The 72,089-nt window shown below is 35.1% G+C and overlaps 2 protein-coding genes across 4 annotated transcripts; one reads left to right on the forward strand and one right to left on the reverse strand.

Annotated features, from left to right (window-relative positions):
• The first annotated feature begins 29,265 nt into the window (after positions 1-29,265).
• LOC109175195 (cysteine proteinase inhibitor B) lies at positions 29,266-29,906 on the forward strand. Its single transcript, XM_019324450.1, has one exon. The coding sequence runs from the start codon at positions 29,320-29,322 to the stop codon at positions 29,713-29,715; it is 396 nt and encodes a 131-aa protein (XP_019179995.1). The 5' UTR covers positions 29,266-29,319; the 3' UTR covers positions 29,716-29,906.
• Positions 29,907-30,339: 433 nt separating this feature from the next.
• LOC109175194 (probable UDP-N-acetylglucosamine--peptide N-acetylglucosaminyltransferase SEC) lies at positions 30,340-43,261 on the reverse strand. 3 transcript variants are annotated; one of them, XM_019324448.1, is made up of 28 exons: positions 43,134-43,258; positions 42,737-43,042; positions 39,771-39,916; positions 39,580-39,678; positions 39,423-39,473; positions 38,535-38,651; positions 38,374-38,430; positions 36,969-37,088; positions 36,730-36,792; positions 36,562-36,640; positions 35,839-35,948; positions 35,696-35,749; positions 35,541-35,608; positions 35,303-35,405; positions 34,837-35,039; positions 34,614-34,710; positions 33,391-33,462; positions 33,187-33,263; positions 32,991-33,107; positions 32,792-32,876; positions 32,531-32,698; positions 32,190-32,300; positions 31,971-32,057; positions 31,745-31,872; positions 31,565-31,647; positions 31,364-31,469; positions 31,136-31,282; positions 30,384-30,761 (listed from the first exon to the last, which is right to left on the reverse strand). In XM_019324448.1, exons 2-28 carry the CDS (start codon positions 42,951-42,953, stop codon positions 30,527-30,529), a joined length of 3,000 nt encoding a protein of 999 aa, XP_019179993.1. In that variant the 5' UTR covers positions 42,954-43,042; positions 43,134-43,258; the 3' UTR covers positions 30,384-30,526. The 3 variants fall into 3 exon arrangements, 2 of the variants coding, with proteins under 2 accessions (XP_019179994.1, XP_019179993.1); XR_002053261.1 differs by having other exon boundaries at positions 30,340-30,761; positions 31,136-31,250; positions 42,737-43,261; XM_019324449.1 differs by having other exon boundaries at positions 30,340-30,761; positions 42,737-43,258.
• Between the last annotated feature and the right edge of the window lie 28,828 nt (positions 43,262-72,089).

The following is a 72,089-nucleotide window of genomic DNA, read 5'->3' on the forward strand; positions in this document are numbered from 1 at the left end:
CCTCATGGAGTTAGTCACCCTTGACAAGATTGGTGCAACTTATATATGCAGGGTTCATCGGGCTGTTTATGCCCACAGGGTGGTTTGATCTGTCTTTTCGGGTATCCCCCTCCATTCCAGATATTAAAATATATATATATATATATATATATATATATATATATATATATATATATATATATATATATATATATATAAGCCAATTATATTAACTACTTGGGGGATTTATTGACAAAAAGAGTATTCAAATCACACAACAAATTGAAGTGGAAACTACCTCGCAATGTCCTTGTTTGGCAATCAGCAGTTAGCTCTTCAATATTAGTATACATTTAATATTTTATGCCCTAATTTTTATTTGCTCTCCATTATATCTCATATTTGGTTTCAACCATACCTATACAATTATTTTGTTGAAAATTATAATCAATCTTGATTATATTATCTTGCATTTGTAAACTTAGAATTACCTATTTAAATACGCAAATTTAACATTCAATTATCTATGCATGAACAATTTTAATATAATCTTGCATTGATATACTTTAAAGTACTTATTTAAAAAAAACATTGGGCATTATTCCAATCGCGCAATGCGCGTACAAAACTATATATATATATATATATATATATATATATATATATATATATATATATATATATATATATATATATATATATATATATATATATATATATATAAGAGCGCTCATATGCGGCGGGGTCTTACGGTGCGGCGGTGCGGTCAAATTCCAGAATACACCAATAGTGTTAACAATATGCACCAACAGTGTAATAAAAACACACCCCAATGAAATGTAATAAAACATCACAAAATACACCACAGACTCAAAAAAACACACCATATAACTCACCACCCCCAATGGTGTATTTCCGAACAGTGTATGGTGTTTTTACTCACACCTAATGGTGTGTGTTTAGTGATGCAGGGCTCTGTTTACTCTGTTTTGTGTGGTGTATTTCCTAACGTTGATGGTGCATATTTGGTGAACTATTGGTGTTGCCGCACTGTAAGAAATAACCGCACCGTAAGACACTGCCGCACCTGAAATTGTTATGCCATGGACCGGTGTCCACCTTGCAAGGTGGACTCAAATCCAAAACGATGCCGTTTAGCTTCAAAAGAATGCCGTCTGAATATATATATATATATATATATATATATATATATATATATATATATATATATATATATATATATATATATATATATATATATATATTCAGACGACATTCTTTTGAAGCTAAACGGCATCGTTTTGGATTTGAGTCCACCTTGCAAGGTGGACACCGGTCCATGGCATAACAATTGAGTACTAACCTAGGTCTAGCCCACATGGACATGCATCGCAAATTATGCCATGGAATCGTGTTCACCGAGAATGGTGAACACAAGGCAAAACGATGTCGTTTTTAGGCCAAAAAAAAATAAAATTCGCGGATGTGGAGTTAACGGCGCGCGTTTGATCAAATTATGAATTTTCTGTTATAAGATTATGAATTTTATGAAAATTCATAATCTCATAAGAGAAAATTCATAATCGCATAATAGAAAATTCATAATCTCACAACTGAAAATTCATAATCTCATAACAGAAAATTCATAATCTTATAACAGAAAATTCATAATCTCATGGTTCCAAAGTGAATGTGTAGGCATGGTTCCAAAGTGAATGTGCAGGCATGGATTCATAATTTATGAATGTCCGTGATTTCGGACGGGAATATGTAGGCATGGTTCCAAAGTGAATGTGCAGGCATGAATTCATAATTTATGAATGTAATGAAAATTCATAATCTCATAACAGAAAATTCATAATCGCATAACAGAAAATTCATAATCTCATAACTGAAAATTCATAATCTCATAACAGAAAATTCATAATCTTATAACAGAAAATTCATAATCTCATGGTTCCAAAGTGAATGTGTAGGCATGGTTCCAAAGTGAATGTGCAGCCATGGATTCATAATTTATGAATGTCCGTGATTTCGGACGGGAATGTGTAGGCATGGTTCCAAAGTGAATGTGCAGGCATGAATTCATAATTTATGAATGTCCGAAATCTTTATTCACCTCAAATTAAAGTGAAACCGCAAAATGTGAAAATAAAGAAGAAAAGTCATGCAATTAAAAAAAAAAAAAAAAAAAAAAAAAAGAAGATAACGATGTACTAACACCGTTAGAACCGTGTTCACCATGAATGGTGAACACGGTTCCATGTCATAACGTCTGGACATGCATTCACTAAGGTTGTCATGCTGGCCCAATCCACATTATTAAAATGTTAACTTGATCCAGTCACTTTAATCCATTAAAATATTTAAATAAATAATTTGTTTAAAATTATAATTTATTCTTTTTATATTTACTAATTATAAAATTTTAAATTTATTAAGCATTTGTATAATTTTTAAATTATATATTTTTATACATTTATAAAGTTTCAAATTTATACGCTAAAAACTAAATCTTTCAATTTCAAAATTAAAATTAATACACGTTACAATAAATAAATTTAAACTAATACATAAGAATCAAATTTACCTTGTATGTAAAACAAATTTAAATCACTACATTTTATTCTACAAGATTAAAAAAATAATTAAAAAGAGAAAATCATTAACACAAGATCGTGATGTGCCAATCCAAGCACAATAGCACATTAGTCGTGCCTAAACCAATCCATATGAGTTAAATCCATTTTAATTCATGTGAGCCTAGCCCACATTGCCATATCTATGAGTCAAATCACCCACCGAAAAGGAAATGAAACGCCGTTCTACAAGTGAAACTAGGAATCCTATATATAATAAAGCTATATGGTCTTGTGAAAATTGAATGTTCGCATTTAATTTTCACAAGACCATATGGCTTTAAGATGTGAAAGTCTTGTGAGAATTAAATGAACTTTAAGATGTGAAAATTACTTTAAGATGTGAAAATTAAATGTAACATTTAATTTTCACATCTTAAAGTCATATGGTCTTAAGGACTACGGAGACAAAGATGCGTTATTCGTGGATTCATCGGATACTATCCAACAACACTCTCCAACTTAATTGACGTGAAGTAGGCTTAGTAACATTAAGATTATATTCTCGAATTATTAGTTCTCATCTTTTATTGATTACACACTTAATTCGATAGTATTTGGAAGAAAAAAATCAATGTTCTAACTAAGATTGTGATTTTGGTCTTTAAAGGTCAATTGTATGTTGCTACATCTAAAGTTAGAAATCTCAAAGGTCTAAAAATTTTGATCCGTGGTGACTCTAAAATTGTAATTCAATTACTATTGTAGTTTACTAAGTTCTTAAAAATTTATAATATTAAATACTATGTACTCAATTTTTAATAGAGTTAATTAACGATTTGGTTCCTCAATTATTGTCAAACTGTGAATGTTGTCCTTTAATTCCTTAATCATCGATTTAGTCCCCGAAAATAACTGTTTTTAGTCATTTTAGTCCCTCCGTCCGTTTTCCGGCTACACTCCGGTTAGACCTCCATTTACCAAGGTCAATTTTGTCATTTCATTTGTTTATTCACTCCAAGCTAAGGAATATTTCTCCGACGGTTCTAGCAAGTGCTGGCAAGTATCCGGCACTCGATTCCTCCGGCGGAAAAGCTGGAACCCTGGTAAATGGAGGTCTAACCGGAGTGCTGGCAAGTATCCGGCACTCGATTCCTCCTGCGGAAAAGCTGGAAGCGGAGCCAGCGCTGATGGAAGCCATGGGTTCGAGGACGGTCTCCGGCGTGCAATCGAGTGCCGGATACTTGCTAGCATGCTAGAACCGCCGGAGAAATATTCCTTGGAGTGAATAAACAAATGAAATGACAAAAATGACCCTGGTAAATCGGAGGTCTAACCGGAGTGTAGCCGGAAAACGGACGGAGGGACTAAAATGACTAAAAAACAGTTATTTTCAGGGACTAAATCGATGATTAAGGAATTAAAGGACAACATTCACAGTTTGGCAATAATTGAGGGACCAAATCGTTGATTAACTCATTTTTAATATAGTTTAAGATTTGTAGTAATCACCCACCTTAAATATTATTTTAATTGTAAATATATTTATGTTCATAATTTTATCATAGGAATTCACACATAATAATTATTAAATAACAAAAAATTTATATATGAATAAACCTCATATAGTGTATACTAGTATTTGCCCCGTGCGCTGCACGGTATGTAAATTAAAAAGTATTAATTATGTGGTTGTTATATTATAAATTGTGTGAAATAATGCGGTTATAATTTATAACATATAAATGAAATATGTGTGGGAATGCAACAAAAATAATATATAAATGGTATATTACAAATAGTTGCAATTAATGTTATGGTATTAAAAAAAAAAAAAAAAAAAAAAAAAAAAAAAAAAAAAAAAAAAAAAACTTATCAAAATTACAAATTATTGAAAACATCGTGATATACAACATTAGTAATGTATCTAATTACATGATTTCAATAAATATTAGAACGAACTTAATTTTGTATACAATATAACTTATAAAATATAATGTTATAAGGATTTTAAGTACATAATTAAACAATTGAATGTTTATTATATAATTTATTAATTTATTATTTGGAACTACATTCGATGATCCTTATGTAAATAAATACTATGTATACATATAATTTAACTATATATATAATTTTTTTTTACCATATTTCGAAGTTGGGTAACTATATATATACATAAAATATACGGAGTATAATATTATATATTATATATTACATATAATACATACATATATTGTGGTTGGAAGGAGTTGGACTGCGATTCTAGAAACCACGCCACCTCTGCTCTCATTCTTTTGCATTTTTACTTGCAAGCAAGTTGACTTCTCAGACACATTTATGGGTCGGAGAAGTTCTATTCGAAGCTCTGTCGCGCAAGAAATTGATATTCTATTTCTTCGATTTTGAACATCTATCTTTGTTCATATAGGTTTAAGGAGAAATTTCTGGGCGATTCAAGGTGTTTCAAAATAGTTTCGATTATGGGATTCATCTTTCAACTCCATTTCTACGAAATCCTAAAGTTTGTTGAAATTCATTTCTATATTATATGTCCTGTATTTCTTATAGGCAAGAATGAACCCATGCATGTCGGATCTGAGTACAGATCTGGGTTTTTGAACTGCAAAGGTACCCGTGCGATACACGGTCAATAAATTACACGGAGTATATTAATTTTATATGTTGTTATTGAAGTAAAGTAAATAATTGTGCAATATGTTATGTAATAAAATACACATATTACATGTTAAACACTATTCAAGTATATTGCAATTTACACATAAAGAAATGATTAAATTGTAAATTGGTATTTTATTTACAAATTATTGAAAACTCCATGGTACACAACATTAGTTGTTGAAGTACAACTCTTGTTAAGCTCATTACAAATTATAATCTTTAGACCTTTAAGAGTGTTAACTCTAGATGCAACAACATACAATTGGTTATGTACAAACACTGATTTCTTCAAGAGCAACCCAATATGAGATAGTGTTTGACCTTGACTTTTATTTATTGTCATTGCATATGACAATATTAATGGGAATTGTCTCCTTTGAAATTTGAAAGGCAATCTTGTATCCGATGGAGTCATGACATTCTTGGTATCAACATGAACTCCCAACATTGTCACCCGTCATTATTTTAGCCTCAATAACATGCTCGGACAATCTTGTCATGACTAATCTCGTACCATTACATAAACTCAATGAGTGATCTATATTGCGTAACAAAATATATTGCAAATTTGGTGGCCAAAAATTAGGACTCGATTTGCTATAAAATTAATTGAGATTTGACTTTCTATATATGTTATTAGCAATAAGAACTTACCAATCGTATAATTTGTTATTTGAAAAATATTTGATCTGCCAATAATACCTTGCGATTAGATTTTCTTATACTTGTGTGATATGATGTGTAATTAAATTGATATAATATCACATTCATATCAACTTAGATAATTTAAACAATTAAAACAATGAGAATATACAATAGATATTCGTTTATAAAAATTTGACAAAATACAATAAAATGACAAACTCATATTCAATACTAATGTTAGTAAGTAGTAAAAATATATTATATCCTAAATATTATAAATTAAAAATATTATCCATAAATAGGAATTAATAATCTCTAATCTCTAATAATAATAATAATAATAATAATAATAATAATAATAATAATAATAATAATAATAATAATAATAATAATAATAATAATAATAATAATAATAATAATAATAATAATAATAATAATAGTAAATAATATGAATAATAATAATAATAATAATAATAATAATAATAATAATAACCCTAATAATCGGATTTCTATTACTATGGTTGCCTAATCAACGTTGTTGACTTCATCGTCCTCTACCTCTGTCTCTATCGCTCTCGGTTTCCAGCAGCTTCCACCGGTGGATTCTAGCGAATCCACCAGTTATTCTTCTACATCTCCATCTCTGCTCTATCACTCGCTCTACCTACACCTCTGCACTGTGAGCCTAGATCTTTTATATAGAAAGCTTAGAAATCCGAGAGGCCATCTGGGAATCTGAGTGTAATTTATACCTCTTAAAGTCCATTTTTTTTGGTTATTTCATTTCGGAAAAAGGCTTTCTATGGTTCTTTCTTTCATCTTTTTATGGGAGTTTTGAACACACCTAGAAACACCTTCACGATGAAGATGATGAAGTTTTGATCACAAAATTTCGACATGCAATACTGTACGATTCCAACTTCAATCTGAGTGTAGGGTTACAGTGAGATCAAATCGCCGAGGTCCGATTCTTGACTGAGATCTACCAGAGGTTGGCGATAAGCATGGTAGAAGGTGGAATCGTTGATTTGATCTCAAATCAGTTCACTTTTTCCCCAAATTTTGAGCTAAGTATTCAAACTACTTATTTTATTATTGTTTTATACAGATTTGTATCCATGTCTCCTACTATTTTTGTATTTAATTACAAATCGCAGGGTTTAGGGTTAGTGTTGATATCATTTTTGTTGTTGTTATTGCAGTCTAAGAAATCTGGAGGCCACTGTTCCGAATAAACTCAATTTTGGCATAGTCCAGACTAAATTTTGGCCCAAGATAAGTTGTTTCTAAGCCTAAACTTTGATGTAATAAGTGTATTTAAGCATTTTGACATGAGAAATACCTTCGTTTTGATGATAATGCTTCCTCTTTGCTCCAATGGTGCATGAAGATGTAATCTTCCTCACTGTCTGTAACCCAAATGCCCTTATGTGGTTTTGATAGAAAGATTTCTTTGTCTTCAGAAAAATAGGTGTAAATTCAATCCTGTTGTTAAGGTTGTGCTATTTATTGAGAAATTCCTTTGGCTTGTCTTGTAGAACACATCTGATGCACTTAATTATTCATGTTTCCAATTACCTCGAGAAGTTGAAAGGTTTACTTGTGTTCCTTGAACCTAATCATAAAATAGGTTACACCTAGAACAAATTTTGATATACCTTTTTGTGGTTAATATGTCCTCAAATATTTTGGTAGACTAAATTTTGGTATACCCTAAACCACTACTACACCTCATTTGCTAACCATTCTATTTGTTATTACATGATCAACACTGCTAGTTAAGCTCTGTTAGTGTAAATTGGTTACTTGAATTGAATTTTAATTACTTGAAATTAAGTTTAGCATAGATAACCTCTTTGAGCCGGTGTTTAACTAACTGTAATTTATTTTTGCAAGACAACTTGGATATTTATACTCAAGCTTAATATGAAATTCCTTTGTAAGGATTACCCTTCTTTGGATTAAGCTTGAGAAACTTATAATATTACTTATAACTAAATTATTTTTTATTTTGCAGCAAATAATAGGTTCTTGAAGATTTGTTTTTCATCTCAAATCTACCTATTCTTAAGGGTATGTATTTAATTTCAGTGTGTGACATTACAACTGATTTTTGATTACTTGTATTACAACTGATACTGTGTCCAATCTACCATTGCTAAGAGGAATACATTTACATTTTAAACTTCATTGCAGTTCACACAATTATTATTAGACAATAAAATTCATCCCCTACACTATTCTATAGAATATGAACATTTTTTTTTTATCACATGGCCTACACTATTCTATAGAAAAATAGAAACTACCAATTAGCACTTGCTTATATTTTATTGGCCTATGAATTTAACTGATACTATATATTAAACTGTGATATTAAATACTAATTAAACTGTGGTATTAAAACTGTTTTTTTATTTGTTTTGAAATTCAGATGGATTTAACTGATACTATATATTAAACTGTGATATTAAAACTGTTATTTTTATTTGTTTTGAAATTCAGATATTTGGATAGACATAGGAATACACACTTGGAAACATATACTATGAGGATGATGTCCAACTGTCTAAGCAGAAGGAAAGCGACATGCTTATTTTAAAAGACAATTAAGGTAACAATTCCATTTCAGGAGAGATTTTTGGAGTATTAAGGAGATGGTTGCATTCTTATGATTACTTTATAAACTGATGTGATGTGTTTTTTTTTTTTTCTGTGCTAAGGGTATTACATTTTCAAAATGATGTGCCCTAAATCTTTCAATTTCAAAATTAAAATTATTACACGTTACAATAAATAAATTTAAACTAATACATAAGAATCAAATTTACCTTGTATGTAAAACAAATTTAAATCACTACATTTTATTCTACAAGATTAAAAAAATAATTAAAAAGAGAAAATCATTAACACAAGATCGTGATGTGCCAATCCAAGCACAATAGCACATTAGTCGTGCCTAAACCAATCCATATGAGTTAAATCCATTTTAATTCATGTGAGCCTAGCCCACATTGCCATATCTATGAGTCAAATCACCCACCGAAAAGGAAATGAAACGCCGTTCCACAAGTGAAGCTAGGAATCCTATATATAATAAAGCTATATGGTCTTGTGAAAATTGAATGTTCGCATTTAATTTTCACAAGACCATATGGCTTTAAGATGTGAAAGTCTTGTGAGAATTAAATGAACTTTAAGATGTGAAAATTACTTTAAGATGTGAAAATTAAATGTAACATTTAATTTTCACATCTTAAAGTCATATGGTCTTAAGGACTACGGAGACAAAGATGCGTTATTCGTGGATTCATCGGATACTATCCAACAACACTCTCCAACTTAATTGACGTGAAGTAGGCTTAGTAACATTAAGATTATATTCTCGAATTATTAGTTCTCATCTTTTATTGATTACACACTTAATTCGATAGTATTTGGAAGAAAAAAATCAATGTTCTAACTAAGATTGTGATTTTGGTCTTTAAAGGTCAATTGTATGTTGCTACATCTAGAGTTAGAAATCTCAAAGGTCTAAAAATTTTGATCCGTGGTGACTCTAAAATTGTAATTCAATTACTATTGTAGTTTACTAAGTTCTTAAAAATTTATAATATTAAATACTATGTACTCAATTTTTAATAGAGTTAATCAACGATTTGGTTCCTCAATTATTGTCAAACTGTGAATGTTGTCCTTTAATTCCTTAATCATCGATTTAGTCCCCGAAAATAACTGTTTTTAGTCATTTTAGTCCCTCCGTCCGTTTTCCGGCTACACTCCGGTTAGACCTCCATTTACCAGGGTCAATTTTGTCATTTCATTTGTTTATTCACTCCAAGCTAAGGAATATTTCTCCGACGGTTCTAGCAAGTGCTGGCAAGTATCCGGCACTCGATTCCTCCGGCGGAAAAGCTGGAACCCTGGTAAATGGAGGTCTAACCGGAGTGCTGGCAAGTATCCGGCACTCGAATCCTCCGGCGGAAAAGCTGGAAGCGGAGCCAGCGCTGATGGAAGCCATGGGTTCGAGGACGGTCTCCGACGTGCAATCGAGTGCCGGATACTTGCTAGCATGCTAGAACCGCCGGAGAAATATTCCTTGGAGTGAATAAACAAATAAAATGACAAAAATGACCCTGGTAAATCGGAGGTCTAACCGGAGTGTAGCCGGAAAACGGACGGAGGGACTAAAATGACTAAAAACAGTTATTTTCAGGGACTAAATCGATGATTAAGGAATTAAAGGACAACATTCACAGTTTGGTAATAATTGAGGGACCAAATCGTTGATTAACTCATTTTTAATATAGTTTAAGATTTGTAGTAATCACCCACCTTAAATATTATTTAATTGTAAATATATTTATGTTCATAATTTTATCATAGGAATTCACACATAATAATTATTAAATAACAAAAAATTTATATATGAATAAACCTCATATAGTGTATATTTTTATAACATATTTTCCGTGCATCGCACGGGACAAATACTAGTTGAAATCTAAAGGCTATAGGGCGCAGTGTGATTTGACAATTTATTTCGTGGACCAGGGTTCATATAGTATTATAGATCTTGGATGAAACGATGTCGTATTTATATTTAAGTTTTAACGGATTTTACGATTTTCCATTTTTCATGTTTCAACACAAATACTAATCTATTCCAACTACATAATTCATACTCTTAAGATACATAATTTCATAACACAAGACACATATACATGTTATATATTTACTTACTTTTAAATTTGATTTAGGTAGAGAATTTATGTTCTCTATATATAGACACAAAATTTAATAATACAAGATAAATTCATAATATAAGACACACAATATGTTGTATGTTATAGACCTACTAAATGAGTCCATGAGAACCAATATGGTGCATTAAAAAAATTAGATCAATAAATGAGATTAGTTGGGAGGGTTCAAAATTCGCGTGTGCATATCCTATGTTGCACACAACACATGCTTAATATGCACACGCGAAATTTGAATCCCCCAATTACTCATAACACATGCTGACATGCTTACAAAAGAATGTTTAATATGCACACGCGAATTTTGAAACCTCCAATTGTACACAGCACATTCTCCCTATGGACACGGGATTAGTTGTCATATGAGAACCACCATCTCCATGAGTCCATGAGAATCAATTGGATGCATTAAAAAATTATATCTATGGATCAGATTAATTGAGAATTAAAAAACACGGGTGTGCATATGAGGCATTGTGCTATGTGCATATTAAGCATGTCCCTATGTTGCACATACACATACTTAATATGTACACAGCATAATGCACTATATGCACATATGTATTTGTAATTTTCTAATTAATCTCATTTATAGATCTATTTTTTTAATACACAGATTAATTCTCATAAATTCATAGAGAGGGTGATTCTCATTAGAAGATCGCCCTACATAAACTTTGCCTTATGCAATTCTGCTCCTATCAAAATTGCAAAACCAGCCCAGTTGGATTAAGAAAAAATAATGACATGGGGTTGGAAGGGGGAGAATTTTGGCAAATTATTGTGTGGACCATGGTCCACACGTGGATCATAACAACAAGTACATTTTTAATATATTATATGTACATTATTTTTGTACTGAATATACATTATACAATATAATATACACTCAGAACACAAATAATGTACATCTCCTAAATACAATGTACATTATTTTTGTATTAAGTATACATTTTTTTTATACTAAGTATACATTATTTTACAATAAGTAAAATATGGTCCTCACAACTTGTGTGGACCATGATCCACACAATAATGTTTCAGCGCTGTGAATAGCCTTACCATCCTATTATTTAATTTTTTCTTATTTATCAAATTCATATCCATGAAAAGCTAGCTGAGAATTGCAAATTTATGTAGTGCTTGCCGCCTAAGAAAACAAATGTTTTTTTTAACTCTTCCATTTGCAATCTCACAAAATTTGAAATTTGATTTGTAAGATTGTAAATGTATTTTTGTTGGCCACATTTGCTTGTTTGTTTGTTTGTTTTTTTTTTTTTTTTGTTTTTTTTTTTTTAATATTTTGCTTTATCGTTACTACTTTTTAAATGTGATGTGAAATTTGAAAATGAGCTCAAATTGTATAGAGTTGAGTAAATATCGATGAATTACAAATGTGATGATATGACAATAGAAATTAACTTCATCTCCGAAGCTGGACTCGTCTCACCATAGCATATTGGTAGGCGAATTATACCATGGACCAGGGTCCACCTTGCATTGTGGACCTTGGTCCAAAATACGTTCAGATTATGTATTTGTAATTGACAAATTATGTATGATGAGAGAACGTTGATTCAAGATTCAAAATTCAAAATCAATGAGAGAAGATTACAAGGATAGAGTTCTAATGGAGAGCTAACACAAATCTCTACTGAAGTGTAGACTAGAATAAACAGACTTATTTTATAGCCACAAATATAAACTATATAATATAATGTAACTATAGTATTATGACTAACATGTATTTATAAATAAATTAAAAGCACGTACAAATTATGTGAACTGTAAGTATATAATTTATTAATTACAAGCGCATAATATGTTAACTGCATATATCATATAAAAAGTTAGATTAAAAAAAAAAACATTAATTGACAATTCATGTACGAAGTATAATAAAATATAATTAAGAATTTGAATAAATTATTTGTCCAACAAAATATATTATTTTCTCTTTTATAAGTATTACTAGTCTTTTTTATGTGTAAAAACATATGCCTAAAACCAACATGGTTGGCGTGGTAGTTCAGCACCTTGTCCTTTAAGCATGAGGTTAGGGATTCGATCTCCACCCATTTGAATGGAGCAAACCATTTGGCCAGTCCCCTACCACTTAATGTGTTGACAGTAGGGATGCAAGATTAGTCGTCTAGCTGTCAGTTGGAGGGATATCCTTGGATAACCAAAAAAAAAAAAAAAAAAAATACATATGCCTAATATTTATATTTTTAAAATAACTAACAAATCCCTACTAATTAAAATTTATACCAAGGACCTTGTGGTCCATTGGTTTTTGATTGTTCCCCTATATGGGAGGTCTAGAGTTCAAACCTTGGTGTAGATTGTATATGTGGGTATCTTCTTTTTTTTTGTAATAAAAAAAAATATTTATATGAAATCAAATTTATTTATTATAATGTCTACAAGTAGTATTATCAAATTTATTTATTATAATAATTCAATATATAATGTCTAAAGAATATAAGAAAAATATATGATGGACGCATGTGCATGGTAACAATAATGGAAAGATAACAGAAGTTATAATAGTTGAGGTATTTTACACAATGTATAAAATAATTAGCATTAAAAATATGAACATAAATAAAGAATATAACTTTAATTGAGACTTATTATGTTTTTAGATTAGATATTATATACATAAAATGGGGTACAAGTTACAATGTGTGCATGAAAGTGATAGGGAAAGCGATACGCATTTGGGTTTGCATGTCACGGATACATTGTCTCGTGAACCCATAGCTGACGTCTGCTAGGCCGCAAATCCCGCAATACTATCTAGTATTCTCCATGTCTTTATTTTTTATTTTTATTTTTATTTTTTGAGAAAAGTATTTTCTATGTCTTTTGATCCCATATAGGTTTTAGAATATGCTACAAACAGTTAAGGGAAATTAAAAATCTTGATCATTAAAACTAGTATTTTCGATCGTGCTTTGCAAGTAATGAATTTGTTATAATATTTTAAAAATATTTAGATCGATATACAATTAAATAAATTATAATAACGAATATTATATAGTGTAATTGATGAAATGTATTTGTTCGATTATGCTTTCTGATATTATTTTTGCTTGAATTCGAGTGAATAATCGCCTAATTATCCGTGCGATGCCATATAATTTCTTTTATTATATATTTAAATTAAAGATGAAATTATAAATAATTCTAACATTTGAAAGTGTACATTAATATGATTATAAAATTAGTGCAAAATTATCACTCAATCAATTGAATAATATATGACTCGTTGTAATTATTTAAAAAAAATAATATATAATATAATTTATGTAATTATATTATTAATAAAATAAATATGAGAAAAAAGGAGAATTAATTTAATTGTAATTATTATAAAAACAAAACTAACGACCTATGCATGTTTAGCTTAATTATCATAGTAATTATTAGATAATTATTATTAGAAAATTTTACAAATAGCTGTGCAATTATACTTTTATACCTTAAGTATATTCCTTTTCACCATATCGCTTTTACTTTTTTCCTCCTCCTCCATATTAGAACGAATTAATGGTATAATTATTATTAAAAAAAAATCGAAAAACCCATGTTTAATTGTAATTATACTAATATTCATGTAATTATTAGCTTAATTAACATAATAATTATTAGTCAATTATACTAATAATTATACAATTAATTTCTTAATTACCATAATAATTATTACGTAATTATGTTAATATTGTGCAATTATACTTGTATATCTTCAGTATAATATATATATATATATATATATATATATATATATATATATATATATATATATATATATATATATATAGAATAATGCTCATATGTGGTCATGTTGTTAGGTGTGGTCGTGTGGCGGAATTTCAGAATACACTAACAGTTTTAACAACATGCACCAACAGTGTAAGGGAAACACACCACAATGAAATGCAAAAAAAATACCAAAAAATACACAACAGACCCAAAAAATACACCATATAACTCACCAACTCCAATAGTGTATTTCCGAACACTGTATTGTGGTTTTACTCACACCTAATGGTGTGTTGTTGGTGATGCATACTTAATTTGTGTGCATTTTTTGTGGTGTATTTCCTGACGCTGATGGTGCATATCTTACTTAACTATTGGTGTATTCTGAAATTCCGCCACACGACCACACCTAACAACTTGACCACATGTGATCACTCCTATATATATATATATATATATATATATATATATATATATATATATATATATATATATATATATATATATATATATATATATATATATATATATATATATATATATATATATATATATATATAATATATATGTGTGTGTGTGTGTGTGTGTGTGTATGTGTGTGTGTGTGTGTGTGTGCGCGCGTGTGAACAAAATAAATTATCATTTCTATTCTTCTGTGTAATTACTATGGTAATTTTATGATAATCTCTCACTCACACACACACAGTTGTTGTGCCGTGCACATATATATAGGCTAAGCCTCCAGTGCGAAGAAGGCCTCAGTTGCGAAAGTGAAGAGAAATATGAGTCTTTGATCTGTCTAGATCAACGACTCTAAATAAAAAAAGAACACTTCTAATCTACCCGATGACATCTTCTCCAGTAAACCATCTCTAATCTACAGTCTTTGCATTTTATTTAAATCATGGAAGACACAAAATTGTCTCTTGGATGGCACATCAGTGTACACTGGAAAGCACAACAATGTGCTTTAGAAGGCTCAACAATGTGCTCTGAAAGGCTCAACAATGTGCACTCCAAGGCAAAACAATATGTACTTCAAAGGTACAACAATGTGCTCTAGAAAGCTCAAAAATGTGCTATAAAAGGCTCAACAATCTGCTCTGAAAGGCTCAACAATGTGCTTTGGAAAACTCAATAATGTGTAATCTAAGGCAAAACAACATACATTTCGAAGGCACAACAATGTGCTATGGAAGACATAACAATATGTTCTGGAAGGCTCAATAATATATGCTCTGAAAGGTCAACAATGTGCATTGGAAGACACATCAATGTGCTCTAAAAGGCACGCTAGTGTGCTCTCAAAGGTCAACAATGTGCATTGGAAGATACATCAATGTGCTCTAAAAGGCACATTAGTGTGCTCTAGAAGGTCAACAATGCGCGTTGAAAGACACATCAATGTGCTCTAAAAGACACATTAGTGTGCTCTCGAATGTCAACAATGTGCGTTGAAAGACACATCAATGTGCTCTAAAAGGCACATTAGTGTGCTCTAGAAGGCACAACATTATGATCTGAAGGGTACAACATTATATTGTGCTATACAAGAAAGAAAAAAATGCTCTGAAAGACAAAAAAAATTAACTTACACAAAATTACCATAATGTCACCGTGTTTTTTTAAATAGCTTCATTCTAGACCTTTGATCTGGACTGGATCAATGGATGAGATTAAACCCTATTTTCCACATAAGGAAAGTTTTCACCTGATCCATTATATATATATATATATATATATATATATATATATATATATATATATATATATATATATATATATATATATATATATATATATATATATATATATATATATATATATATAGAGAGAGAGAGAGAGAGAGAGAGAGAGAGAAGAAGAAAAAGTTCAAATGCGGCAGGGGCTTTAGGTGCAGCGGTGCGGCCATATGAGCATCGTCCATTCTGCTTAATCTAACTGCAACGTCTAATTTTTGAAGATTTGAATACTTAAGCGCCTTGGTAAGTGGGGGGTGTTATGGTAATTATAGTGGTCATTATATCGGTCGCTTGACAGAATACATCAACAGTGTTAACAAAGGACACCAATAGTGTTAGGAAAAAGCACAACAATGAAATGCACAAGTACACAAAAAAACACACAACACACCTAAAAAATACACCATATAACTCACTACCCCAATGATGTATTTCTGAACACTTTGTCGTGCTTTTATTTATACCTAATGGTGCGTTCTGGTGATGCGTATCTAATTTGTGCATGTTTTTTTGGTGTGAATTTTCTAACATGGGTGGTGTATATTTGTATAACTATTAATGCGCCCGCACTGACCGCACGAGAAGGCGCGGGCGCACCTGAACTTGGCACCAACACGAATCCTCAAATACACCGCAGTAAGGTTAATAATGCACCAATAACGAACATAAAACACACAAGACTATGATTTGATCTATTATGGTGCCTAATGATGACTTTAACCTTGCAGTTCGCGTAGTGTGAGAACGTGCGCTAAAATATTGGAGAAGCCTTGATAAATGTGATTCATTGGATTTATCTAATCTAATGGCCTGTAATTGACCGCAACGCCGAACCTAAAGCCTCTGTCGCACTTGAACCTTCCTATATATATATATATATATATATATATATATATATATATATATATATATATATATATATATATATATATAGGGTGAGGTAACTGTTAGGAATAAATTGTAATAGATTTTGATATGCCATATTGTAAATCGTAGAACCCCAATTTTATTTTGGTTACACTAGTCGAGTCATAGACCAAGAAAGGGAAAAATAAATTCATTAGTTGAGGAAATGGATGAAGAAGATTTAAAGCCTAAAATCAAGAATTTGTCTAGTGAAAATGGCAAACAGAAGAGGAAGATGTATGCATATGAAAATATGTACACAAGTTATGAAGACTATCATCCGAAGAAGAAATCTCTCAAAGAAATTCAAGAAGAAATCCCTCAAGAAATCCCGAAGAAGAAAGAACGTGACTTGAAGTTTGCATGAAGCTAAGCATCTATAGAAAGAAAGGAGTACATCAAGTGAAACAAGATGATAACTAAAAGGTTGTATGGACGAGTTGGTAGAAGCTTGAAATATTATATGTAAGGTCACATGTTTGAATCTCACATCCCACATTCTTTTTAAGAAGCCAAGTTTAAATCCATCAGATGAAGTTTGGGCGATGGTTTGGCCAAAGGGAAGCAATTTGCAAAGTCAAAGGGATGAAGTTTCTCAAAAGATGAAATTGGGATGCAATTCCAAGTGAAGGATGAAGTTACAAGTCCAAATCAAGTAAGGGATGAGATTTCAATTGACAAATAAGTAAGGGATGAGAAAATACTAGTCTAAACTAGTAAGGGATTAAATTGAAGATTATATTTTTGAAGATAGAAATCTCAAGAGGCGTGATCTACACCAGATGAAGTTTTTGGGACGCCATTTTTGCTAAAACCTCAAGCTCAACTTGCAGAGAATCTCTGACATATCTGCAACGTTATCTTATGCTCTGAAAAGGCTATACAGCTAGATGAAATTAAAAAATGAGAACGTTTCTTTCCAACGGACGGATTCTCATTACCAGCTATAAAAGGATGAAGAGTAGTGGAAAGCAGAGAAGCAAGAATACAAAGAGCAAAGAACAGAGCTAAACAGAGCATACGAAATTCAAAGAAAGCTTTCCATCTCAAGAGCTTAAATTGATATATTCTTTGTGAGATAAACACTCAGAGTGATACATAGCTTACAAAAGAAATATCCAAGAGTGTTAGAATCTTCATCAACTACAAGAGACTAAGTGCATCATCGAAAGATCATCTACAGAGTCTCAAAGTTGGAAGCAAGGCAAAACTTGTTTTGGAGCAAAACAAGGTAAAGGAGGAAAGTAACACAGAGTTGTGAAATCCTGGATTGTCACACGGAATTGTGAGATCGGAAGCAGCAGTGTCGGAAGACATTGGGCGTGATTAGTGCGGGCTTTGTGATCAAAACACTAGATCACGGAAGGAGCGTTTCTACCGGAGCTTAGAAAACGGGGGGAAAGTAACGCGGAGTCGTGAAATCCTGGGAAAGTAACGCGGCGACGTGAAACCCGAAGCAGCAGTGTTGGTGGCACTGGGCGTGATTAGTGTGGGCTTGGTGATCAAAGCACTAGATCACGGAATTCATTGTATCTTGGAACCAAGAAGTGGTGGATATAGTGAATTGCTCTTGGACGATAAGAGCAAGTGGAATAGGAGGATTACACCACCCCCGAACCACTATAAATTGTCTTGTGTTCTTTACTGCTTTCTTTACTTACTGCTCTTGCTTGCTTCTCACGAGAATAATCTTGACACTATATACACACACACCGTATCGTTTATTTATTTCCGCTGTGAACCATACTCTAACAATCTAGTTAAGAGTTTTGGTTTATCTCTGCCTTAGCAATTGTTGTATTGTGCTAAAAAGTTTGAAAGTCTATTCCCCCCCCCCCCCCCCCCCCCCTCTCTAGACTTTCACCTTACCTCTTTTGGGACCAACAGTAACCATGAGAACTAACCTCCCCATTAGTGTATAAGAACCAATCTCATCCATTAAAAAAATTCAATCTATGGATAAGATTAGATTAATTGGGGGATTAAGAACGCACGTTTGCATTTTAAGCATTATGATATGTGTATATTAAGCCTGTGTGTATATTAAGTATATGTTGTGTGCAACATAAGGACATGTTTAATATGCACACATCATAATGGTTAATATGCACACATGCGTTTTTAATCCTGCAATCAATCTAATCCATAGATCAATTTTTTGTTTTTGGAAAAGGATCAAATAGGCCATTGAACCGCACACGATAGTACAATTAGGCCACTGAACTCAAAAAAGCTACAATTGAGTCCCTAAACTAACCTATTTTAAGCAATTGTCTAATTTTCAAGTTTTCTTCCTTTCTAACAGGTCACCTAATTTAAAATATTTTTTAAAAAATAATTAATTAAAATAAACTAAAATAAATATATTAAAAAAAAAAACATCTTCTCCGCCGGAGTAACCAGTAGGGAGAGAGACCGGAGCTGACAGCGAGCAGGTTGCCGTCGGAGACTTGGAGTTTGCCGATAAAACTTGTAAATAAAATAACAGGCGATATTTAAATAAAACTTGTAAATAAAATAATAGGTGATATTTGTCGAAAATCTACACCAAAAACTTATTCATTTGAAAAAGATTATTTATGTAAAAACTATATTTATTTTATATCTAATTTCTCCTCTTTATATATGTGGAGTCAAATTAATTATAATTGAGGTTTAAATGAATATATACACAAATTATATTAAATATAAAACTTTACCAAAAAATTTGAACACAATAAATTTTTTTTTTTCATACTTCATTATGCTTTAATATATATAGAGATAGAGATAGAGCTATAATAATCTTTATAATTTATAAAATATACATACACATAATAACTTCAAACAAATATATATAAATACATCTACCCATACAATTAATGCATTCATACTTGCTAATCTTGTTTCTATCAAAATAAATTCACACTTTATAGGAAAAATTGTGTGACTAGATTCTGTTTTATTATATATAAAGATAAAGATAATGATATCTAAGACAATACAACCATTGTCTATTTACTCTAAATTAATCATGTTGATTATCAGTGTTAATTATATTCCAACCTAGCTTCAGTTTGTTAATGACATGAATGTTCAGTATAGAAACACGCAAATGGACACGACTATATATATGATGAAAATTTATATAATAATGGAAATTAATGATTCAGATGGAATATCATGAAAGATTAAATAATATTTGGAGTTGTGGAGTTATAAATATTATTTTAGTTTGGTAGAAAGTAAATTGGGAAATATGATTTGGAATCGAAGTTTAATGATTCGTTGGTGTTAATGAATCGTTGGTTCTTAATGAATTAATGCATAAATCATTTCGATGATATTGAATCGAAACTTTTTGTTAATTACGATTTACGAGTTTGATGCACAATTCGTTAAACACGAATTGATAAATAAAATCGTTATTAAGGAAAAAATGGATTCGGGTTGCATGGTTCGTGTTAAGTGGTATTTGGATGTTGTTTCGTTCTATCAACGAAAGAAACAAATTATTATTGCATACAATGCAATATGACGTTTCGTCATTTAGTGGCCTTGCAGAGTCATTTGTTTCGTTGGTTGCATGCGAATGGAAAATGAATACATATATTATTTATTTATTATGTTATTTTTTGCATGATAGTCAACATGCATTAAATTAATAAATATATAATATATATTTTTTTTCTTTACAAATCCGCATGCAATGCATCAACCTACGAAGATACATATCTTCTAAAAATAAGATTCAAACTTAATTATTTTTCATGCCTGATATATCTTTTAAGATATATCTTATGGAAGTTAGTTTTGAAACTGTTATAACCACTTCTATGTAACCTTCCCAAATCAGTTAGAATTGTTGGAAAAAATAGCTTAAAATGGCATAAAATGGCATGTTAAGTGGCTATTTTGTGGTACAATTATCAGTGGGGTCCACTTCCGATTTGGGTCGGGTTAAAGTGGATTCGGATTCTTCGTAGTGAGACGAAGAGATCGATATATTGTACGCTCAAAACGGATAATGGGTGAATGAGATATTGATTCTCAAAGTAGACCCATTTGAGTTGGAAAATGAAGGGAAAAAGTGAGTTTTTTGTCCCACATTGCTTTGGAATGAAGATTTTCCCCCCTTATATACAAGAGCACTTTTGAAGCTTGTAGAATTGTATAGTATAGAGGCTCTCCGGGGGGGGGGGGGGGTGCAAATCAAATTCCAACTAGCAGAGATTGAAAAAGGCTTGACACAAGCCCGAGCTCGTGTGCGTCCGGAAATTGGCTGGCCTTGCGGGCTAATTTTCCAACACAATGCCACTAGGTTGGCCGAAACTTCACGAACCTGTACTGCTTTCTGTGACCGTTGGGTTTGGGTTCAATTCTTACTGTTACGGAATTAATTCCAATCTTTATTTTTGAATTGAAACCCATGGTAAATGTTGCTGTTACAAGGTGTAGTGGGGGGTGCCTTAAAGTGCCTCATTAAAAGCTATTGGCTCCTTCACCCCTATATAAGAGAGGTAGTGAGAAGCAGATTTTTACAACACTACAGCACTATCACTGTACACGAAACATTGTTTTCCAGCCTCAAAATTCTGCTTCTACTCCCTTTCTTTGCCTACTGTGTTCATAACCACGTCTTGCTCGCCGGATTCTTTGTTTGAATGCTCAAACACTGAATCATAGCAAGTTTTATCCTGGGAAGCCTAAGCCACAACGCTCCTAGCATCTTTGGGAGGTGACAAATAAGGTTTTAAGGAAAGAGTGTTCACTCGACTCTTGCAAAAACCCAACACCAAATACTAGCCACTTTTCTTCATCTTTTCTTCCCTTCTTTCCAGAAAATAATAGTCAATTTTATTTGATTATTATTTGTTTTCCTACCAACGGTACCAACAAGAATTTTATCTATAAATATTAAGGGGAGACATCTGAAAGTGAGATGCAAAAAATTGATCTTGTTGCATTCATCTTCTTGCATGCAAAAAAGTGAGATGCAAAAAATTGATCTTCTTGTTGCAAAAAATTGATCTTGTTGCAAAAAAAAAAAAAAGAAGTGATATTTCACAGTCTTACAGTTCTACAGGAAATTCTCAAACAAAGCAACTTGAGAATTTCATTCATCTTCTTGTATCCCATAAGATTAAATCTTGAACCTTGTTGCTTTTATAGAGGGAGATTTAAAGCTTATAGGAAAGTGATTACACACCTGAAGATATCAAATGATCTAGTTTTTGTTCCCTGTTGTATTCTGTATTATTGATGTATCTCAAATATATTACAGAATACAAGCACTTTTTCCAACAATCTATAAGCTTTAAAGTTATATACCTCTGATCATTGTTCTTGCCTTGAAAGTTTTGAAGGCAAGATGTCAGGCGTGAAAGAATGTTTCTCATCATGGAATATTTTGGAATGAGATTTCGAATTTGCTGGTGAGAGGATGACATAAATCACTTTTGGGTTTGTCATTGTTTATGTACAAGAAAATTTCCATGCAGATTTTTGCATGGAGTAGTGGCTTGTATTATACATGTGGTTTTAATGCATGTTATGCAGTCTGCTTTCATCTTCACACAAAATCATGAGGTATTAGATTATGCCAAGATGATTAGTGAGATGTGTAAAATGATTTTATTTAAATAAATCATTTTGTTAGCAATGATTTATTTGGCATGAGAAGATATGTTCTCTCCACGGTGGGGTGTGCGGTTTCAGCGTATCAAAGGCCGGAAGAGATGATCATTCAAGCAGATACAAGTTACAGGATGAGATCGATACAATACTTTTCATGTGTTTCGGCCTCGACATGAATGTAAGTTTGATTTTGTTTACAAGTTATGTTCTGGATTCTGTCTAGAAGATATGCATGAGATTCTTTTGAGTTTTGCATAGCATGCTACAAGGATATGTTTATGCATGTGTATAAATATTTTTATTTTGAGATTTTGTCTCAGTTGCATGCATAGTATACAAGATACATATATAATATGTTGGATCTTGAGGTGCAGTAAATATGTCAAATTTAGATTAATTTGATGATATTAATTTATCTGTTTCCTTCTGCATGGTTACAGAGTTGTGGAATTATTTTATAATGTCCTACATGAATTAATGGTTATTTAAGCACACAGATAATTTTATCCTTGTGAAAATTTGAAATATTTATTGTATTTCTGGTTAAGGTAGAAAGCCTTGGGAATATTATTTCATATTTCTGATTAAGGCATAAAGCCTTGGAAATATTCTGTGATATTTCTGATGAAGAGAGGCAGAAAATTTTATACATGAAGTATGCATAATAGTTTTATACATGAGGTATGCATAATGAAATTCATAAAATTTATGAATGTCTTTAACACAAAGTTTCTCATATTGAGAATGTGTTAAATTCTGAAAGTCAAAAAGTTTATTGGTTTATCTAGTATGTGAATTAGCAGTGAAAAGAATTCCAAATTTAATTTATGGATTATGATTTAAATTGGTATGATTCTTCAGTTTAGAAGAAAATGAAAAGTAAAAGTTTAAAATCAAAATGGTCTATTCTCCAAGGTTGATGTTCTCTGAATGGAGGAGGTTTATTCTCCATAGTTGATGATGTCTCAAATGGAGGAGGTTGAATTTTTATTTTAAGAAGTCCTCACTGCTAATAAGTTCAACATGATGATTGAAATTCTTGGTTGTAGAATTTGCAGGATATAAATATTTATTGACTAGGAACCTATTAAGTGGGTCCCGGTATAATCAATAAATATTTTATTTCACCAATTCATTGATAGAATATTAAAATTCTATCTATCATCATGTTCTGTTGGCTAAGTGGATGAGAATAAAAGGAATTTTGATATACTTTAAAACCATTAATTATGGTTTAGTATATTTAATAGAAATTTCTATCCTGGAAATATTTTCTAATGCCAGTTGAATGTCTAATCATGAAATTGTTCCTCAATTAGTAGATGGATATTTCTGCTTTGAGGAGGTTATTTTATGGGTTTCTAAAGGCAAAGTTGTCTTTTCAACCACGACATCTGAATTTCTTACGTTGGCTTTGACATGCAAGAAGTTGATTGGCTAAGGAATTTGATTATTTAGATTTCGGTTTCGCCAAAACCGATGTCACCAGTTTTAGTACATTGTGACAGAGCTACTACACTGGCCAAAGCATATAACAATAGTTATAATGGCAAGTTAATTAAGACACATAAGCATGAGATATAGCTATGTGCGAGAGCTCCTAAGTTATGGTGTTGTAGCACTGGATTTTGCACGGTCCCGGTTTATTTTAACGGATCCGTTTGCAAGAGTCCTTGCAAGGGACATGGTTTTAAAGACATCGGAAGGGATACGGAAAGCCTAAATTAAATTGCAAGTGAAGGAAAGCTCAACTCACGTCTAAGTTGTTACGTTAGACCTTGAGTTCAATGTAGATGAGTACTTCATTTTGTAATTGCAAGCATCAAAAGTTTAAATTAAAAATTGTATCCCAAGAAAAAGTGATGATTGGTTCTGCATTGTTGTAGGGATGAGTTTTTACTCTTAACTGATCTTTTGAAAAAATGCAAGGTGCAGTGCATGATATAAAAGATTAGCTTCTGTGAGCATGAAGTGTGGCCGCTTCAAACAAGTTTGGGCTTTACTTGGTACGCGTGCTCATTAATGGATACGGACACATTGCCATAATAGTGTCAAGTTACAGTGAGTTGTAATGACTGTAAAACTTGTGTGTTATATCTACGTTTCTTCAAAGAGACTGCGTGATTCAAGGTTCGTCCATCACTGCAATCCGAATTAATGTAACACATATAACACTATGTGAAAGTTCAATCTCTAAGACACTTTCATTTATGCATGAGTTTTGGATCTGTCTTGGTACAATGTTAATTTTTACTATATAAATGGAGGAGTGTTGGAAATTTATATAGTAATGGAAATTAATTATTCAAATGGATTACCATGAAAGCTTAAATAATATTTGGAGTTGTGGAGTTATAAATATTATTTTAGTTTGGTAGAAAGTAAATTGGGAAATATGATTTGGAATCGAAGTTTAATAATTCGTTGGTGTTAACGAATCGTTGGTTCTTAACGAATTAATGTATATATCATTTCGATGATATTGAATCGAAGCTTTTCGTTAATTACGAGTTTGATGCAAAATTCGTTAAACACGAATTGATGAATAAAATCGTTATTAAGAAAAAAATGGATTCAGGTTGCATGGTTCGTGTTAAGTGATATTTGGATGCTGTTTCGTTGTATCAACGAAAGAAACTGAAAGAAACAAATTATTATTGCATACAATGCAATATGACGTTTCGTCATTTAGTGGCCTTGCAGAGTCATTTGTTTCGTTGGTTGCATGCGAATGGAAAATGAATACATATATTATTTATTTATTATGTTATTTTTTGCATGGTAATCAACATGTATTAAATTAATAAATGTAATATATATATATATATATATATATATATATATATATATATATATTTTTTTTTTTTTTTTCTTTACAAATTCGCATGCTGTGCACAACCTACGAAGATACATATCTTGTGAAAATAAGATTCAAACTTAATTATTTCTCATGCCTGATATATCTTTTAAGATATATCTAATGGAAGTTAGTTTTAAAAAGTATGCATGCCACTTTTACTCTTATTAAATTAAATAAATTAGTAGCTACAACCAAAAATAATACATATGCATTTAATTAATTTAGATTTAGATGTTTATAATGCCTTTATTTAAAAAAAAAATTATTCATTATAAAAAATTTAAAAAGATATATAATTTCATTAGTTATATTATCTTTATTTTCTACAATTCAAAGATTCATTACCTTCAAATTTATTAATTTATTATATTCACTACAATGTCCATTGTCTTTTTTTTTTTTTTTTACGTTATCTTGTAATTAAATTTCAAAGTTATAATACAAAATATGTTATATATATTTATTTACCAAGTATTTTATACAAATATAATAAATATTAATATTTAATTTGTTCAATACTTTTACATGATAACCTACGACACACATCTCACAACGCATGGAACATGTAGGGAAAATCTACCACTATCAAATATCAATAGGTGCTTGTAAGATAAAGAGTTAATAGTACAACTAAGATCCCATCATATACACAACAAGGCAAATCTAAAGCTTCCTACACCATAATCTCATTGCACGATGACTCCATCTATACTACCACCAGTAACCCAATTGCACATGACACACTACAAATAAATAAATAAAAAGAGGACATGTACTGAAGATAAACACAATGACAGTGCTACCCAAAAAAAGAATTAAAGAAATTTAAATCAAAAATAGTATTTATTTAGACTATCGTTTTTAGACTAAGTATTTAGCAATGTTGCAAAAAATGTTAGGCGCCCCTAGGCGCCGATTTTTTATTTATTATTTTATTTTTTTATTTTTTTAATTAAAAATAAAATTAAAAATTAAAATTTTCAAAATTTAGTAATAAAACATAAGGTTTCCATAGTTATTTCTTACAAACTATTTACGTAAGTGGTTGTAAAAGTGTTCAAAAGATTGTTTACAACGCAAAAAATAATAATAATAATAATAATAAAATAAAATAAAATTCAACGCCGGTTAAGCCGGCTAGGCGGTCTAGGCAGCCGCCTAGCCGGCCGGCCGCTGAGGAGGCCGATTCCGGCCTTCTTCGCGGCGGCGGCCGGGCGCCTAGGCGCGATTTTTGCAACCATGGTATTTAGACTAGCATTATTACAAATGAATATATTTAGAATTTAGAAGCAAAAGTTAAATACTCGTATACATGTCATTCAAATGAATATATCCAAAAAAAAATATTTTAAATATTAGCTCAAAAAATATTAATATTATCTAAACTAAATTTTAGGTGAAAACAGAGAATGGATAACAGAGAATGAAAACTGAAAAATTAGAAAACAGATAATAGTTTTCTGTTAGTAAACGGACCCTAGATGTTTTTAAGTTAATATTTAATATTTCAGTATTAACTATTAAAGTATTAAATACTTTATAATTATCAAGTCTTAAAAAATTTAAACATATATTTAAAAAAATACACAGGCACCTAGGCACCAATTAATCCCCACATAGACATTCTAAGCGCCTAACAAATTTTTCACCTATGCTCATAACTAACTGACTTAAACCAATAAGATCAATGCGTCGACAATTTCATATATTCTTGTGATATATATATTTATATACCAAAGCAAGACCAGGCCATAATATTTTACTAGTATTTGCCGGACAAAAATTTATAAGTATTGTTGTAATGTTATAATTCAAAGCAGAATTAATTTTATTAAAAAATGTAAGTATAGTTATACATTGTAATATTTAAATGTTAAGACAATATATGACAAAAAATGCTTCATATTGCTAACCTCATTTGCAGTAATAATCTTACAAAGTTAAACGGACAGAGAAAGACCCGGACCACCTCGTGGTTTACACACAAAAAAAAATAATGATCTTACAAATCTATTAATATACATTCACACTTAGGCGGGAAAATTTTTTCCCTAAAGCTACTTAATTTTACTTTACCTAACTTTCTTTGTAAATAAATTATTAAAAAACTAATCAAAATTACAAACTATTAAAAAGTAGTATATATATATATATATATATATATATCTGTGTGTGTGTGTGTGTGTGTGTGTGTGTGGTGTGTGTGTGTGTGTGTGTGTGTGTGTGTGTGTGTGTGTGTGTGTGTGTGTGTGTGTGTGGTGTGTGTGTGTGTGTGTGTGTGTGTGTGTGTGTGTGTGTGTGTGTGTGTGTGTGTGTGTGTGTGTGTGTGTGTGTGTGTGTGTGTGTGTGTGTGTGGTGTGTGTGTGTGTGTGTGTGTGTGTGTGTGTGTGTGTGTGTGTGTGTGTGTGTGTGTGTGTGTGTGTGTGTGTGTGTGTGTGTGTGTGTGTGTGTGTGTGTGTGTGGTGTGTGTGTGTGTGTGTGTGTGTGTGTGTGTGTGTGTGTGTGTGTGTGTGTGTGTGTGTGTGTGTGTGTGTGTGTGTGTGTGTGTGTGTGTGGAAGGGATCAGGTGCATTTGTGGCTTCTCGTGCGGTTGTGTGGAGGATTAATGTGCGTGAGGTTTATACTTAATGTGCGTGAGATTTGTACTCAATGTGCCTGAGATTTGTACTTAATGTGCATCATGTAAATATGCGTGAGTTTTGTACTTAATGTGCCCGAGTATTGTGTTTAATGTGCGTGAGATTTGTGCTTAATGTGCGTGAGTATTTCAGAATTACGAGCTCAGAAGGAATCAGAACAGAAACTCACGCACATTAACGCCAATCTTCTTGTTACTTCTTCCTTCAATTTGGCCAAGGATTTTGGATTATCAGCTACCTTCAGTGCAGTTGAATGTTTAAATAGATGACGCACGCACAGTAAAATTTGAACAGCAGCTAAGTGTGGATTTCTGTTGTATTATTCCCCCATAATTCTTAACCACCATAGCCCGCCTCCGCATCATCATTAGGGAGGGGGCAATGACTACTGGGGATGGGAAAGAAGCTGACATCAATAATTTCTGCTGCATTTTACACATTCACGCACATTAAGTACAAATCTCAGGCACATTAAGCACAACACTCACACACATTGAGTACAAATCTCACGCACATTAATCCACCGTACATCCGCACGGGAACCTTTCACTATATATATATATATATATATATATATATATATATATATATATATATATATATATATATATAGAGAGAGAGAGATTTATGATGATTATGAAGTTTCTAAACCCTTGACATTCCATAACTCTCAAATGCATCAAATGGAGGGAAAAAATTTTCACTTTAATTCTGCTATATTATATATAGAGATATAGAGATAGAGATTTATTTTTCATTTTAGTCCTTCAATGAAATGAAAAGGGGAAAAGCGAATATACTCCAAGTCTCCTATAGATTCTAGACTAATCATTTTCCTTCGGAGCAACTACTCCAAAGCCCAAGCGAGTCTATTGCGTTAATGTGAAGTCAAAATCACAATAAATTTGTATGATTGCCAAATCTTAACCATAATTAGCACTTCTTTGATTTGCTTCTTAGCTCAAACAAAAGCCGCGTCACTCCCACTGTAACTCGTACACCTAAGCTGTTAATCTCTTATTCCCCGCGCCCACGCAACACGCATACATGATACATCCAACCCCCCACTATATATACCCCTCTTCCCCCCCATCGTTACCACATCCAAAGATACCACCACTTTTCTCTCTCTCAACTAAAATGGCGAAAACTACACTCAACCTCTTCCTTCTCCTTTCCCTTCTGGCCATAGCCTTGTGGTGCGCCCAAGTGAACGCCCTAGGAAGGAAGGTAGGCGGGAGAACAGAGATCGAGGATGTGAAGACCAACAAGGAGATTCAACAGCTGGGGAAGTACTGTGTGGAGGAGTATAACAGTGGCCTCAAGCAGAAAAAGCAGGGTACCGGGAAGTTGTTGAGCTTCTCGGAGGTGGTGAAGGCGGAGAAGCAGGTGGTGAACGGAATCAAGTACTACCTCCGCATCTCCGCCTCCACCGCCGGCGGAGAAGCCAACACTTTCGACGCCGTAGTGGTTGTCAAGCCCTGGGCCAAATCTAAGGAGTTGCTCTCCTTTGCACCCGCTACTCCGTCAAAGTAAAGCAGCACCACTTCCGTCGTAATTATCAAATACAAAATGCAAAATAGTTGTTGTACTGTGTTTTGCTATAAAATAATGCATAAAACCCTAAATTTTGATGATCTGCTATTTGAAGACAGTGTCTGTGAATTATGTGTCATATATCAGATTTAGCCCTGAATTTAATTTAATTTTACGTTGTTAATTCTCCATCTCTTATGCTTTAAATTTTATATTCATGTTATTTTCTTGAAAAATGAACTAAGAATAAGAGATGGTGGCGACCTGGTAATGGCGGCTTTAGGAATTTCATTTGAGAAGTTGTAAGCCACCTTCAAGTACTTCTCCTGTAAGCAAAAACTACACACATATGCAGAGCTTGTGAGTAGCACATATAAAGGTAGGAGAGAGGAGTAATTCCACCTGTCACCAACTTTTCTTGCAGAATAGCTTAAAGTGATCCCCAACCACATCAACTAAACCACCAAAGCCTTCAAAGCAGCAGCTGGAAATATGGTGAAACAATCCAACTATTCTGCAAAAAGAGAGAGAGAGAGAGAGAGAGAGAGCATCAACTACACACCACCCTGTGCTATCAATAGAGCTCAGGCCTACTTAGGCTCACTTCAAAGGCAACTTGTTAACTTGCTCAGATGCTCTCAGTGTAAATACTAAATAGATAGAACTCATTGATGGAGGATTTTGGCCCATGTTGATAGATGAATATATACTATCATAATCAACGTGACTGACAACATATCTAGACCATAATAAGTAACTCTTTACATTCTTGTTTGTTACATCTACAGCCTCAGTATATTTTACTACACATCTAACGGTCATACGGGAATTCCTTATCATTCTCTATAACTTTGAAGGGCAGAGGATGTTGGCCGGAACAGTACAGATTCCACATCTTAAAATAAGCCCGCTCCAGATTCCTCACCCAGCGTTCTGTATCAAACAGAGGGCAAGTGATGCGTGCAGCCTTTAGTCTATTGGTGAGATCCTGTAGTTTTGGGCGATCAAGTGCCAGCGATACTGCCTTCTCCTCGTACTCCTTCATACTGCATTGTCAGAGTAAATAAACACACCGTTCACAAATGTGGATAAGTGGATCAGCAGCAAGCAGATTAATTTCAACACTAAAAAAGACACAAAAATATATAAATGAAGGTAACACTATATACTTTGTTGTAACTGCACTATTATAGTCATGCAACACAGAGATTAGAGAGTTGTGAGACATGGATTTCAGATACCCTTTCGCATATTGCTTGACAGACAAGAATATTGTTTACTAATGGAATTCCAGATGAAACCTCAATTAGAAGTAACTGAGGGATGAGTAGGATTATGACAATAGATCATTCTAAAAGTTAATATGATGCATAGAATCATTAGCAGAAAAAAAAATAATCGAGCGGTTTAAAATACCCACTTGTTGACAATCATCTCATCCCCTAGTCCTGTGGCCAAACACAGGGAACCAGCAACTCGTGTAGCCATTTTCTCAAGGGGTAGTGTCACCATTGGTAGCCCAGCCCAAAGAACATCTGTTCCAGTTGTGTGCGCATTGCACAATGGCCTATCCAGTGTAAAAATAGAGTTCAATGCCCATGTAGATAATGTATAAACTTGATGCCAAAAGGTTAAGGGAATTTCATACGTGTCAAGAAATAAATCTGCCAATGAACTGCGTCTAATATGCTCCTGTTTCATAGCAACATCGGTGAAAATTATTTGGTCTGGTTGTACACCTTGTGCAGCAGCATCTGTAAACGAATGTTTCAATTAGTTGAAGAAGTCAACCACATCATTGATTATCCCCACCTTTCTCACAATACAAGTAATTTATTTAATCACATACATGCACGAAGCCTCAGTTCACCCGCAGCTGGAAATCTGAGGAGCCAAAGTGCACTGTTTGGTACACGCTTGAGAATGTTGCACCTGCAACATCAGTACAGCACTTTTTATTTTAAGGGAGGCATTCATCAAAAAGTGAGCTAATACTAGACATCTCGGTTAATGATCCATCCCAAATTACCAAGTTGTACAAATCTCTGGATCCATCTTGTAGAGCTGATTGAAACAAGCGAATATAAATTTATCCTCTGGAAGGCCATAATCTGAGCGTTTGGGTAGGCAGTCTGGATCTAGTACATCACAATTTTTCTATGAAATTGTAAAAAGAGATAATCAATGCATAAAGAATATAACGAACACAATTCTCCAAAAACATGCAAGGTCAGAAATCAGGATAAGCAATTTACCTGCTTATAATCATTTACAAAATAACAATGAGGGAGATGGACAAGCTTCTCAGAGTAAATATGTGAGTATCGTGTAGGCGAAACAAACTACCAAGGTCAAAATAAAATAGAAACATCAAAACACACAAAGTAAAGCATATAACAAAAAAAATAAAAATGGAATTACAGAAAAACCTAAGCAGCCTAACAAAGAATTAGCTAATGCAATTGCAGTAATACCTCATCAGTGACCAAATAATGTATATATGTTGCACCTGTAGTTCCAGGGAAACCCATGTATGAAACCTGGATTGGAGCAGGCTGCATGGCAAATATCTCATTTCTAGCCCCCTGCAGAGTATTGTTTTAAGTAGGTCAAGGTTTAACAGACTGACAAAAAAAACTGACATAAAATTACCAGGCATCTTCACAAATTAAACATATGGTAATAGGCATCTAATTTAAAGATGATAGATCTTCACAAGTGGAAATATGAAAAGACTAACATATAGACAATTAGACACACAAATAAGAGGCACAGTAAAAGCCAAGCAAAGAAACAATTGGCAACATTTTATCACCTTGGTATAACCATTAAGATTTATAAGAATCTGTATTTGGTCTTCATTAATCATCCTTGCAATCATATCAGATGACATGGATGATACATCTTTAAAATGCTCAGCTTCTGAGTGGATGCGCAACCTCCATTCAGTTCCATCATTAGGACTTAAAGCATAGCAGAAAACCTACGAATGAAACGATGTTAGCTCCCTAGTGTGATTCAGAGACCTAGAATCTTAATCTGCCTCGTCATTACATGTGCTACTACTTTTACGAACCTCAACATTTTCTTTGTCATGCATTCCAAAGACGGAACCCATAAGATGCGACAGCGGATGATTTCCAAAATCACTGCTCACATACCTGAATGGCAAAATAAGAAGCTATATACAAGTCTTGTATATTCAAATCCTTTCACTATATAGTGCTTTAAAAGCATATGAGTAAGGATACAGTAATATGCTTTTAGAAACATACCCAACCCTCAATCGAACATTCCCACTACCTCCCTTAATGGGTAGTGAAGGAGGGTGATTGAAAGAAGGAAGTGAATAGCGGGAAGCAATCACAGAGCAATGCTGAGCATATTTTCGACTTCAAAAGCAAAAACAATCCGTTAAATTAAAAATTCATAACACTATTTATTACCAAGTGGTAAATATAAAAGGACCACCTGATATCCAGAGCAAGCATTGGGTCAAGAGGATAGGCAATTGCATGGAAAGGCTGCACACTGGGTAAAACTGACATCTATGGGATGAACAAGATGTAAGACTAAACATAGTTAGGGAAAATTGTAATTTGTAAAGTTAAAATATATTGATTATCAACTGTTTGCAACAGGACCAGTGAAAGACAAAGCAGGTTGTGTAGAGACCTTAATCTGCCTTTGAAGTATTTCTTCAACTTCAATGAACATCTGTTCCCGATTATCCCAGTCACAAACGCACTGTAAAGTAAAAATTCAAATGAAGTAAATATGTAGACAAAACAGAACCCAAATGGAAAATCATTTTCACATCCCCCTAATAGTATTGAGACATCTGTATTCTCTCCATGACTCCATTTATTATTCTAGTAGAAAAAGTCAATTCATGAACATCAAACATGCAAATAAAACTTTTAGAGTCCGTTTATTAATTGGAGAAATTTTCTTTTTTCTTTTTTTTTTCGGAAAAATGAAAAATTGGAGAATGGAAAACAAAAAACATATTTCCTTGCATAGTTTTTCAGTTTTGATAAAACATAAATAATTTCATCTATAATCACCATTTTCATTACCTACGAACTTCTACTTCACCTATCTATCTACTCCTACCCCCCACCTACTCACTGCTACACCTACCTACCTATATACTCGGCTACTCCTACCACCACCTACCTACCCCACCCCCATCCTTATTTACTTACATATCGACCCACCACTATGCCTATATTCATTACCATCTTCTCTTACTTGACCCACTATCATCTGTCTTCTCTAGTCTCCATCTATTTGTACCAACATATCGTACATACATGCACTTAGGGTTAGACATTATTCATATTATCTTAATTAAAACTCAAAATTTCATTTTTAGAGTTTGAGTGAACCTCATAAGTTATTGATTGGTTTAGATATTTTTAGTTATGTTATATCCATATTCTATACATAAATTTGGTTCGGATATTGTATGTTAAAATTTCACATATAATAGACTTGAAAGAAATTTTTTTTTATATATTTCACTCCAACCAAACATATCCGAAAATATTTTGAATATCATGTTCTAAAAAATTACTCAAAATTTTGAATTCGTGATTAATTTTATAGCGTTATAGTCTCAAAAACTTAAGTTTGTATAATGAATGTAGAAAATGGGTGCTTGTAAACATGTTTTCAAAACTGAAAACAGAAAACTGTGTAAACAGGCATGTTGCAGGTCTAACTTGAGTGCATAAAGATAATTATAGAAATGCCCCTTTTTGGTATAGTGTTTTGGGTTAGCCATTGCATAAAACTGGTGGACATGACTAACTAATGAAGTGCTCACTCCCTGAGCAAAGAAACTTCATTGATATTTAAAATAAAAAATAAAATAAAATAAAAATTATGCACACCTGTAATGTGTGAAGTAGATTGCAAGTTGCTTCTGGGAAGTCAGGCCGTAGAATCAATGCCTGTCTATAGCTTTTTATGGCCACTTCCACATTGCCACTACATGTTTCCAAACCAAAACATAAGATTTAAAGAAAATTAATATAATTAATCCCACATACACACACACACTCATAGAGAAGAGTGGCAATATTCAACTAAACTGAAACATATATTATCATCTACCTGTCCTTGTAAGCTGAAGCTAAATTGGCATGGGCCTCGGCCATAGATGGCTTGATGGTAATAGCTCGGAGATAGTCCTGAATTGCTTCATTAACCCTCCCAATCTCTTTATAAGTATTACCCCGATTCACATGTCCGTCAGCTGCCAACGGATCAATCCGTAGAACCTCATTATAGCAAGATATAGCATCCGCATAGCTACCCTAAAAATGAAATTAAAAAAAAGAAAAAAAAAAAAAAAGAAGATTATTGGCAAAGCCAAGTCAATTTCTTGACAAGAACGAAAGAGAAGCAAATATCTGTTGAGATAATAAGTTGTTGGGTATCTAGAGACATCTACATCTCCTCCATCCAATCCTTGTGTTGCAAGTGTTAGCACTTTTATTTCCCAAGTAGTAAGTGAAATGGAGCTTTAGTTATTATAGCTAAACATATGCTACATTAAAGATTAAACATCAGACAGTACCTGCTGTTTGTATATTATAGCTAAATTGTTAAATGGAGCAGAGAGCCCAGTTGTCACAACTAATGTTGCCTTGTAGCATTGTGCTGCAGCACTCACCAAGTTCCTAGAGAATCAAAAAGCATACTCAATTAAATAGAACTCAGTTTGAACATTGTCCAAATCTTATTAACTGAATATTTTATCATTAAACTCCCAAGAAAACAGGAACTTGAATCAAATGCTACTCAGTAAAGCATACCAATCCATATATATGTTTCCAAGATTAGTAAGTGCTTGAGGATGATTTGGTTGAAGAGAGAGGCATTGCTGCATGTGCCATCAGAACAATTAGATATCAATCTAAAGTTGGAATGAGACTTGAAGTACTTATTAGACAAGACAAAAAGCACTTACACGATAACAATGAATTGCTTCTTCAACTCTCCCAGAGTCTTTCAGCGCATTACCCTAAAATGAAAAGGAAAAAAAAAATAGATATATATATATATAATTCATAATATTAGTCTGAGTTCACTAACCAAGTATCAGTAGCTAACCAGATTGTTGTACGCCTCTAAGAACCCAGCATCACAAGAAATAGCTCGCCTATAATTGAGTATTGCCATATCTAGGTTGCCTTGCTCGTAGTACAAACTAGCTAGGTTTCCTGCATAAGTAGTTCAGATACAAAATTGTTGCGGGCAGTCAAGCACCATGCTCGATAGATATATCAGTGCTGCTATGTATTTATAATTTATCCAAATTTCACACAAAGATATACAGGTTGTGTGTCCTAGATAGTAGATACTGTCAGTTGTTAAGACGGCACTGAAATGTGTCAAATAATTTGGCAGCACTAGTAAGTAATCAACAGATTTTACAATTTCTTCAAGAGAATTGTTATGTGCAATCAACAAGAATAGCATGTGGCTTTTATTTGCTCTTCAAATGGGTCTCAAGGTTAACTTGGATCCATAAAAAAAATTAAAACCTAGAAGTCCAAGCCAAAGACCTTAACCAGCAGCATCAGCCAGTAACTCGAGATAGGAGGTGACAGGTTTTATCTCTAACCCCCTCAAATTCCTAGCCATCTCAAACTTCACATAATTTTTGGTTCAGATGTGTACATTTCACAAAAGCATCAAGTCTCTTTATCTTTTATCATGAGAAGTAGATAAAAACAAATAAATACATGAAAGATTCAGAATTGCAGCCTATAACACACTTACACACTGGCGTGCATGAAACCGGATATAGTATATGAAGAATTAAGGACTAACCGAAAGCCATAGCATAGTCTGGTCGCACTTGGAGAGCACGCTGATAACACATAATGGCCTCTTGAGGCATTGCTAAAGCCTGGAAATGCAAAGAAGATATCATATTGCTCCAGATGCTAGCCATATTTCCACCTATCCAAACCAATTAGCACTATCACCAAGGCTTACCTTGTAGACATTTCCAAGGTTCAAGTATGCATCTGGAAAATTTGGTTTGAGCTTGACAGCTTCCTGGCAATTAAAAGATTCAACAAAAGTAGATTATGCGACCAGAAAATAAATAAGCAAAAGGATTAGTAAGCCCCTGAATTTAAAGGATTAAATAAAATATACATAAATAAATAGATAAATGCATACTTAGAATGTTTATACAATTATTAGTTAATGAAACATTAATCATTTGACACCTTGTAGTATTGCACTGCCCTGTTCAGATCACCTGCCTCCATGAAAAGACCGGCAAGATTGGACCATGCAATAGCAAATGTAGGTTGTATGCGAAGAGCCTCAACATAGCAAGTGTATGCCTAGAAAAAAAAAAAAAAAAATCAATCCTTAAAGAAAATAGAGAAATCCTTCTCCTATCCTCAATAAATTAGCTACCTAAGTTGTTGAGTTTCTCTAACCCCACACCCAAAAAAAAAAAAAAAAAACCAGGAACCATCTCTTTGAAAATTCTTTTCAAGCCAAAAGTGGTTCATAGAGAAGTAAAAATAAAACTTGTGTGGTAAAGCTGAAAAGCTAGCAATTAATTTCTCAAAAACGAATAATTTCTATCAATCAATGAATTGTTCAAGCCTACTAATTTTCATGTCCATGCACTGTGATTTCAATTCCATGAGCTTGAAGTTGTTACATATAAGTTTGTTGGTGATTGTTAGAATATTGGGGTTTAATTGGTGGAATCAGAACGGTTAGATTATTGGGGTTTGATTTGGAGGAATCAGAACCATTTTCAAATCCCAATTACTTTTGTTGGTGGGAGTGTGTTTTAACTTTAAGATTATTTTTTAATTTTTTAATATGGCTGTCTATTGGTGTCTTTCAATGGGGGCTGTAATTTTATTCTGAGAAATCCAAACACATACAAGGTGGGATATCCCTGGATCAGGTAAAGCCTGCCTCCCTCTATTGACTAAATATAATATAGCACTTTAGTTCACACTTATGAAGAACTCTAGCTTTGATACAAAAGTCCATCCTATGCCTGCAGCTGTATCCACATTCAGCTTGCTCAAGGATCCATTCAGTGCACGTTATAAAACTATGGGCAGTAGCCAAACAGCTTGCCTAGGTGTTTCTTGGCTTTGCACTTAAAATGTTCATAGGCCAATTAATCCATTATGGTAATTAGGCCCCATTGGAAACACAGGTATTTTTTATGGAAGTAATATTTGCTCAAATTACAATTCAATATTTAATATTGTTAAGAGTCCCACATTGAAAAATAAGAGACAAACATATGGGTTTATAAGGCCATGGGTTAGACTAGCTAATTGATTGGATTCAATCTTTTAGTGCGGTTTGGGGCCCGTGTGCATTACAGCCCAAACTTAGATTTTAACAAATATATTCACCATATTGAATGCTTCAAATCTCTAGTTACCCAAAAAGGAACTTTCATCCCCTCATATATTATTAATTGCTGAAAATTCGAGTATAATCCCTTTGGTCATGTAGAACTTGTCCAACCATCTTAACACTTTTTTACTTTTTCCCTTTTTCTTTTATAAGTAAACCATCTTCATACATTTTAGTTCACTGAAAGCACCATTTTATAAGAAATGAGGAAGAGTTCAATGTCTACCGTACCTCCTGCACTAAGCCTTGTGTTTTCATCAGATTGCCGAGGTTACTATGTGCATCAACCTACACAATTATAATTGCTATAGGATGAATAGAAGAGGGATGAAAATGTCAAACATCTTATCTAACTCAAATAAATGAAGATGATATATTCAAGAGTAGAATACCAGGCTTGGATTTAATGCAAGGGCTTGGCGGCAACATTGTGCTGCTTCAGTTAGCCTGCCTTTCCTCATGTATGCACTAGCTAAGTTTGACCACACATCTGCAAAATTCGGACGAAACTGAAAAAATAAATTCAAATTAGTTATTAGTTTCATGTAACCAAACCTGTCAAGCTCCCAAATTGGATAGCAGACACCTTAACCATATAGAACCTTGGAAGAAAATAATACAGAAAAACCTATAGCAGTCCATAGCAGGTAGAAATCAGGCAGCCATAAATAAAGAATATGAAAGTATAGTAACCTTGTGACTAGGTAGCCAGTTTCACTGTGGCTAAGTAACTTTGTTTACCTCTTGAATACTTGTACTTGTACCACAGAGTATTAGTCCTAGAACTCTATTTAGCTTTTGTTCTTTTTTTTTTTTTTTTTTTTAAGGACAAAGATGACTTTTTGTAAACATTCCATATAAAGTTTTTGGTTGAAGAAAGTTTCATTCATTGAAAGAAAAAGTAACAATACCTCAAATACTAAATGAAAGATGTCAGCAAAAACTGAATGCTCCATATTAAATTGCATAGTGAGCAAAGATGTGTTCATGGATGAGACAGAAGTGATTAGCCAGACAAAAATAATAAGTGTCTTTTCTCCCATCCCAAGAACATCACCTGGTCTGGAAAATGGAATACTTCATAGACAGGTGTTTTGGCCCATCCTATAGCATAGACTTTAGAGACAGATAAATTATATAACTTCACTTGCTTTGGTTAAGAGGAGTACAAATGAATTGATTTTAATTAATAACATGCATTGTGCATATTAAATTAATTATTAAAAAAATGCATTGTGCATAAAGGCTTTGTCCAGGAAACGTTAAAGATGCATACAGACCTCAATTGCAACTAAATAATAGCGGATTGCAACATCAATATTGCCTTTCTCCTGCATGAAAACAAAAGAGGCAATAAAGATCAACATTTAACAATTAACATTTACATAAGAAATACGGAGTAATATTTTTCAGAACATAAAGATAATAAAAACTTACCTTCCAAGCATTTGCCATATTTCCATAGCATTCAGCAAAATGTGGGTTTACACGAATAGCTTCTTCATTCTTTGCAATGCACATATCAAAATCATGCAACTAAAACAGAAAAGGTACAGTTCAATCAATATGAATGTGGGCAATCAAGAAAACCCCTAGCCAGACAACAAAGGGATAGAAAAGAATGTAACCTGATAATAGATTGCCCCAAAGAGAAGAAGATTATCAGTGCGCCGTGGATTTTTCTCATAAACAGCCTTGCAATTTTCTAATGCCTGATTATAGTTCCCAGCTTTGTAGTTCTGGTGAGCAAGGGTCAAGAGCATGTCCTCATCAACTGCAGTTGAAATAAATTGAAATCTCAGAAGCTGGCCTTGCTACAACACACACTTCAACATTCCATCCTAGGTGCCACAACAACATTGGATGTACTAATTGATACACATGCTTTCTCAAATAATTTATTTCATATGTACAAATTTCATGAATTTGTATTCATCTTTTAATGAGCTTATGACTTTATATTCATTCAACTAACCAAATCTAAAACCCCCAACCTATACACAAAATCTCAAATTCAATTTAATAAATTCTCTTGGAAACATTATAAGCTAGCCAAACCCACTTCCTAAAAGGCGAAAACAATAACAATCAATTACACAAATCCAACTAATCAATAAAGTGATAAACACAGTACCTGACCTAGTATATAATCAAAGAAAAAGATAATAGTAAGCAATGTATACTCCATAATATTGTTCTTAGCCAATAAACAAAGTTTAACAAAAGCAGACACCACAAGTGTTATTCAAATCTAAATCGAGTGGAATAGACATTTGCATATGCTTTGTAATGTTCTATCTTACCTTTGGCCCTAATGTTTTATTCTCATGATGTAGTATCAATTTCTTTATAAGTTTATCATTCCTTTCGAAGGTCACATGTATAGACCAACTGAAGGAGGTATGCGGTGTCCAACACAGTGCGCCACACAGAATAATAATAATAATAATAATAATAATAATAATAATAATAATAATAATAATAATAATAATAATAATAATAATAATAATAATAATAATAATAATAATGATGATAGTAAAACCCCTGCCATGCCAACCAGAAGCTTCAAGGAATGACTCTGGAGGTTGAGGATGGCAATCACCACCACCACCACCCCCCCCCCCCCCCCCCCCCCTCTTCCCGCTTATTCGCAAGTACTAAACATGAAAGTGCAAATACACACAACCATTCTCTGAGGACCAAAAAAAAAAAAAAGAATAACTAAAAGATAATTGATTAACAAAAATTCTGATACCCCAACGATAGAATATTTGAGGAGTCAGCATAAGTTGGGAATCTTGAGGATTCTATTGCAGAAGAAAACTATGGAATGCCAATCACCTCCCCCTACCCAGTGTGCCAAACAGAAACACACACATGACACAACTTACTCTTTATAAGGCAAAGAGAAAGTAATAAATGGAGGCGGGGGGAAGGGGGACTCTGCTTTTTATTTCTTTGCGTGGAGGTTATCTCTCCCTCTTGGTATCTATTCTTCCGCCATTGATCTAGAAAACGTAGTGGTATGAACTACGGCATAGAAGGATGGAAGAGTTTTGGGGAATTGCGTTTTGGAATTCAAAGTGTACTTGTATTTGAAAGCTTGAATTAGGTAGTTGGAAACTCAAAATTTTCTTGCTTTTGGAGATTTTGTCATCCCACGTAATAGAACCCAACATTCAATATTTATGAAATGGACTTGTAATGGTGAAATTAATGAATTTTAGTGTTAGAGTAACACCCGCCTGATCCACGGGGCTGGTTAGTCAGCCCAGTTGCCAAGGATATAGTCATGATGGGTCAGCCCAAATTCAACGGGTGGTGTTGTTGGCCAAGCCCAACCATCATGGGTGTTTTTTGGCCCAGTTTGGAAGGTTAGAATAATTGTTAAGATTTGGAATGTGCCAAGACTAACACTTGGCTGTGTATGGAAACTACTAGGACAATGGAGCTTAGCTTTCCTTATTCATGTTTGATCAAACTATCAAAGTATGCAAAAGATTTTACCCTAATACAGATTAAGGAAATTAATCACCTAGGAGATACTAATTTCCTAGTGTATTTCAGGAAGATATCACATTGTATCTGGTAAACTAGTTAGGATGCCTAAATGCATTGTGTCAAGTATGTAGGACTTTCGTTTCCCATCTAGGGTGGGAAAACGAATGTGAGGGCCTATAAATAACATTTCAAGTCCTTAATTGCATTCAACCTATCACTCCACATGACTAAAAGTATCCTTGTGATCGTTTATTTAAAAACGGAGCTTAACGCTCATCTTTCTTTATCTCATACATGTCTTTCCTGGTGCTTTACTTGGTTATATCCACCAACTCACTGTATCTATCTGTGTAAACTAGATTAGTTTTAGTCTATCTATCTATCCCCCTTTCTATCTCTATGTGTGTGTGTGTAACACACACACACACATACCTCACAAAGAAAAGATTTACAAATATAGACGATAGTTGTGAATGAACTAAACACAGCTGCAATAAAGAAAGATGGTATGCATTATGCAATATATTAAGAGGTTACATAACCATACATCAAGCAGGAAGAAATAAGTAATAGTTTTGAAGAAGATAGTTCAGAAAAACAGAATTAGTTCATACTATATTGAAATTCTCTGGTTCAAGATAATTCATCATAAGTATAGAATTCAAAAAGTAAGTTACTGGTATAGATTTTGCTAAATTGATTCCCCTTTTCTGATTAGAATGCAACTGATAGAAGTCAGCATCTCGATAAGAATAGCAATCAATTTAATTTGCTGTTCCAGCAGTTCAAAATGACAAAGAGAAGGTATGTTTGCACAAAGCAGTCCAATAAACATAAGTTTCAATTCACAAATACAATCAACTCCTAAATCATACATCACGCAACACAAGACCTAGAACTACAGCCACCTTCAATCAAGCTAGAGATTTTTCCAATTTACTAGGAAATAGGAGAAATATTAAGATATGCGCTTCTATAGTGGAGTTTCAACCCTAAAACGGATCAAATAAACCATTAAAAACAAAAAACAACAACAACAACAACAACAAAAACTTAATAGAAATTATAACCTCAAAAGATAAACACATCTTACTTTCGCGAGCAACATCAGGATTTATGTTGGTGGAGGCCGTGGAGGACAACGCCGAGGACGAGGAATCCACCCTCTGATCACCCCCGGCGAGGCCGCTGACATCGAAGAGGATTCTAGAAATCAACTGCTGATTCTGCTGTGGTTGTTGTTGTTGTTGTTGCTCCTGCGCCACCTGTTGCAGGTGGTACTGCCGAGGATCGCCTTGCAACGAGAGCATGATTTCGGCGATCGCGGATTAAATCCACGGCAGCAGCTTCCGATTCACCGATCACAAAAATTATTTCCAATTCGCCAGACTACACGTTCCTGTAAGAGTGCAAATACGCGCGTATACGTACATACATTCCAGAATTCTTTCGCTTTTCAGGGAAACAAACAGGAAAAGCTGGATTCTCACCTTCTTAGCTAAAGCGAGCGTGCTTCGTTTTGTCTGAATGCCCTTCGGTTACTGTGACGTCGACTTCTGCAGGATGATATGAACTCTCACCCGTCCATGACACAATTTGACACAACTACTATTCTATTCACTCCACCACCTCAATATATGCCTTCCCTCTGTGCCTTTTTCTAATTTGGGAAATTGGAAATTCTACCATTACTTTCCAAAAAAATTGCAAAATTCTTAAATAAAGATGGTAAACTTCTTAATTAAGTTTATTTGTACTTAATTTTTTGTTTTTTTTTTTATATATTAGGTTTCTCTGCCTAATCATAAACATTCAGAACCACTATCAAAGAGTCAATAGAGGAAATAAATCATGAGTCGTTCATTCCGTTATCTTCTAATGTGTTCATAACTACTACAATGTACTTAATTCTTTTATTAGTGGTTAATAAATATAAGAAGTTTTGAGATAAAGGTAAGTTTATTAAAAAAAATAACATTATTTTATTATAAATTTTTATAAATTTTGTACATAGTTGAACATGTATTGCTTTTTATTTTTTATGTAATATAACATTTTTACGTGTTGTAATGCAATAGTTATCATAAATTCATAATAAAGAGAATAAAAAAAATTATCCTACAATTCTTTATTAGTCATTAGTCATTTTTTGGGTCTATTTGAAAACTCGGAAAATGACTTCTGGAAATTATTTTCCTGATTTCTGGTGTTTAGGTAGGCTGAAAATGAAGTGGTCAAAGGAAAATGATGGATAGTCAACGAAAAATGAGGGTTGATTTTCGGAAAATGACTTCCCTTTTTTTGGGGAAAATTATTTTCCATCTTCTAAACACACACGCTACATTAGTACTTCTTCCAGACTTCACCACTTCGCATCCTCCTTCAACATTCAGCAGAGACAACTCTACCAACACTTCCTCCTCCAACAATCCACAACAACAAAAACTTCACCAACACTAGAAAAGCTACAGAAGTATATTTCATCCTTTTCCCTTTTGAATTTTTTTTTCCAACAGTGTAGTTATTTTTCGGCTGTGGGGAGGAAAACCCACAGTCGAAAAATTTTCTGGTCTTCTTCACTGGTTTCCCCAGCCGGAAACTAGTTTTGATTTCCGGCTGGGGAAACCAGTGAAGAGCTTGATTGTACTGTAGCATAAAACCATTGAAGATGCGTGATTTACGACCTTTGACTCCAAATACTATGCTTGGTTACTGTTCATTTTCTGGAAAATGAACCAAACACCAAAAGACAGTTTTCCATTGTGCAACCAAACACAGGAAAGGAAAATGTTTTCTGGAAAATAACTCATTTTCCAGAAAACATTTTCCAGAAGTCATTTTCTTTGCAGTACTTAAGCTCTATGTAACCATCTTGTTCTTTTCTAATGAATGAATTACTTTCATCACCTTTCCTTGTCTCATAAATCTTGATATGGTATCAGAGCGCCATTGAAGCTCATACAATGGCATGGAATCTACCATCTGTCAACACTGTGCGACCACAAGAGGCATCTACCTCGATGCCTCATCCAGTTGCCACACAACATCCAATTCTGAATCCGAATCCGAACCTTGATTCAGCTCCAGCGACATCGGCGAGTGCTAACGCCGGCAACCCTCTATATTTTGATCCTAGCGACAGCACCAGTCCATACTTTCTTCACGCGAATGAGAATCCGACTCTGGAATTGGTATCTTCTGCATTAAATGGGGATAACTACCATGAGTGGGCAAGGGCGATGAAGATAGCCCTTTCCTTGAAGAACAAATTTAGCTTCGTCAATGGGACGATCAAGATGCCAAATACAGACGATCGCAAATATTTTTCCTGGGAACACTACAACAATATGGTTGTCATGGATAGCTCGTGTCTTGTCTCCTACAATAGCACGAAGTGTCCTCTGGATTGATACAGTAGAAGGTGTATGGATGGATCTAAAGAAAAGGTTCAACAAACAAGATGTCTGCAGAATAGCAGAAATCCAATCCAAAATATACTAGACAAAGCAAGGTAATGATAGTGTGAATGAGTATTTCACTAAGTTGAAGTTGCTTTGGGATGAATTGCTTATTTTGAGACCTACACCTGCTTGTATTTGTGCTCAAAAGTGTAAATGTAGTGATACTTTCTGAGCAAAGCTATGACTAATGTTGAGAATGACATGTTGTGTGCTTTCCTGATTGGCCTTGATGATAAGTACACTGGGGCAAGAAATCAAATAATGCTAATGAGACCACTACCAAACACAGGAGAAGCTTTTTCTATGATTTCACAACAAGAAAGACAGCTATCTATAGGTTTCAATCCCATCAGTCCTTTTGATAATGTAACAGGCACTGCCATGCTTGCCAAAGGGGAAAGACATTATTCTAACAAACCCAAGGTAGTGTATAGCTACTGTGGATTCACAGGGCACACCATTGAGAAGTGCTACAAGAAGCATAGGTATCCTCCGGGGTGGAAACCGAAAGGGAAGAACATTGGCATAACTAATCAAGTTCAAGGCAGCACACAGGAGAATCTCATTGCTAATCAGGATGGATACAAGAAATACTTGGAGTTTCTTGAATATGTTCAAAGGGAAAGAAATACCCCTCTAGACACACACTGCACTGATTTTTCACCTCAAGGTAATGTCATTTCAGCCCCTCAGACATCAAAGGCTAGCTCCATTTCAACCAACTGTGTCCAAAGTTCAGAAGAAGGTAATCCTGCCATCTATACTGTCAATAAATGTAGAAGTGACCCGCATGGGCAGCTCAACTGGTCACAGAGGTGAAACTTTGGAAGAATGACCAGGGATCGAGTCTCACCAGCGGCAGTGTGGGAGCTACCTCTCAAAGTGAGGGGGGTTCCTTGTGCGCAGTGAGCACCGGTCTAGCCTTTGTGGTTAATGTTCAGTTGAGTTACCATGATTTACATCCTCCCAAATGCTCTGTCGGGTCAGAGTGTAGGGGCTCCTTAGGGTTCGGGTTCAGCCTTTTGGAAGAATAAATGTAGAAGTGAATGGATAATTGACAGTGGTGCCACACATTACATAGTGTGTGACAAAAATCTCCTTACTAATCCAAGAAAAACCAATGAAAAATATGTGGCACTACCAAATGGAGATAAAGTTGTAATCACATATATTGGCTCTGTGCATCTGTCAAAGGAGCTTATATTACAGGGTGTCCTGTGTGTTCCAGTGTTTCACTACAATCTAATATCTATAGGTGAGTTGGTGAGATCATCAGATTATCAAGTCTTAATGCATTCTAATAAGTGTATTATACAGGACTCACAAGTCACATCTTGGCAAGATGATTGGTGTAGCTAAGATGAGGAATGGCCTCTATCACCTGGATCCAACAGAACAGTTTTCTTTGTCTTGTATGCCTTCAGTGAATCTAGTTGCAAATAATATATGGCATGTCAGATTAGGGCATGCCTCTCATGGAAAAATAAGAGTGCTGCAATCTTTAAATGTAAATGTGAGCACTGAAAAGGATATTGTATGTGATTGTTGCCATTTGGCTAAACAAAAGAGATTACCTTTCCATAATAGTCAATCTTTTAGCACTGAATGTTTTCAACTTGTGCATGTGGACATTTGGGGGCCTTATCATATCAGAACTCTATTTGGACACACATATTTCCTCACCATTGTAGATGATTTCAACAGGACCACTTGGGTACATTTGATGAAAACCAAAGATGAGGCAAGACAACTTGTGCAGGGGTTCTGTGCCATGGTCTACACTCAATTTGGGAAGAAAGTTAAATGTGTAAGGTCAGATAATGGGAATGAATTCTCTATGCCGGATTACTACTTGCAGACAGGTATAATGCACCAAACCTCTTGTGTATACACACCACAGCAAAACAGTGTAGTTGAGAGAAAAAATGACCACATTTTGTCTATTGCTAGAGCTTTAAAGTTTCAAGCTGGTTTAACTGATTTTTTTTTTGAGAGAATGCATCTTGCATGTTGTGTACATAATCAACAGATTGCTCTCAGTAGCCCTAGACAACAAAATACCATACCAATTGCTGCACAACAAGCTTCCAAACTATGAGCACCTCAAGGTATTTGGTTGTCTTGCCTATGCATCATTTCTTGGTGACTATAGGACAAAGTTTTCACCCAGGGCAAGGAAGTGATTATTCATTGGGTATACCAGTGGGGTTAAAGGCTACAAACTCTATGACATTCAGTCCAAAGAGGTATTGGTCTCAAGAAATGTGGTTTTTTATGAAAACCTCTTCCCTTTCCAGAATAAAATGGTTAAAAAGGAACAAAATTGGCCAATCCTGCCAACTAGGGATGCCACTGTTGTTGGTGATGAGTCCACAACCATTCAAACAAATCAGGAGCAATCTATGGAACCTGAGGCCATTGAACTTGATGTTTTGCCTGAGGTCCATCCACAAACTCCAATCCCAGATCTAAGAAGGTCAACCAGACAGAAGACAATTCCTTCTTACCTAGCAGACTATGACTATCAGATTGGAAGAGTCTCTCCTCACAGTTTGGCCACTGTCATGTCGCATGATAGGCTGTCCCCAACCTATCAAGCCTATGTCATGAACATATCTTCTATCAAAGAACCTAAGTCATACAATGAGGCCATACAGCAAGAGTGTTGGAAGCAAGCCATGGAAAATGAGATCAAAGCCTTGCAAGAAAATCAAACCTGGGAACTTGCTGTTCTACCCCCTAATAAGCAGGCCATTGGTTGCAAATGGGTGTACAAGGTCAAATATAAGTCAGATGGGAGTGTTGAAAGGTATAAAGCTAGATTGGTAGCAAAGGGATACACACAAACAGCTGGTCTGGACTACATAGACACTTTTAGCCCAGTGGCTAAAGTTAACACAATCAGAACCCTACTGGCTGTTGTAGCTGCTAAGGACTGGAACTTACATCAATTAGATGTTAACAATGATTTCCTCCATGGTGATCTCCATGAAGAAGTGTATATGACACTACCATCAGGGTTTACTGCTCCAAAACCTAGGATGGTTTGCAGATTGATCAAGTCTCTTTATGGCTTTAAGCAAACCAGTAGGCAGTGGAATGCCAAACTCACTGCAGAGCTGATTCAACTTGGTTTCAACCAAACAATTGCAAACCCCTCTCTATTTACCAGATGAACATGTGACAATTTCATTGCCTTATTGGTTTATGTGGATGAAGTGGTTCTAGCTAGCCCAGACAAAACACAGATTCAATGGATCAAAGCACACCTTTACAAAGCCTTTAAAATCAAAGATCTAGGCTCACTGAAGTTCTTCTTGGGCCTAGAAGTAGCTAGAAGTAAAAAAGGTATCTGTGTTAATAAAAGGAAATGTGCATTGGAGCGGTTAGATAGCACTGGTTTTATGCATAGCAAACCAGTCAAATCCCCCATGATCCCTACAACAAAGCTAAGCAAAAATAGTGGCAGCAAGCTAACATATGGCACTTCAGTATAGAAGGCTGGTAGGAAATCTGATGTATCTTACCATTACCAGACCAGACATCAGCTTTGCCACACAACAATTGACACAGTTTTTGGATTGCCCTACAGACATTCACTTACAAGCTGTCCATAGAATCCTCAGATACATCAAAGGTTCCCCTACCAGAGGATTGTTCTTCTCAGTAGCAAATTAGCTTCATCTAAAAGGCTTTGTTGACTCAGATTGGGCTGCTTGCCCAGATACTAGACGTTCAGTGTCTGGTTTTTGTATATTTTTTGGAACAACCCTGATCTCTTGGAAAGCAAAGAAGCAATCAATTGTGTCCAGGTCATCTTCAAAGGCTGAATACAGGGCCATAGCTGTAGCCTCTTGTGAAATACAATGGTTATGTTACTTGCTGAAATCATTGGAGATCAATTTTCAGTCACCTGCCACCCCATTCACTGATATCAAATCAGCAATGGCTATTGCTGAGAATCCTGTATTCCATGAAAGGACCAAGCACATTGAGCTAGATTGCCATCTTATAAGACAGAAGCTGCAAAATTAAACCATCAAACTGCTTTATGTTCCCACCACAAGTCAGCTGGCTGATGTTTTCACTAAGCCTCATGCACCTAGCACTTTCACTTCCTTCATATCCAAGCTTGCTCTACATGATATGTATGATCCAGCTTGTGGGGGGACATTAGAAGATAGTCAAAGTCAACAAAGCAATAGTAGTTAGAATTAGTTAAGTTTGTTAGTAGCAGTTCTTCTGTTATCTCATTCTTTGCAGTACTTAAGCTCTCTGTAAACCATCTTGTTCTTTTCTAATGAATGAATTACTTTCATCACCTTTCCTTCTCTCCTAAATCTTGATAAAATTGTCGAATAAGTCACTGAACTTTTATACATAGTGCAATTGAACCATCGAACAAAAAAAAAAAAAGTGTAATTGGACCATTAAAAACTAAAAAATTGTGCAAATAACATTTTTTTACAGATTACTTTCAAGTTTCCGTTAAATATTATGTCATAATGTTAAATTATATATATATATATATATATATATATATATATATATATATATATATATATATATATATATATAAAATTATTTTAATTATTATTTTTAAAAATTAAAAGAAGGAAAAATTGTAATTTATGCCCCTCCATAATTTGCCAATTATCAATGTCACCATGAATTATTAGTGGTGTAAATGTTACCCCTCAATTTTCAAAACGGTAGATATATTGCCCCCCTGTAGTGTAAATGTTGTCCTTTAATTTTCAAAACGGTACACATATATATTGCCCCTCTCGTACCGTATGGGAGGGGCAATATATGTACCATTTTAAAAATTGAGGGGCAACATTTACACCACTAATTATTTAGGGGTGACATTGATAATTGACATATTATGAAGAGTCATAAATTACAATTTTCCTTTAAAAGAAAAAAAAAAAACAATTTTAAGGTGTGTTTGATTCGCACATGGGAATCGGAATCGGAATCGGAATGGGTATTAAATACTTGGTAATGGTAATGGGTTTTGGTAAAAGTATTTAACAGTTCGGTAGTAGGGTGGAATGGGAATGGTTACTAATAGTATTGCTTGAGAATAAATAAGGGAATGAAACCCTTATTTTATTTGGGTATGGGTTTTTCAATTGATGGGGTATTTGAAACCCATAGTAGTGTTCTAAAAACCTATCAACCAAACAATAACAATCACTTTCATACTCATTCCTATAGACAAAACCCATCAACCAAACACACCCTTATTTAAAAAATTTAAGAAGAAAGTAGAGGTAGCCATGGCTGCCTCCACCTTCGTCTACGGCTGTCCCCATCTTCATGTGGATGAAGTCACGGCTGTTCTCATCTTCGTCCTGAATGAGGATGGAGGCAGCCATGACTGTCCCCTCCTTCTTCCGATCTGAATCTAGAGAAATGAGTCAAAATATATAGTATAAGCTCCTAAATACAAGTGTAGATTTTGTAACTTGCAGTCCACTTTTGGTGGGTCCTTTTCATGTATACCGTAGTTTTTTGGTTTTAGCAGAAGGTAGCTATTAAGCTACTTGATCGCAATGGATGTCAATGGATTAGGGAATTTGTTGTTGAATTGTTGACCTTGAGTATGCCATGACTGGTCAATTAACATTCAAATAAAATATATACAGCTTTGGGGTTGTTTTACTGGAACTCATCACCCGCAAGAAAGCAATCATATCGACAACATTCAAAATTGTTTTTTTTTTTCTTTTAAGTTATTAAAAATAATAATTAAAATAATTATATATATATATATATATATATATATATATATATATATATATATATATATATATATATATATATAATTTGACATTATGACTTCATATTCAAGGGAAAGTTAGAAGTAACTTGTAAAAAATGCTATTTGTATACTTTTTGAGTTTTTAATGGTTAAATTGTATATGTTCTTTGTTCGATGGTTCAATTCCACAATATGTAAAAATTCAGCTACATATTTGACACTTTGAACGTGAAATGGGGTTCGCTTATTCCTGGTAACCAATGAATAAATAAAATTATTACCACGTTAGTGAAGAAAATTTTGGTTAAATTGTCTTGTCCTCGTAGATAATATAGGGATTTATCGTATAACTCTAATTAATAGTTATGCTATACATATGTTTAGAGCAATAATTACTATATATTTTTTCGTATTATATATATATATATATATATATATATATATATATATATATATATATATATATATATAAACATAATAAGTGTGAATGAAAGTTATACCCCTGATTTATGTCCGTTTTTTTCGTTAAGTTTTTTTGTACATTATGTTATAAAGGTTGTACATTAAAATATTTTGGACAAACATACCCCTACCGTTATAACTTCCGTTATTTTTTCCACTATTGTTACCATGCACATGCATCCACAATATATTTTCTTATCTTCTTTATTAATAATAATATATACACATTAAATATTTGAGTTATATATTAATTATTACATAAATATAAATATCTAATTTATAAAAATTATTTACGTTATTATTATTATTATTATTTAGAATAATTTAAATATTTAAAATCTAAATAAATTTAAAATTTTAATATAATATATTAATATTGGGCACCTATTTTTTTGCGCATCGCGCACGTACAAAAAATACTAGTATATATATATATATATATATATATATATATATATATATATATATATATATTGTTAGGAATATAGCGGAATAATGCGAAAGTGAAGAATCGAAAATTGAGAATTATAGAAGTTAAATAATTGGAAAAAAATAATATAAATGACAAAATTATTAAATTGATGAATTAGGAAAATATAAAATATATATATTAACTCTAAAAAGAGAATAACAAAATAATATATATATTTATATAGAGAATACGTGAAGGCAGAAGACAAAATGAATGAATTCAAATGATGTTTTGAATTGATGTAAGGAATGAGTGAATTACAAAGCATCAAACGTAATCTGTTTATACAAAGTAAAATGAGAAAATTAAGTGGCATGAAGTAGAAGAACGTGTACAGACATGCTACATGGGGGATAAAGTTATGGCAACAACAAATGCATTACATGTTGAGTGGGTCTTCTACAATAAATTTGAGCCACATATATTATTTTCCTAACAATCTCCACCTTGGATCTAATCCACCGTGGAATTAACCACTGGAACAGCCGACTAAACTCTAGCACTGCTTGAACTTAGCAATAGGAAGAGCCTCAAAATAGCAGGATGGACCACCATCAACTTCCCATGCGACTGAAAGAGCATAAGCAACCAAGTTGGTTTCATCATCACTAGCATACCTAGCAGGTTTTTTAATTGTCCTGCTAAGACGATCCATAGCAATGGAATACTCTCGTTGTGGCTCGACGAGAAGTGTGGTGCTAGTAGATGCATCATCTTTAGTATTACCATAAGTGGTAGTAATACTATCAATACGCCTGAATTCAAACTCCACCTTCTCATCAGTACTCTACGTCTCATCTGTACTGGGAACTTTTCCAGAAGAAAGTAGTGCATTTTCATCAAAAGTGATATCTCGACTCAAAATGATTTTCTGAGAATCAGGAGACCATAGACGATACCCTTTTGATTCAGAAGCATAACCAAGGAAAACGCATTTGACAGCTCTCGGGTTTAATTTACCCGTACTGGAATGAGCATAAGCAGGACATCCAAAAACTCTTAAGATAGAGTAGTCAACATGATTACCTCACCAAACTTCCTCTGGAATTTTGAAATCAAGGGATGAATGTGGAGATCTATTTACCAAATAGCAAGCAGTAGAAACGGCATCGGCACAAAAATCACGTCGTTTCCATATCCCAGCATTAAAAAGCATACAACGAGCTCTTTCCAATAGAGTCATGCTCATACGTTCGGCAACACCATTTTGCTGGGGTTTACCAGGCAAGGTCTTGTGCCTGGCGATTCCATTTGCCGCATAGAAGTCATTGAAATCTGACTCACAGAACTCCAAGCCATTGTTTGTCCTGAGCTTCTTGACTTGTTTCCTTGTCTGAGTCTCAACAAGTATTTTCCACTTTTTGAAAATAGAAAATGCCTGATTTTTATATTTCAGGAAATAGACCCACCTCCCATAGACTGGAATTTAGTTGGTCCCCATAAATCGGAATGTATGTATTCCAATACATCTTTGGTACGGTGTGTAGCAGTGGAGAAACTAACCCTCTTTTGTTCCCCAAAAACACAATGCTCACAAAACTGTAATGTACCCGTACATGAACCACCAAGGAGGCCTTTCTTGCTCAGGAGATGCATGCCTTTCTCACTCATATGCCTCAGACGCATATGCCATAATTGAGTGAGATCCGCATCAGACATCGATGAGGATACTGCTATTGAACCTGTCACAGTACTGCCATACAAGACGTACAAGCTTCAAGAACGAGAAGCTTTCATGATAACGAAAGAGCCTTTGATGACCTTTACAACTCCACCTTCAGCTATGTACTTGCACCCCAGAGATTCTAAGGTTGATGGACAATTTTTATTATAATTATCCTCGCAAGTGCACGAGTCAATGTAGTAATAAGGTGCAAAAGCAAGGATCGAACCCACAGGGAATTGATACTAAGCAATTTAATAACTTGAAAGAGTGGACAAAGAAAATACGGTTTGAATTGCAGTGAAATTAAATCAAACAAGAACAACTTAGAAGAATAAAATGATCAAAAAGTCAAGGAAATAGAATTAACGATCAGAATGGATTAACTAAATTAAATTACCAGTAAAAAATAACGGCATGTAAAATACTTGAATAACCTCAAAATAAAATAGCAAGAGATCGAATAAATACTAAGAACATGCATAAATCAATTGGTGGACAGCTTAATAACTTGAAATTAAAATAACTAATTAAACAATTTAAAGGAGCTAATTAAGAATCAAATGCAAAATAATTGAGATTCGGGACGCGAAAGAAATGAATTACTGAGAATCAGAATATCAAATAATAATTAAATTGAAAAGGCGAGAAATTAAAGTAATGCAATTTAATAAACTTGAAAATAGTTGAAAAGAATAAACTTAAAAGAGTTGCACATGAAGACTGAATTGCATAATAATAACTCAAGAGTATGTAGAAGTCTTATGGAACAATGACTCAAATAACAGGAAACTTGATTGGTAACAAAACAAAAAGGAAAATCTTAAGAAGATGAATTAACCCACTGCCGTAATCAAAGAAACAAAGGTTGGCAAATTCAATAAAACAAAGAAAAAGCAAATTAAAGAAATAGGTAAAAATGCTTATGTCAATTCAAATGCTGCTGCCAAGATTTACGAATTAATTCTAGTAGCTGGACCTTAGTGTGAGGCCGCCGACCACAAAAGTACTGCCAGAAGCACAGCTGCTCAGAAAATGACCGCCGATTGGAAGCTGCCGCACCAACGCCGAACTGCCAGAATAGAATCGACTATCGTCGACTCAGAAACTACCGCGAACCACCGCCGGAAATCTCCGGGATTGGTTTGGATCAAAATTGGTCGCCGTACTTGCGACGCCTCCGGAATTGGTCCGGGACGATTGATGATGATCATGAACCTCGGCCTCCCTTAATTATATACACCCACAGCTTCTGTCAAAGTCTTGTGCTGAACGATCGGATCTCCCCAAGAATCGGACGCGTTGATGATAATACTGGTTCTGATTTGCGCAAGAACGACTCTCTCGTACGTCGATTGGCGGATGAAGAAATTTATTTGATGGACTCCAAATGTTGGCTGCTACTATTTTATTAACTAATAATAATAATAATAAAAACTAGAGTCAATAAATTATTGGACTGACATTTTTAATTATAAACTAACTTAATAACAAAAACAACCCAAAATTAAACAATATTAATAAAAACTACTTATAGCAATAACAAATAAAAATAGATAAAAATTAATCAATTATTATTAATTAATTATAAAAATATCATTAAAAATAACACTAAAAATAATGTTTATCAAAGGTGCCCAAGGATATCTGATTGCGTTTCAAATCAGGAATATACGGAACATTAGTAAGGGTCCTGACAACGTTATCATGAGTTTTAATCTGCACACTTCCAATTCCATTAACCTTGCATTGTGTATCATTACCCAGCAAGACAACTTCACCATCAACCGGTTCCAGAGAGACGAACCAGTCTTTGTGAGGACACATGTGGAATGTACAACCAGAGTCCATAATCCACTCGGTTTTGCTCCGTTTGCAACCGGAGCTAACAGATAACATAACATCGCCTTCTGAATCACTTTCAACAACACTAGCTTCAGCGGACTTCTTTTCTCTCTCTTGCTTGTTTTTCAACTTGAAGCATTCAGTCACATCATGATCATGCTTCTTGCAGTACTTACAGGATTTGTTGGACTTCTGTCCTTTGGACTTGGATCTAGATTTTTTATTGCTACTCTCGATTTCAAGTGAACGACCCCCTTATAGTCAAGCCTTCACCTTTGTCCCCAGACTTAATTTCAAAGTCAAACTTTTCTTTGGACAATAGGTTTGACTTAACATTGTCGAAAGTAAGGGCATCATTGTTATTACCATACAACATAATTTCTCTGAAATGCTTATATGATTTAGGGAGAGAGACAAACAATAAAACAGCGCGATCCTCATCTTCAATTATGACATCAATATTTCCAAGTCCAATAAAATAGAATTGAATTCATCCAAGTGAGATTTAATAGAAGTACCTTCCGTCATACGGATTGTGTACAGACGCCCCTTCAGGCGTAGCGTATTCGCCAAAGTTTTTGCCATGTAAAGTGTATCCAGCTTGGACCATAAATCTGACGCAGTCGTCTCACTTACTACCTCACGTAGAACCTCTTTAGACAGTCACAAAAAATGGTTGAACGTGTCTTGTCATCCAAATCTTCCCAGGCTTCATCTGTCATTGTAGCCGATTTCTTCTTCTTCCCAGCTAGAGCTTTCTTCAGACCGTTTTGGGTTAGAACGGCTTCCATCTGAACCTTCCAGATAGAAAAGCTAATTTTCCCGTCGAACTTCTCAATATCGAACTTGGTAACAGTCGACATCTTTCAAAATAATTCTCAATTAAACTGCTCTGATACCACTTATTAGGAATATAGCGGAATAATGCGGAAGTAAAGAATCGAAAATTGAGAATTATAGAAGTTAAATAATTGAGAAAAATAATATAAATGAGAAAATTATGAAATTGATGAATTAGGAAAATATAATATATATATATATATATATATATATATATATATATATATATATATATATATAACAGGATAATAGGGCTGGCACCCGACCCGGATCACAAATGGGCATTGACTCAGCATCACATGGGAACCCAACGGGCAGAACTCCAACGGTTAGGAATTCCAACAGGTGTCACCTTTATTGTCTTTGAAGCCACCATTGATGCCACCTTTGATGAGAGAGAGTTAAAAGCCTCAACGCCTCATTCATGACTCTTCATATTCTTGCCGTTAGCTCAGCTCCCCAATGATGACTCTTCATGTTGTTACCGTTAGGACCTAGCATAAATAGAACTTCCCTCAGCTGAGCAGGGGACACACTGTACTTTCTATACTGAGACAAAAGACAATACAACTATTGTTACGTCTATTGTTACTTTGTCACATCATTTGTTATTCTAATATTATTACCGGTAACGTTTTTACCGTCATTGGTGCTTTCATTGAGAGCCTGAGTCCAATACTCAAGCAGGCTACAACACTACTCTTTTTCTCTTTCAACAGCAAGCCTGAAAGAATGACATCCCGCAGCTCCCACGGTTCTCGCAACGTGAACAATGGCAATGCCTCAGGTGACCTCCGGGACCAACTCACCAACAATCGCGGAGGGGACCTCCGAGAACAGCTCAACAATGGGAGGCCCGGGGACCTTCGAGACCAACTCAACAATGGAGGGGTAAACCAAGCCGTGAACGAGAGGCTCGGGGACCTTCGAGACCAACTCAACAATGGGGGGGTGAACCAAGCCGTGAACCTCCAGGCGACCGCCAATATCATTCAGCAAGCAGTGACGGCGGCGCTAAATCAGGTGGCGGTGGGACTGCAAGGCCAAGTGCCCACGTCGCGGCCCCAGCAAATAGGGGTAGAGGCCCAAAGAAGTGGACCGGCCAGACGACAACCAGGCCCTTCCCAATCTGCGCCAGAACGATTGGGACAAAGGGCGCCCGTGCGGCAAAGATTAGGATCACGGGCCGAGGGGTTCTCTACCAGAGGCCCTCGCCAACACGAGAACAGACAAGCCGAGAGATCACCCACAGAGGAGGTGGGCGAGTCTCGGGAGCCGACCCGACGCCGACACGTTGATGAGTCGGCCCTACGTCGACACTTGGAGGAGCGACGCGTCGATAAGCCGGCTATGCGTCGGCACTCGGCGGAGAAGCGATGCGCTGATGAGCGGGTCCCACACCGACACTTGGATGGACGGAACGTCGAGGAACCCGCTCCGCGTCGACACTCAGATAGACAGCACGTCGATGAACTAGCTCCACGCCGACACATGGAGGAGCGGCAGCCGGCCCCGCGTCGGTACCCTGACGAGTCGGCCCTGGTCGAAAGGCTGCAGAGAAGAATCGAGGAGTTAGCAAGAAGGGTGGAGGCACGGGAGCAGTCGCCGGAACCTGAGGTACGGATGGCAGCACCATTCTCCCCTAGCATCATGGACGTACCTTTGCCGAGGGACTTTAGGTTGCCCGCCATCAAGGAGTACACGGGGGCCACTGACCCACGTGTCCACATGACGAGGTACAAGGCTGCTATGGTAATGATCGGGGCAAGGGACGCCATCATGTGCCGAGCGTTCTTGTCCACACTAGATGGAGCGGCCCAAGACTGGTTCAACACCATCCCAGATGGGTCGATCCAAAACTTTGGGGAGTTATCCAAGAGCTTCCTAACATACTTCTCCGGTAGCATACATCGCAAGAAACCCTTCTCTCACCTCTGTGTAGTGAAGCAAGATAGAGGCGAGAGCCTCAAAGACTTCCTCATCAAATGGAAAAAGGAAGTCAATAATGTCTACGACTTCGACTCCAAGGCGGCGATCCCGATATTTATTCATGCCTTAAGATCAGGGTATTTCCACAAGCAGCTGAATGCTCACCACCCCCGCTCTTACGAAGATTTGATGAGGACGGCTAGCCGCTATGCCGAAGCAGAGGACGTCTGTAGACACTTAAATTTTGATAAATATTGATTATTTATCAATATTAGTATATTTGAATATATTTGAAATATTTTGGATAATATTGATATTATCTAATTTGTTAATTAGATAATATCAAAAGAGTTTGAGCTTATCAAAACTCTCTATCCTACAGCTATAAATAGGAGCTCTCATTTCTATGTAATCACACACATCCTAGGAAAAATTCATAGAAATATCTTAAAGCTTTGAAGCTTATTCAGGGATCACAATAAAAATGTGATCCTGAAAGTAAAAGCCCCTCCTCCAATCCAATCGTGCCTGTTGCCTGTTGATCCAAACCTCCATTGAAGATTAAGCCATTTGAACCCGGAGGCCCTTCAAGAAGAACAAGCTATATATACAAGCCCTTCTTTGAAGATCAAGCCACTTGAAACCCGGAGGCCCTTCAATGGTGGAGTGTTCAAGGCACCAATTGAAGAATCAGAGGATATCTAGAGACATGTACCCACACCGCATTGATACTTGATATGTAAACCAGAACTTTGAATTTCTAAATATATATTCAATTTTCTTTGTTTACAAATTAGCACGCCCAGTGGGACAGCTCTGCCTCTCATCTCTTCATAGGCACTTTCAACCGGTATGGGGGCAAACCCCATATGAAATTTGAAATGGAGGAGGCTAAATGATACTCCTTGGCACGAGTTAAAACGGCCTCATATCCCACAAGGCTCCTTGGCACGAGTTGAAATGGCCTTATAGTTTCGAGACTTCCATGCACTACATACTTTCAAGCAGTGTATGCTCTCAAGTGGCATGTCCAAGAAAGTCTCGAGGGGGCAATTTGTATCAAAACTCTCTATCCTACAGCTATAAATAGGAGCTCTCATTTCTATGTAATCACACACATCCTAGGAAAAATTCATAGAAATATCTTAAAGCTTTGAAGCTTATTCAGGGATCACAATAAAAATGTGATCCTGAAAGTAAAAGCCCCTCCTCCAATCCAATCGTGCCTGTTGCCTGTTGATCCAAACCTCCATTGAAGATTAAGCCATTTGAACCCGGAGGCCCTTCAAGAAGAACAAGCTATATATACAAGCCCTTCTTTGAAGATCAAGCCACTTGAAACCCGGAGGCCCTTCAATGGTGGAGTGTTCAAGGCACCAATTGAAGAATCAGAGGATATCTAGAGACATGTACCCACACCGCATTGATACTTGATATGTAAACCAGAACTTTGAATTTCTAAATATATATTCAATTTTCTTTGTTTACAAATTGAATTATAATTATAATTATAATTTAAATATAATATAATTTTATTATATTTGAATTAGATAATTATAATTTAATTTGAATTTGAATTAGATGATAGAATAATGAACCTAGACTTGATTTTGGCAAGGTTCATTTTAGTAGATAATTAATTAATTTAATTAAATAAATATTAGTGGAGTTTGTTGAGGGATTTTAGTTACAAACTTCACTATAAATAGAGCCTCAATTCCATTCTTCAAATCACACCTTAAATACATTGAGAACAACTTGAAGACTTGAGAGCTTGAAGACATTGAAGAACGCTTGACAACTTGAAGGCTTGAAGATTTGAGAGCTCTTTTGAAGGCATTTGAAGATCTGGAAGAATTAAAGGCATTGAAGGCATTTTTTGCAGGTTTTAAAGATCTTGAAGCAACTTGAAGCCTTTTTATAGGTACTTTGAAGATCTTGGAGCCTTTTGAAGGCAACTTGAAGCCATTGCAGGAGCTTTAATTTGATGTTTTGTAGAGTTTATTGCTTCGGAGCTTGACGTTTGCTGTTGAAGATCACGCCGTTTGAATCCTGGAAGCTACGCCGTTTAAATCCCGGAGGCTACGCTATTTGAATCCTGGAGGCACTTCAATAGATAACGGCATTGAAGAACGCTTGAAGACTTGAACGCATTTTTGTTGATTTTGCAGGCAATTTGAATCCATTGCAGGGCTGATTACTTCTAAATTCTTGACGCTCGTTGTTGGAAGTCACGCCACTTAGATCCCGGAAGCTACGCCACTTAAATCCCGGAGGCACGCGCCACTTAAATCCCGGAGGCTACGCTATTTGAATCCCGGAGGCACTTCCATAGATAACGTCAGTAAAGAATCAGAGGACTAGACAGAGATTTTGTACCTGCATTGAATTATACACACGCTGTACATGGAATTTGTGAATATATACAAAGTTTACTATTTTGTGTTTACAGATTGTGGCACGCCCAGTGGGACCGCTCTGCCTCTCATCTCTTCACTATCGATCTACATCAGCAAACAACTTTATTAGCAACCGGAATGGCGTCAAGAAGCTCAATGTTCAAGAAGTCTTATGCCCAAGCCGCTAGTTCCAAGTCTTCGTCAATAACTGGTTTTGAAGCTAACCGAGAGACCGAAACACCATTAACCAGGAGCCGTGCAAGGAGCTTAGGAATGCGACCGCCGGAGCCTGAGTCAATTGTTCGACGTATGATTCAAAGACTCGAAACGGCCCCTACCGTCCCGAGGAAGTCTATTTATGTTGCAGGTCCACCATCTTCGAAAAGAGCAACAGATAGCCGGAGGCAGGCTTCTTCGAAAGGAGCAGCTAGCAGCGGGATGCTGACATCTTCGAAAGAAGCGGCGAATAGCGAGAAGTCATCTACCTCAGAAGGAGCGGCTAATAGCGAGAAGTCGACTACCCCAAAAGGAGCAACTGGTAGCGAGAGTCCAACATCTCTGAAAGAAGCAGCCGATAGCGGGAATCCAACATCTCTGAAAGGAGTTGCTGGTAGCGGGAGTCCAACATCCCCAAAAGGAAACGCTAACACCGGAGGCTCGTCACCGACATCGCCGTCGTCTAACACGTGGAAGGTCGCGCCAGAATGGTCACGCATCTATACAGGTATGCCGGCTATGACAACAAGCGCGACAACTATAGAGGACCAGCTTGCAAGCATCACTAAGGCGCTTGAAGGGATCACCACCCTCCTTCAAAACCAAGAAAAGAGAATCAACGACTTAGCTGAAAAGGTCGAGAGCACAAGGAATGGTGAAACTAGCGGGGCTCTTGGAAAACAACCTGAGGTTCAAGGAGAAGATGTCTCGCACTCACCAACTTTCATTGGGCGAACTACAGTGCACGAGGAATCAACTTTGCACATACCAAGTTCGGACAGGAGCATTCCAGTCACAGGGGGCATGGTACCAGTAGATCGGCTTGACGAGTTCATCATGGGAGCTATCAAAGGAAAACTCGAGGGGGAAAAACCTTCATACACTTACACCAAGCCTTACACCCAAAGGATAGAGGATTTGAAGATGCCCATTGGATATCAACCTCCAGCATTTCAACAATTCGATGGGAAAGGCAATCCAAGACAACACATCGCCCACTTCGTGGAAACATGCAACGACGCTGGGACATATGGAGATCTTCTTGTCAAGCAGTTCGTCCGCTCTTTGATGGGTACTGCCTTCAATTGGTACACCGACTTGGAGCCTAGCTGCATTGATAGCTGGCATGACATGGAGCGCGAGTTCTTTACCCGCTTCTACAGCACAAGAAGAACCGTCAGCTTCTTAGAACTCACCACCACTCGCCAAAGGAATGGTGAAAGCTCGACTTCTTACATTGAAAGATAGAGGGAGTTATGCTTGAGTTGCAAGGAAAAGATATCACAGAGCTCCGCGATTGAAATGTGCATCCAAGGCATGCACTTCGAGCTCTCCTACATCCTCCAAGGGCTCAAGCCTAAGACTTTTGAGGAATTATCTAGTCGTGCCCACGATATGGAGTTAAGCATAACAACTAATGGTGAACAAAACATACCCATTCAAAGCTTCTACAATGGGGGCAAGAGTCATGATGACGTTGAAAATGGCGGCAAGGCCTTTAAGAAATATGAAAGCATGGACGCTATGCATGTGAATATTCAACCAGCTAGGATATTCACTGAAGCTACTAATGAGTCTAAGGGTGCTTCTAGATCATTACGGGGTAGTAGAAGGCTTTCTTTCAGGGCAAGACAAAACAAGAAGTATCCATTCTTGGATTTTGATGTCCCACATATGTTTGATGAGCTATTGAAACACAATCTCGTTGATTTTCCAGAAATGAGGCGACCACACGAGGCATCAATGGTGGATCATCCGAGTTATTGCAAGTTTCATAGGCTTGTCGGACATCCAATTGAAAATTGCTTTGTCTTTAAGGATAAAGTAATGAAGTTAGCTCGAGATGGGAGAATTGAACTTGCAGATGCCACAGCAAGCGCTAATCAAGTTTCCATCTCATGCGGTAAATCTACTTCGCTACTCATTGAGAAGAACAATGTGAAGGGAAATAGAAAACAACACAAGTGTATATTTCCTCTTAACATCAAGTCTTATGATACCAAACCCGAGTATGGTACTCGACTTGGTATTAAGCATGCTAAGCAACACCACGTTTGTGCTGCAACACGACCGCCTAAGCAAGCTATGAAAAGGTGGGTTAAGAAGAAAATGGTAAAGGGCCCTATAGATGGGAGGACTTGCAGCCACCATATAAAAGCACGAGTTCCAGTCACATTGGCGGATTACGTGCCGAAGTGGTTCCATATTACTCCAACGAACCAAGGAGTGAAGATGAAAATTCCTCTAATCAGCCCATATGCTAGAGAAGAATGTGCCTCAACACATTATACCACAATATGTGATGGAGGAAATATTCTTCAAGCTTCCTCAATGTGAATTGAAAACGCATCATATTCAAGACTCCCCGGCACGAGTTGAAACTGCCTCATATTACTTCAAGGCTCACCGGCACGAGTTGAAACTGCCTCATATCCCACAAGGCTCCTTGGCACGAGTTAAAACGGCCTCATATCTTTCAAGGCTCATTGGCACGAGTTGAAACGGCCTTATATCTTTAAGTTGTAGTGTCGAGACTTTCATGCACTACATACTTTCAAGCAGTGTATGCTCTCAAGTGGCATGTCCAAGAAAGTCTCGAGGGGGCAATTTGTAGACACAGAAAATTTGAAGCCGACAAGTGGACCGATTAAATCATTATCGAGCCCAATTTTAGGGTTGATCATTAGTCCAAGTAAATTTGATTTGGGCTATTGAATTAATTAATTAATTGGTCCAAGCCCATTTCATAATTGAATTATAATTATAATTATAATTCAATTATGAAATGGGCTTGGACCAATTAATTAATTAATTCAATAGCCCAAATCAAATTTACTTGGACTAATGATCAACCCTAAAATTGGGCTCGATAATGATTTAATCGGTCCACTTGTCGGCTTCAAATTTTCTGTGTCTACAACGTCGACAGGAAGAAGAAGGACGAAGAGGATGGTAGGAAAGATGGGAAGCCTGGGAAAGCTGGTCCACCCAGCCAGGCACCACTCTCGAACCACCCGACCGCAGGGAAAGGCCGAGACCACGAACGGCCTCGCCTGGTCCCCTTGTGTAATTTGACTCCTCTTACCCATCCCGTCAGTGTCATTCTAAAGCAAGCTGAGGAGATGGGAATGGTAGAATTCCCCGAGGAGTGCATGAAGGTCTCCCCAAAGGCAGACCAAACAAAGTACTGCAGGTTTCATAGGCATGCCGGACACGATACGGATGAGTGTCACGTTTTGAAGAGACAAATAGAAGACCTCATCCAGCAGGGCTACTTCCGACATTTCGTCAAGCGATCCAAGCAGCAGCAACAGCCGCAACACAATCCACCAAAAAATGTCTGGAGGAATGAGGATGGCACCGAGCCGTCCACCTCAAACGCCAAAAAAAGAGACCACGACCAAATATCTGAGCAGAGTGATAGCGAGAAAGAAACCGAGGTGGCGCCCAGACGACAAAAGAAGCACACCATACACTTTATCTATGGTGGACCTGCAGGGGGCGACACGCCCGCGGAAAGAAAGAAGTGGAGCCGGCAGCTATACGTGGGAGAAGTGGCGAGACTTCCCAGAGAAAAGAAACAGAGACAGGAGGCCATCACCTTCTCTGATGATGACCTCCCAGAGGGCCCGTTACCCCATCGTGACGCCCTGGTAATTGAGATGGACGTCAATGATGTCATTATCCGCCGCATCTTAGTCGACACGGGAAGCTCAGTCAATGTGATGTATTACGATGCCTTCACCAAGTTAGGGATACTTAGGAACCAGCTCAAAGAAGTACGTACCCCACGCTCTGGATTTACGGGTGATTCAGTAGAGACGGAGGGGTCAGTGGTCTTACCAGTGGAGATAGGCACGAGCCCTAACATTCGCAAACTTGACTTGGAATTCATCGTGGTAAAACTCACTTGCGCGCACAACATCATATTGGGGAGACCGGCACTGGAGAACCTCAAGGCCATAGTGTCGGTGGAACACTTGTGTATGAAGTTCCCCACTCCGAGCGGGATAGGGGTCGTCAGAGGAGACCAGCGAGCGGCCCGCAGTTGTTACGTTAAAGCATGCAAAAAGATTGGCAGAAATGATCTATAAGTCCACACCATCTGTAAGGATGATCGATCGGGTATGGAGCTAGGAACATTTGATTAAGTATTTTCCATAATATTCTAGTAGTCGTTTGGAACTGGTGTTTGGAAATCGTGGTCCGCCCGCTTTGCATTCTGAAATCTTTTGGAATAATATCTCGTGCTTGTGGTCCGCCCATATTGTTTCAAAAATAAAAAAATAAAAAAATTGGCTGAGGGCGCGCCTCAGCCAAGGCCGAGGCACAAGCCACGGCCTCCTGGTCGAGGCGGCGCCTCGGCCAAGTGGCCTAGGTCGGGCCTCGGCCCAGTGGCCGAGGTCGCGCCTCGGCAACCAGGCCGAGGTCGCGCCTCGGCCACCAGGCCGAAGCCGCGCCTTGGCCGCCTCGGCCCAGTAGCCAAGGTCACGCCTCGGCCACATGGCTGAGGCGCACGCCACGGCCCCGAAAAAAAAAAAAAAAAAAAAAAAAAAAAAAAAAAAAAAAAAAACGAACGATCGGACGAGGCTACGCCTAAGCCGCGATCAGCCGAAGCGCACGCCTTGGCCACGATCGGTCGAGGCCACGCCTCGGCCGCGATCAGCCGAAGCGCACGCCTTAGCCACGATCGGTCGAGGCGACGCCTCGGCCACGATAGGTCGAGACGACGCCTCGGCCATGGTCAGCCGAGGCGCACGCCTCGGCCACGGTCGGTCGAGGCGACGCCTCGGCCACGGTCGGTCGAGGCGACGCCTCAGCCACGGACGCTCGGTTGAGGCGACGCCTCGGCCGGAGGCCCGCACCTCGGCCAGCCTAAGCCGCAGCCCGTTTCGGCCAGCATAAAAAAAAAAAAAAATTCATGTGTGATTTGGAAAATAAAATCACATACTCGGGATCAATCGGGATTCTCCACGATATCAAGCAAATTCAGCTTTACTCCCAAGTCAACTCAAACACATCCGTTGCCTCAGGAGTAGGGGGACTGGTGACAGGATAATAGGGCTGGCACCCGACCCGGATCACAAATGGGCATTGACTCAGCATCACATGGGAACCCAACGGGCAGAACTCCAACGGTTAGGAATTCCAACAGGTGTCACCTTTATTGTCTTTGAAGCCACCATTGATGCCACCTTTGATGAGAGAGAGTTAAAAGCCTCAACGCCTCATTCATGACTCTTCATATTCTTGCCGTTAGCTCAGCTCCCCAATGATGACTCTTCATGTTGTTACCGTTAGGACCTAGCATAAATAGAACTTCCCTCAGCTGAGCAGGGGACACACTGTACTTTCTATACTGAGACAAAAGGCAATACAACTATTGTTACGTCTATTGTTACTTTGTCACATCATTTGTTATTCTAATATTATTACCGGTAACGTTTTTACCGTCAAAATATATATATATATATATATATATATATATATATATATATATATATATATATATATATATATATATATATATATATAGAGAGAGAGAGAGAGAGAGAGAGAGAGAGAGAGAATACGTGAAGGCAGAAGACAAAATGAATGATTTCAAATTATGTTTTGAATTGATGTAAGGAATGAGTGAATTACAAAGCAACAAACCTAATCTATTTACACAAAGTAAAATGAGAGAATTAAGTGGCATGAAGTAGAAGAACGTGTACAGACATGCTACATGGGGGAGAAAGTTGCGACAACAACAAATGCATTACATGTTGAGTGGGTCTTCTACAATAAATTTGAGCCACATATATTATTTTCCTAACATATATATATATATATATATATATATATATATATATATATATATATATATATATATATATATATATATATATATATATATATATAACGTAGGCCAACAAATTAAAAATAGAGAAAAAAAGTGAAAGCGAAAATATAAATTTTTTTAATTATATTATTTCACCATACGACATATATGTAAAATAATAACGAAGCAAATAAAGCAATTAATAATTTCTTGATCTTTAAATTGTCTTCACTTTAGACCGCCATAGCTGTAGGTTTATTAATGTTCTATCGTCCTGACATAGCTCCATGGCAGAGAAATTGTAATGTCAGGTCTTGCACAATGGGGTTAGGAGCAAAATTTGTGGCTCCCACATAGTTAAGTCTATGAACTCCATGTGTCCATCCATTTCCTCCGACATTAGAAATCCAGGGGACGAGCTTCTGTAGTATCCAAAATAATGGATGCACTAACAAATAATGCTAAAAGTAAAATGAAACTTTAAAATCTAGGACTATTATTAGCCATATACGATCTGTTGAAGAAAAAGTTTTCTCAAATTTATAGTATTGGAAAGAGTTTGAAGTTGGTTTAATTAGCTGTGCTCTAAGTAAATAACTTGAGGTCGGCCTAGCCATTTATACTCGAAAAGATGGAGAAATTCCTTTAATTTTTCTTTATTTTTATTTTTACAAAAAAGTTACTCACTATCCTGACTTAAGGATAGGGTTTTCAACAGAGTTGTCGTGCTATCAGATTGTCAAATAGTTTGCAGGTTTTTCAATGGCACGTCTTAGGATCTTTCATATGCTGGCGGCGTTTTGCGAGAATATCATGATCTTAAAATACACTTTGAATCAGTATCCTTTCAGTTTGTTTCTAGATCAGTGAACAAAGTAGCTCACGCCTTGGCACGAGCAATGCGGTCTCAAACTGGTCCTAATTGTTGGTTATTTTCCGTTCCTTCTTGTATTGAATATCTTCTTTAATAAAACATATTGCTTTGGTTTTCAAAAAAAAAAAAAAAAAGTTACTCATAATTCTAAATTAGGTAATTGTTATTACTATATTGGCTTTACAAAAATTTCCAATTTGGGCATATTTAGAATCTTAAAATTTATATAATTTCCATAAAAAGAAAAATTGAATTTGATTTATTTCTCAAATGGAAATAGAAAATTTAAAAAGGAAAAAAATTCTCTATTTTTTTTTTCAATCTAAAAGAGAAATTACTAATTTCTTTTAAATTACCACTAGTATTTTTGTCCGTGCGATGCACGGAATGAATTTGTTGTAATATATTAAGAATATTTGGATTGATATATAATTATTTAAATTAGAACATCAAATATTATATAGTGCAATTGAAGATATGGTTTGGATCGTTTATACGTTTTGATGTTATCATTGCTTGAATTTGAGCAAATAATTGCTCAAATTAATTAATAGCTAATGTGTAGATGTACGCATGCGATGCTATAACTTTGAAGAGTTCACTTATCATTGTATAGTATTTTTATAAATTAGGTAACTCAGTTATAGGAATGAATTGCTATCCTAATTTATTTCTATGGAAAATATATTTTTTGTCGAGATATATAACAATTTTGTCATTTAAAAAAAACATAATATCATCGATTATATTTAAACATTATTGAAACCTCATTATAGAAGACATTGGTAGTAGAAACACAATCTTGTCCATCCTCGTCTATAGCTAATATCTTCAGTCCATTAGGATGGGTGACTCGAGTGAAAATATATAATCGAAGAATATCAGCCAATTAGTCAATGAGTCAATTATAAATCAGATGCAGTGATATTTTTACCTAATTTTCATTCCATTTTTAATTGATGATGTAGAATATTATTATTAAAATATTTCCATTCCATTTTAAATTTTCGTTCAATTTTTAATTTACCTTTACTATTGTTTAAAATATGCATTTACTATTGATAATGTAGAATATTATTATTGAAATATTTTCTTTTCATTTTTAATTTACTTTTACTTGATGATGTAGAATATTATTATTGAAATATTTTCGTTCTATTTTTAATTTTCATTCCATTGTTTAAACTTTAAATTTGTGAAAGATTTGTGATATAATTGTGATTTGATTTATTCTACTGTGTAATATTACAGTGAAAAATTAAAAAACAATGACCTGACAATTTCCTTTTTCCATTTTAGTCAATTATGGATCTTTTTTCTCAAATTTATAGTATTGGAAAGAGTTTGAAGTTGGTTTAATTAACTATGATCTAAGTAAGTAAATAGCTTGAGGCCGGCCTAGCCATTTATACTAAAAAAGAGGAAGGAATTTCCAATTTGGGTATATATATATATATATATATATATATATATATATATATATATATATATATTAGATAGCGTAGGCAAACAAATTAAGAATAGAGGGAAAAAAAAAGTGCAAGGGAAAATATAATTTCTTTTAATTATATTATTTCACCATATGACATATATATGTAAAATAACAACGAAGTAAATAAAGTAATTAATAATTTCATGAACTTTGAATTGCCTTCACCTTAGACCGCTATAGCGGTAAGTTTATTAATGTTCTATCGTCGCGACATAGCTCTATGGCATTGGAATTGTAATGTCAGGTCTTGCTCCGACATAGCTCCATGACAGAGGAATTGTCATGTCAGGTATTGCTTCATTGGAGCTAGGATAAGAATTTGTGGCTCCTACATAGTTAAACCTATGAACTCCGTGCGTCCATCCATTTCTTCCGGCATTAGTATCCAGGGGACGAGCTTCTGTAGTATCCAAAATAATGGATGCACTAACAAATAATGCTAAAAGTAAAATAAAACTAAAAACTCTAGGACTATTATTAGCCATATATGATTTGTTGAAAGAAAGAGTTTTCTCGAATTTATAATATTGGAAAGAGTTTGAAGTTTGTTTAATTAGCTGCTCTAAGTAAGTAAATAGCTTGAGGCCGGCCTAGCCATTTATACTCAAAAAAGATGGAGAAATTCCTTTAACTTTTCTTTATTTTTATTTTTACAAAAATGTTACTCATAATTCTAAATTGGGTAATTGTTATTACTATATTGGCTTTACAAAAATTTCCAAATTTGGGCATATTTAGAATCTTTAAAATTTATATAATTTCCATAAAAAGAAAAATTGAATTTTGAAAATTGAATTTGATTAGTTTCTCGAAATTAATAATTTCTTTTAAATTACCATTTTCAAATTTTTCATATACATACCACCCAAAAAAAAAAAGAAAAAAAAAACCATATGAACATAATTACTACAATTTTTCAATTTTTAGTCTCTATTTTTTTGCTATTCTATAATTCATTCATTATTTGTTTTATACTTTCTACTTTAGAAACCATATTATATATCAAATAAATCAATATAAAAATGATGTGACATATGAACTTAAAGGTGATTGGCAAAATACGCACGATTTTAATGAGTTTAAATATTTTTTTGAATGCTACTGACTCTATTAGATTTGTAGTTTTTGTTCAAACATACTTTTTCAACCTATTGAAACACAAAGAGTCAACAACGCAAACATACTTTCTCAACCTATTGAAACACAAAGAGTCAACAACGCCTCCACTGAGGTTCGGTCTCATAACCTCTCATATGGGAGAGGTCACTACATGTCATCTGAACATAAGGTGTTTGGCATGAGTTTAAATATTTAATTGATTTTTTTTTTTTAAATTCTTTGTTTCATCAATAATTGCAAATCGAATCTGTACCATTTTCCCCCAAATATATGCCTCTTAATAATATGTTTCATCTTTATATACATAAATAAATATGCGGGGGAGATTTTAGGTATTTCACGATTGAAAAAATGATAGTTTTAGTCCATTAATTATATTTATATCGTAGACTCAATTTACGATTTGTTAAAATAATTAACCTTCTGAGGTAAGATAATGCATTTTATGAGTTAAAATAATATACATTTTTTGAGTATTAGAATAATGTACTTTATGCTTTAGAATAATGTACTCTATGTATTAGAATAATTAACCTTTTAGGATCTGTTTGGAAACCCGGAAAATGACTTCTGGAAAAATGAGTCATTTTCCAAAAGTCATTTTCCTTTCCTGTGTTTGGCTGCACAATGGAAAACTGTCTTTTGGTGTTTGGTTCATTTTCCAGAAAATGATGAAAAATTGTCTTTTGGTGTTTGGTTCATTTTCCAGAAAATGAACAAAATGGCATACTAAAACATTTTAATTATTATATACCGAATATGACAATTTGAAATCACAATTACATGTTAGAAACAACATACATGCATAAATAATCAAGTCTTGAAAATTAAAATTCACAAATTAAGCAAAAGCATTTTATTATATAATCAGAAAAAAAAAATAATAACAGCAACATGATTTGACATAAAAAATCAAAAAAAAAAAAAAAAAAATTGCATCTGGTTTCGAAACTGGTTTTCCGCATCGGAAACCAATGAGACTGGTTTCCGATCGTAAACCAGTGCAGACTGGTTTTCGATCGGAAAACAGTCTCACTGGTTTCCGATCGGAAACCAGTCTCATTGGTTTCCAATCGAAAACCAATGACTGCACTGGTTTCCGCAGCCGGAAACCAGTGAAGAAGGTTGAAAAAAAAAATCGAAAAGGGGAAGTCATTTTTTGGGAGAAGAAGGTTTGAGCGTGTGTTGATTGGAAGATGGAAAATAACTTCCGCCAAAAAAAAAAAAAAAGGGAAGTCATTTTCCGGATTTTAGCCCTCATTTTCCATTGACTAACTAGCATTTTCCTTTGACCATTTTATTTTCAGCCTTCCCAAACACCAAAAACCCGGAAAATGATTTCCAGAAGTCATTTTCCGGGTTTCCAAACAGACCCTTAGGGTAAGATAATGTATTTTATGAGACTACTGGAAATTATGGAATTTCCGATAACCTGAAAGTAATCTTAAATCAAGTTGAAAGCAAAAAGTGGTCAGAATTAGCAACAAAGGTTTTTCCGGATACCAAAAGTGGTGAGAACAAGGCTTTTGACTTGATTTAAGATCACTTTCAGGTGGTCGGAAATTCCATAATTTTCAGTAGTGGAGTTAGAATAATGTACTTTATGTGTTAGAATAATAAATCTTCTGGGTTGGACCCGAGTCCACAAAATTATGAACATTTAGAAGGTGGACCCGGATCCACAGAATAATTTGCGCTACAACATATAAAAATATCTTATTGTACTTTTTTTTTTTTTGTCTAATTGTATTTTTTCTTTCCTAAATTCAAGGATCTCTTTGAAACTTTTAAAATTTAAGGATTGAATTCTATTTAATTTATTAACAAATTTGAAGACTTACTTAACCATTATCTCATAATTAAAAATGATTTTCATTTTATATGCACACTTATGGAGACATCATTACTTCATTTGCTACATCACTTTGTGGCCTGAGGGCCTAAGGTTGGAAGTAATGATTTATGAAATCAGTAGATGATCTGCTGTCTAAATATTTTCTTCAGATTGAAGGTATTGTGACAGTTCAAATATAAAAAGGTTCCTTGTCTCACAGTAAAGGTGATTCATCACTTGAATGCT

Source organism: Ipomoea nil, unplaced genomic scaffold (assembly GCF_001879475.1).
Source record: "Ipomoea nil cultivar Tokyo-kokei standard unplaced genomic scaffold, Asagao_1.1 scaffold0684, whole genome shotgun sequence".
NCBI lineage: Eukaryota > Viridiplantae > Streptophyta > Magnoliopsida > Solanales > Convolvulaceae > Ipomoea > Ipomoea nil.

Bases quoted from the DNA above. Each gene is read 5' to 3' on its own strand.
- LOC109175195 (XM_019324450.1), top strand. From the start codon at position 29,320: ATGGCGAAAACTACACTCAACCTCTTCCTTCTCCTTTCCCTTCTGGCC.
- LOC109175194 (XM_019324449.1), bottom strand. From the start codon at position 42,953: ATGCTCTCGTTGCAAGGCGATCCTCGGCAGTACCACCTGCAACAGGTG. The intron at 39,917-42,736 runs GTAAGATGTGTT...TTTCAACTGCAG, and splicing joins TCCTGATGTTGCTCGCGAAA to TTGATGAGGACATGCTCTTG. The intron at 31,470-31,564 runs GTATGTGATTAA...ATTCGTTTACAG, and splicing joins TGAACTGAGGCTTCGTGCAT to ATGCTGCTGCACAAGGTGTA.